Genomic DNA, 68,851 nt, shown 5'->3' with positions numbered 1-68,851 from the left:
CTCCTTTATATTCAGCATCAATTCCTCCTTTCCTCCTGCCATGACATGAACATTTTGCAAGGCCAAGCTCCAAGCAAGCAGTTATGAAACCAAAGTGTCCTGGAGGAATCTGAATTCCTGTCTCAGTATTGATAGCTCTCATTTGCTTTGGATTTATCCTAATTAATTCCAATGCATGAAGGTCCAGCCCTGCAGCCTCTGGGCTGGCCCTGCCAGGGGCCATCACACCCAGAGCAATTTCCCAGGCAGTCCAAGCCTCATTGCCCATGGCTGTAGTTGCAAATTGGGTGCAGCTGTGCACAGCCAGGGGTTTCCATTTCCCCAGTGGGCCATTGTTAAGGGCATGGAACACATCTGGGAGATGGGTTCTCCATGGGGACAGGTTCCCATCTCCTCCTTTTTTCAACTGCTCTTTTAACAGCCCCTTCACCCGTTCCACCAATCCTGCAGCTTGAGGATAGTTTGGTACACGAAAAAACCCTGCAGTCTTAATCACGGTATTTTTCACAGTAACAGACAAAGCACTCTGCATCACAGTATCAGCAAACCCTGTAAAAACAGACAATTTTATCCCCTCCTCCTTTGTTCATTGTATACAATGTCACAAAGTTTACCTCTGACATTAGGGTCCTGGCCAATCCTTTTCTGTAGAGTATTTAATGTTACATCCCTGAGCAGTCAAAGCTGCCAAATTAGTATTGTCAGCACTATTTCACATTATTACTATTTTATACGTAGATATAGATATTGATATAGAAATATAGATATAGATAGATAGGTATAGAAATACATATAATATATATATATCAATATATATATTAAGGTCTTATACTATAAATATGTACATAGTTATTTATGATATTAATATTTCACTTGCACAAATGCATCGGAGCTCAAGATTAAAACCTTCTTCTGTTGCTCCATGTGGGAGCATTCCAACAATAACTGTTCCTTCTGAAGGTGCTGTTTCCAATGTACTGTTAACAAATTCATCTTTGTCTGCCCAAACTCACAAGTTCTTTTCCTTTTCCGTATGCAATTTTTGGATGCCTTTTAAGACATCCAGGGGTTCAGCTTCTTTTAAACAACTGCCCCACTGCTCACACAGTGCTGTGACCTCAGCCCACTCCAGAGCCAGCCAGCTCCAGGGAAGGGCTTCCCATCTGGGAATTTCTGATGGCACTGATTCCTCACATTTACATTTAACAAGAGACATTTTGCTGTGATCTGGCCGGACTCTGCCAGTTCTGTTTTACCAGTGGGCAGGGTCAGCACCAAAGACACAGACTCCAACTGAAGGAATCAGTGTCATTTACTGCAGCTCAAAGCAGCAAATGATCACAAAAGGAGCAGCTCAGCAATGCACCCAACCATCACCACCAAATATTGCCTGCAGTGATTAAGAAAGATCCAGCATCATTTACCCTCAGACTTCACCATCCCCCAGATCCACACAGCAGCTGGGGGAAGCTGTCACAGCCAAGGGCTGCAGAGCCACTCCTGGACACTGGGAATTTCTGCAGGTGCCTCCAGCCGCAGGTGAGGCTCCAGCCCTGCTGTGAGAGGACCCAGCTCTGACAGTGCTGAATGAACAAACTGACAGCACTTCTAGTGCAGGAACATCTGGTTTCATCCTCCTCTTGGGTTCCTCCCAAAGCCTGGCCAGGGCTCAAGGAGGAACCAAGGGAGGTGACTTTGATCCTTCAGCCCCAAACAAGGCCAGATGTCAGATTTCATGGCCTATGTCTGGCTTCTAAATACAGAAAGGTCAATACATGTTTCACTAATGAGTGGCTACATCTATAACAGTGCTAATGACCATGCATATTTCATTAATGAGCAGATACAAAGATAACCTTTGGTTGGAAGGTTCATCCAGAGGCCACCTTTGGCTCAGGGCCTGCTGTTCAGGCCTCACTCAGGGCTGTTGTCCAGGCCTTGGCACTTCAGGGACGTGGTTTAGTGCTGGGCTTGGCACTGCTGGGTGAACAGCTGGACTGGATGAGCTCAGAGGTCTTTTCCAACAGAAAGGATGCTGTGATTCAGTGATTCTATCTGCTGAATTCAGCTAGGTCCATGTTAGCAGCACTCATTTGCTCAGAAAGTCTCCTCTTACTCAGCTCTTGTGGCCTGAGGCTTCAGCTCCTTCAGCTCCTGGTGCTAAGCTGCTCATGCTGAACGAGACGACTTGGAGAGAAGAACACAGTCCATCCAATTCCTTCTGGGACACAGAGAGGAGAGGGTGTGGAAACAGGAGCATTGTTTGGTATGGCCTCCTCTCTGTCCTTCACGCCTTTCAGCGCTCTGAACCAGCCAAGAGCTTTTCCAAGAGTGCAATGGAGCAGCTATTCCTGGTCCCAGGTCTGGCTCTCTCCAGTCTCTGACCTTGCCTGGTTTTGTCCCTCTTGCTGTGCCCTCTGTTCCCCCGGGGCTCGGTGGCTGCTGCCCAGGACTGTGGGACTGACACAGATCCAGTGGTCGAGACCCTCCTTTCTGTGGCCTTGGAGCTGCCTGGTCACAGCAGCCTCTTCCATCTGGAAGCTCCCCATGGACAGGGAGTCCCCAGCTCCATTCCTTGCACAACCTCCAGGAGCCCAGGGCTGCCATCTCAAGTCCCTGCTGGCACTGGGGGCTCCCAGGTGCCTCAGGCTGCTGTGACACCGCTGCACACAGGAGGGAAGAGTGGCAGGGGCTGTGCTGAAAGTCAGCTCCATGTGCTGCTGCTGCTGCTGCTGCTGCTGCTGCTGTGGGGTCATTTGTCCAGCCTTGGCCCAGAGTCAGGGATCAGATCCAGGCCCTGCTGCTGCTCCCTCGGGATCAGCCCCAGTTTGGGTGTTGCTGTCAGGGCCAGCAGGAGTGGTGGCTGGAGCAGCAGGTGCTGACAGTGCCCCAAGCCCTGGGACTGGAAGGGTCCCTGGGCTGGGCTGGGAGGGAGCTGCCCCTTGTTCTCCCTCTGCCCTAAGCAAAGCTGGGCCGGACACAAGTGGGGCAGCACAGCCACCAGGGAGCCTGCGAGTCTCTTCCAGCCCTGGCTGCTCAGAGTTTGGGCCTTGGAGCCAGGGGTGGCCAAAGGCAGCTGCTCCTGGTCCCTCTGGGTGTGCCCCCATGTTCAGCAGTGCTGCTCCATCAGTCTGTGCCCAGCAGTGGGGAAAAGCCTCAGCCCTGCAGGGCCAGGAGCTGCCGGGCTCTGCCTGAGCAGCTCAGCCAGCAGGAAGGGAGCTGCTCCACACGGGAACCAGGAGCAAAGGGCTGCAGCACCTCGTGCTGGGGCAGAGCCCAGATTCTGAGAGGGAATAACAGAGTTATTCATGTGCATTGGTGCGTCAGCACTGCAGGTGCTGTGCCTGCAAACACAGGGTTCGAGATCTGCAAAAGAATTCTGCAGCTCTTGACTGGATCAGGATGTCAGCAGTGCTGAACTCCAGCACAGTCCAAATGAAACACTTCAGACCTCTGCTCATATCTGCTAGATTTTTTTCTTCAGGGTATCCAGAGAAAAGTAAACAGAGGAGGAGCCGACATTTTCATTGTTTATCAGAAATGTATCTCATTTTGCTGTACATTCCTTTTGTAGGACGAGTTCTCTGTTAAAAACATTGGACAAAAAAGAAAATAAAAAAACATGAAAGATAAAAACAAAAAACAAATGTGTAGTGAAAATCATCTCTAACTTTGGATTAAGAGGTAACTGATCTTTTTAAAAAGAGAACTCAGTTACTTTGTAAAGGTTCTGATGGCATGGATCCATATTACTGACCTCAGCATCACTTTTTTAAAAGATTCTTGGTTTTGTTTGTAATATTATGTTATTTTAAATTGTGATTGAATCAATAGGAAATTGAAAGATTTATTATGCATTTATGCATTACTGTGTCTTGAGTGTAAAAATATTGCAGTTTGAAATTTGGATTTAAAGTGTTGCAAATGAAAGTTATAAATCCCAATGGATTGTGTGACAGCAGCTTTTCCTAGAGGATGTGCAGTGATCCAAGGACTTCATCAGTGGGGTTGGGGGTACTTGGACCTTTGTCCTGTGCCACTCTGAGATGTCATGGAATGGAACTTCGCCTGCCTCCAGCCCAGGTCACCCTCTGCCACCAAAGCTCCTTGGACCTTGTGTCCCCCAGGCAGGCACAAAGTGTTTGTGCTGTTCCCCCTTTTGCACAAACCCACAGAGAGCTGGGATTTTTCCAAGTCTCATGTCTGCGTTGGGCCATATTCCTAAAGAAGCAGCAGCCCATCCCAATGAATATGGCAAGTTATATGGATGGTTGTGAGCTCTACTTCCGGCATAAAAATCCTGAAACTGCTTCTGAATGCTGCTCCTTCAGCTCTTGGACATCTTCTCACACAGAGCTGGGGAAAAAATCCCCTGGTCTCTGGCTAAAGGGTGAGTTATGCCAAAGTTAGAGCTCTGTGCGAAGTCTCTATCCATCCCTATCCTATTAATATACCAATATGTGGGGGTGTGCATGGATGTGTCTTGTACACAAAGGAAGGAGTGAGCAAGCAACGGTACTGACACATTCACTGTCCATGTTCATCCCATACCCATGGGTACAGAGACATTATGGAAACTCGGGCAGAGACAGAGCCTTCTGTCCATGGATACAGAGACATCCAAGAGCCCCTGGCACACACACACCCTTCTGTCCATGGATACAGAGACATCCAAGAGCCCCTGGCACACACAGACCCTTCTGTCCCTGGGTACAGAGACATCCAAGAGCCCCTGGCACACACAGACCCTTCTGTCTCTGGAGGATGGAGCGTGGTGGGTGGGGGTGGTTGGTGGGCAGTGAGTCCCGGACAGCAGGCCAGACCCGGCTCCAGCCCTGCCAGGCCCTGCCAAGGCTCAGTGCCAGCTCCTCTGGAATGGGAAAGCCTTTCAGCCTTCTCCCTGCCCAGAGGGGCAGTGCTGGCCTGGCAGCACAGGTTGTTTTCCCCTCAGGCTGCAGGAGATGAGAACACAACACTTGCCAGCACTGAGTGCGAGGCACAGCTCCGGGTGCTCCCCATGAACCTCAGCTCTGGGAGCACTGTCTGCCCCAAGCTCCAGGGGCTGCAGTGGGAGCCCGGCTGGGCTCTGCCCTGGGGTCATCCTGCAGGGACAGCTGGAAACAGGGAGCATTCAGCTGCCACAAACAGCCAAGCCAGGGCTGCAGGGCAGCTGCTCCAGCCTGGACTGCACTGCTGTGTGCTGTGCTCTGGGGCTGGGGCTCCCCACACAGGGGACTGGACTGGTGTGCCAGAGGAGACAGAGAAGCTTCAGCTTCAGCCTCACTGAGGTGGGTGCATCGGCTGGGAAGAGTGGGGAGGCTCAAGGGGATTCACAGAGCTCATCCTGCTGCAAGGATGAAGGGAGTGGGAACTCAGCAGTGAGGAGAGCTGAGGGCTGGAGAGTGGCTCTGAATGACACTAAAATGCCACTGGACCTCTGAAACATTGCTGCTCCTCAGCCAGTGACAGCATGAGTCCCTAAACCTGGGGCTCGGCCTTCCTTGTGGTCAGAGGCATCAAGATAGGCAACAGAGTGATGGAGACAGCAATGGGCTGGGAATTCACTGGGGGGAAAAAAAGGGAGCATTTGGGAAGTAAAAGGCAGGTGGGGGAGAGAACTGTTCAGAGAAGGGCTGAGCTACAGCTTGAGCAAGCTGAAAAATGTCATTTGGAGTCATCCCAGATTGATTTGATTTCGGAAAGTATTGAACAAGTTTAATTTTTGGGAGGTGTCATGTTTTCCCTTGGAGGTGTCCACGCTGCAAACTTGAGCTGCGTTGCCAAAATGCTCAAGCAAGTCTGTGCTGCAGGTGACACCATTTCTTCTTTGGCTGATTCCGGCCCGGTGCTGAGCTCCAGCAGAGCCCTGGCAGAGCCCAGAGCAGCCTCAGCATCCGCAGAGCCCGGCTGCAAGGAGAGAAAGCAGAAACTGCCCATCAGCTGAAGGCTCCTGTCCCCTTGTCCCAGCTGCCCGTGGTGCCCAGGCCATGCTGGCCATGCCCAGAGCAGTGCCCAGAGCAGTGCCCAGAGCTGCCCATCAGTGCTGCCTTTGGGAGCAGGGCAGGAGGGCAGGACATGTGCCCAGCCTGCAGCCAGCCATGGCACATCCGCCTGCTCAGCAGCTGCCCAGAGCAGGATGCTCCTGTGCTCGCTGCCATCTCCCAAAAGCTCTGATCCCACCCTGCCAAGCAGACGGGGACCCACCTCATGCCATCCATGGCTGGAAAAAAAGCTGGTCCCAAACGATGTCCTCAGCCTGCTCCAAGGGCACGGCCCATCCACGCCACAACTGCTCCCAAGAACTTCCTGATCCAGACTGGACCAACCAGAATGCTTCCTCTAGAAAAACAAACAATAAATTGTTGAAAATAGATTACAGACAAAAAGGGAAAAAAAGAACAAAGGTAAAAATCATATCTCTGTGAGGGGATTGCGGAAGGCCCAAGCCCTGCATGCCAGGGAAAAACCCAGCCATGTGTGAGCAAAGCCCAGGTTTTCTCCCTTCCCCCTGCACTGTCCCCCACAATAACCGTGATCCCAAAGCAAACAAGGGCAGTGGAGCTGCCCAAGCCCTTCCTTGCCTGCACAGCAAAGCACCTGTGCACAGATTTGGGAGTCCCACCTCTGCTCCCACCATGGGGGTTTGTTTGTGTTGGGCTGGCTGCCCCAGCCCCAGCCCCAGCCCCAGCCCCAGCCCCAGCCCCAGCCCCAGCCTGGGGCACGGTGGGTGCTGGGGGCTGTTGGCAGGGCCAGGAGCCCACTCCCATTTCGTACCCACCCCAGCCCATGCCCCCAGCCCTGCCAAAAGCAGCTGGGCAGCCGACTGAAGGATCAGTTGCATCCATCCCAGCAATGAGTGGGGTGGGAACTTTTATTTTGAGGCCAGGCTGTGCAATGCCCAAATCTGGGAGCATCCCCCTGCATGTGGACTCATCTGTAAATTTGCTGTGCAGCCAGGCTTTGAAGAAGGTGCCAGAATTGAAGTCCATCATCTTAAGCTTACCAGTGGCCAGGTCCAGGAAGAGGCTGTCATCCTTGATGTGATCCTTGCTGTCCCCAGCAGCAGCAGCCCCACCTGGTACAGCTTCTCTGGGGGCTCCTTCTCCTTTTCTGGGCTCAGACCAGGCTGTCAGGGTTCTGTCCAGGGCCCCAGCTGTCAGGGAACCAGGACAAGCAAAACCAGCTTGGATGGTGGCCACCAGGGCTGAGCAGAGCAGCTCAGCTCCAGCACAAGGGCTGCGTGTTCCCATCCCATGACCCTGGTGCAGTGACACAGGCTGGGTTCCTTTGCTTCTCATTGCCAAGGCATGTGTGCAGCTGTAACTTACCAGGGCCCTGGATCAAAGTGTGCCTGTGGCTCACTCCCTTCTTCTAGGGCAGATGAATATCCTGCATCCAAGGATGACAGAACACCTCTTCTAATGAGGGTCTGGCCAAGGGGTGCATGGATAAACACCACCCAATCAGATTTTGGCACTCTGGGGAGAGAAACCAGAAACTGCCCGTCAGCTGGAGAAGGCTCCTGTCTGCTTTGCCCCACTATTCCCATGCCCCGGCCATGCTGGATGCGCTCAGAGCTGGGCCTGAACTTTCCCCTCAATTCTTGGTTTTGGGGGAGAGCACGACATGTGCCACCTCCTCAGCAGCTGCCAGAGCGGGATGCTCCCGAGCCCGCTGCTGTCTCCCAGCACTGGTATTCCCCCCGTGCCCAGAGAAGAGGATTCACCTGGAGAGAGCCGTTGTGGCAGCGAGAGCTGGCCCCAGCTGAAGTTCCAGCCCCTCCTGAAAGGCATCTTTCCACAGACCATCTCGTGCAGCAGGATGCCAAGGGACCAGATGGTAGCTGGCTCGCCATGGTACCAGCCAAAGCGGGTCCATTCCGGGGGGCTGTATGATGGTGTTCCTGTGGAATACAGATGGAGTTCATCAGGGGGATGCTGCTGCTCCCAGAGCCTGGCCCCAGCATCCCTGGGCGGGCGGGGGCTGCATCAGTGGTACACAGGGTGACCACTGTCCTCTCACCAGCATCTGGGACTGGTGTACAAACTTGGGACTGCAAAAGAAGCCACTGGTGTGGGAAGGGGACAGTGGAAGCCCTGGCTAGGCCTGACCATGACATGCAAAGGAAATACCCACTGCGTGCTGGGGAAAAACCATGCCCTCATTCTCCCTGTCTGCATTGCCCCAAACATATGATAAAGGCAAGACAAACAGGGCAAGTGGAGCAGTCCAAGCCCTTCCTCTTGCCTGCACACAAACCGGCTGGGACACAGGTTCTGACCTCCCTCTCTGCTACCCTGACCCACGGCTGTTTTTGTCAGGCTGGCTGCACCAGCCCAGCCCCAGTCCTGGGCACAGTGGTGGGCAAAGGCTGCCAGCAGGGCTGGAAGATGGCTCCCCACCCAGCCCTGCTCTAAAGCAACTCAGCTGCAGATTCAGTCCCCTGAGTGGCAGCAAAAGGGAGAATCCCCGCTGCCACATCCAGCTTGGGCTGTGAGATCTTGGGCCGTGAGATGCCAGGAGGGGGAGCACAGCCCTGTGTAGGCTCACCTGCAAAGTGAGTGTAGGCTGTCTCTTGCAGGTAGGTGCCACAGCCAAAGTCAATCAATTTGGCCTGCCCGGTGGCCAGGTCAACCAGGATGTTCTCTGGTTTGATATCACGGTGCAGGACCCCGCAGCTGGTGCAGTGCCGCACGGCCTCCAGCACCTGGCGGAACAGCTGCCGCGCCTCCTCCTCTGGCAGGAACCCCCGTGCTTGAATGAAATGCAGGAGGTCCTGAGAGTGCTCTGGCCGCTCCAGCACCATCACAATGTCGCTGGGGAGCTCAAGCCACTCCAGCAGCTGGATGACACCGGAGAAGCCAGTGGACACCTTGTCCTGCAGCACGATCTCCAGGGGAGCGCTGGTGCCGTCGGGCTGCGGGAGGAGCACGATGCCGTCAGTGGGGCTGATGCCGTGCCGGGGCTGGGCAACCCCTCAGCCAGCCCGGGATGCTCTGCGCCCTGCGCTGGCCCCACGCCCGCTCCCCCTGGAGACGTCCTGGCGGCTGCCACCATGCCGGGGCTCGGCTCATCCCCGCCCGGCACGGCCCGGCTTCTCCCACTGTCCCGGCTCACTCACCAGCTCGCTCCAGTGCCAGATGCGGTTCCGTGGCACCCTTTTGATGGCCACCTGCAAGCCAAGGGGAGCAGCGGGCTCAGCTCAACGCCCGCCCTGCCCAGCCCCATCCTCCTCCTCCTCCACCCCCTCCTCCTCCGCCCGCCACCGGCCCCGCCGCTCACCAGGGCGCCGTCCGAGAGCCGCGTCCCCGACCAGACGCTGCCGAATCCTCCACGCCCCGGCAGGGAACCCAGCCGGTACCGCTCCTGCAGGGCCTCCTGCGCCTTCCCTGCGGGCGGGACGCGGCTGTCAGCGCTCGGCCCGGGGCCAGCAACGGCCCCCGAGCGCCCCTCACCCGCCTCGGCCCGGCCATTCCCCGGCGTTCGCTCTTTGGAACGCGACCCGGGAGCCACGGGGCCGGGGGCCGCGCTGCCGAGCGGCGGAGCAGGGGCCGGGCAAGCCGCAGCGGAGGCGGCGGGAGCGGCGGGGCCGCCTGTGTCCTCCGCGGGCCCCGGGAGGAGCCGGGGCCGGGGCCGGGGCCGGGGCCGGGGTCGGGGCCGGGGCCGGGCTCGGGGTCGGGCCAGGCGGAGCCAAAAGCCGGCGTTGCCGCCCCAGCCCCAGGCACTGAACCCCGCCCAGCAGCGCCACCGCCAGCACGGCCAGAGCCGGGCTGAGGCCAGGAGGCGGCGGGACGGCCGGGGGCGGGCCGGGGGCATGGCCCGGCCGGGCACGGGGAAAGGGAGGCGGGGAGAGGAGGGGAGACCGTGAAAGGGAGAGCGGGAGAGGTACGGGACAGCGGGGAGGGAGAGGGAGAGGGAGAGGAGAACGGAATCTAAAGTTTTTTCTCTCGCTGCTGCCGCCGCTGCTGCTGCTGCTGCTGCTGCTGCAACTGAAGCTCCGGGGCCGTTTGTCCCCGTGTCCGTTTGTCCGTTGCCCGCTCGCCCCCGCCCCGAGCCCCACGTTCCCCGAGGGCAGCCCCTGAGCCTGTCCAAACACGGGAACTTTGCCGAGTTCAGCCAAGAGCCAGAGTCTGGACTCCTGCACAGTGGCTCAGGAATCCCCTCGGTCCCTGCTGTGCATTGTCCCTGCTGAGGGTCAAACACTCTCAGAGCGCGTTCCCTGAATGCAGAATTTGTACCTGACACAAACACTGCACTTACCTCTCCAACATTGCTTTCCAAGAAAAACAGGGGAAGCCAAACTGTGTGTAGGTCATGGCATCTTAAAATGTCTAAAACATGCCAACTCATGGATCTTAGAGGTGAGATTTGTTTGGAATTAATGGGATGGACAACTAGTGCAAGATGGAAAAGGGGAGCATAAAAATAAATAGAGAAAAACGTCTTGAATTGTTTCAATTTTCATTTAATTTCTTAAAAGCTCTTTCAGTTTTACCAGAATCTTCTCCTCAATCCTGTTTGCTTTTTCCATGAACCTTTCCTGGAGAACGAGGTGCAGCTTCTGTGACAAGGTTGCCACCAACTGCAGCTTTCCACACTGTGTGTGCAGCACAACTCTTGCAGCAAAGCAGGACAAATATTTGAAGAATTTTGCAGCTTGTTCTTTTCTTTTCCTTGTGGGCTGGGCAGTTGTGCCATTGGTAAGGTTTTCATTGTTACTGTTCTACCCTAAGAAAACATGACAGGCTACCAAGAACTCCTAGGGAATGCAAGCCTGACTGAATGCAAAGAAAGAATCTCCAGAGCCTGCAGCCAGAAGTGGAGAGCTGTGTGATCATCATTCCAACACCCCCAAGGACATCTTGAAAGTGATCTAGAAGATGAAAATGGGCTGACAGAGGGAGTTTGTTTCTGTGCTCACTTCAGATTCTGCTACATCTGAAATCAATTCTACAGTCTCCATCTAAATCAAGAGTACAGTCAGTTCATGAAAAGCCCCAGAACCATCTGCACCTCTCAGGAGATGACTGAAATAATCTGGAAAGGAAAAATGCAGGAGAAATGCATTTCTCAGCACTGCGGTATTTGCCTGCCTGAAACCCTCCTCCATTTCCACCCCATCCCTGGATCTGTTGGTGTCAGTTCTGTATTTGCTGGTGCCTCCAGCCCTGAATCCCCTCATCTACAGCCTGAGGAACCAGGAGCTCAAGGCTGCAGTGTGGAGACTGATGACTGGACATCTTAGGAAGCATTAAACTGATTGCCAATTTCTGCAAATCACTTGTAACAAAATTAATTTTTGATAGTTCTGTTGGTTTGGTTCTTTGATTTCCCTGTCTTTTTTTTTTTTAATATTCTCCCTAAAGCTAGATCATTGTTTCTGTTATTTCTGACTTTGTGTCTCTCCACATTCACCATGGCCGCAGACTGTGACAATGAGGAGCTGTGCACTCAGTGGCTTTAGACGAATTAAGAATCTCCCAGCAGAGTTTTCTTCAGGGATGCCCTTTTATTGCCATCTCTGGAGCTGCAGCAGCAATGTCTGTGTGCAGAGCTGGGGCAGATCAGTGCTGGCCCAGCAGCTGTGCCCAGCAGCAGCAGCAGCACTTGGTGTTGGCAGTGCTGCTGCCGTGGCCCTGCCCTGCCCTGCCCTGGCCCTGGTGTTGCTGCAGGGCCTGAGTGCTCTCGGGGCCGGGCACAGTCCTGGGGGTGGCAGTGCCGGGGCTGCAGCAGGGACAGGCCATGGGCAATGCTGGGGCAGCGCTGACGCCTCAGGCCAGGCCCTGGGGGCTCCAGGCTCCTTGCCCAGGCTCTCTCAAGAACACGGCCAGGCCAATGCTCAGCACAGAAAAGCCCCAGGGTGAGCAGCCCCAGGCTGGCCGTGGGCAGGCTGGGGGCAAACAGCATGGCTGGGGCTCTGCAAGGGCCCTGGGGGAGACGGGAAGGAGCAGCAGAGCAGGGGCTGATCCATCCCCAGGGCGCTGCACAGCCCAGGGCAGCGTCCCAGAGCGACCTCATGGAGCTGCCAACAACATCCCCCCTCTGCAGCCCTGGCCTCTCCCCCAGCTCACACAGGTGCTACATCCTTGCAGGCACAGCCACGGCAGCACTGGCTCAGGAGCCCCTGTTTGCATTGCACAGAGCAGGCAGGAGCAGCCCCCTGCTGTTGCTGTGGGGACATGAACCTGAGGGAGCAGAAATGCCATCAGCCCCTGGGGCCAGCAAGGGCTGGGGGACACCAGGGAAAGCACTCAGCTTTGTCCTGGCCTTTGCAGTCAGCCAGAAAGTTTGTTCCCATCAGATGGGAGTTTCCTGTGCCACTGCAGACGCTGTTGCTCAGAGCCAGATCTGCCTGGCAGCCACCCCGAAACTGCCACAAGCATTTCATATGCTTCACCTTTGCTTTTACTCTTCCCTTGTACAAATATCTTCCTCTTGCCCAGCCCTGTTCCCTGCCCTGCAAACAGCCCATCCCTGTTTGCCCTTTCCTCTCTGGCCCCACTCCCCATTCCAGTTCCTGACTTGGCACCATGGGAACGTCCCTTGGGCAGCAGGATCATCCTCCAAGTGCTGCAGGAATTTTCTGCAGGCTCCTGCAGTGCCTGGTGCTGCTCCCTTGCCAGAGGCACCCCAGGCCAGGGGGGCACATCTGGGCTGCTGTGTCTGCCTGTGGGGCTCCCTGTTCTGGGCAATAAGGACAAGCTGCAGGGGCTCTGCAGGACTGACAGGATGGGCTTTGGGGGTGGCAGGAGAAGCTGAGGCACCTGGGCTGCTGGAGCTTCTGAAGAGGAGGCCCAGGGCTCATCCTGCACCTGCTCCAAGGGTGGTTTCAGAGAATCCCAGAATCAGCAAGGTTGGAAAAGACCTCGGACATCATCAAGTCCAATCTGTGCCCTGACACTGCCTTGTCTCCTCTGAGCCTCCTCTTCTCCTGGATAAAATATCCCTGCAGATCCTTCTGGCGCTCCTCAGAGGACTTGTGTTCAAGACCCCTCCCCAGCCTTGTTGCCCTTCTCTGGACATGCTCCAGCCCCTCCATGTCCTTCCTAAATTGGGGGTCCCAGAACTGGACACAGCACTCAAGGTGCTGCCCAACCAGTGCTGAGCACAGGGGAAGAATCACTGCCCTGCTCCGCTGGCCACACCATTCCTGATCCAGGCCAGGAGCCATTTGCCTTCTTGGCCACCTGGGCACACTGCTGCCTCGTGTCCAGCCTGCTGTCCATCAGTCCCTGCAGGTCCCTTTCTGCCTGGCTGCTGTCCAGCCACTCTGTCCCCAGCCTGTAGTGCTGCAGGGGTTGTTGTGGCCAAAGTGCAGGACCCGGCACTGGGACTTGTTAAACCTCACCTTGTTGGATTTGGCCCCTGGATCCAGCCTGTCCAGGGCCCTGTGCAGAGCCCTCCTACCCTCCAGCAGATCCACACTCACACCCAGCTTGGTGTCACCACAGTTCCTTGAGGCCCCAGAGTGTGCCAATGGTCTCCATGATGAGGCCTCCCGGAGTCACAATGTCCCTTTGCTTCCATGGAACTCCTTGGTGTCACAAAGTCCCTTGGATCCTTGGGTCCCGCAGTGTCACAATGGCGCCGTGGTCCCCCAAGGCCCTGCAGTGTCCCAGTGGATCCTTGGTTCCATGAGGTCTGGCAGTGCAGCAACGCTCTCCTTGGTTCCCACAGTCTTTTATACCTCTCACTGTCAGATAATAGAAGGACACCTGGCAGATGAAGGGGAGTGGGAGTGGATATCTACTCGAGGAGGGAATAATAAAAATTCCTTCTGGCCCCCACTCCCCAGCCAGGTGTCACTTCAGAACAGGTATGAGCCCCTGGATCTGGAGAGTCAGCCACATGATTTAGAAGAAAATTATCTGCCCAGTGAGTCTCCCAAATTATGATTCATGTCTGAGAAGGATTACCACCTGTAACATCAAAAAGGAAAGAAGTATAATCGTGGTGAGTGACTCCCTTCTGAGGGGAACAGAGGGCCCATATATGAACCGGACCCACCCCACAGAGAGGTCTGCTGCCTCCCTGGGGCCTGGGTACAGGATATCACTGAGAGACTGCCTGGGCTGATTCAGCTCTCTGATTATTGCCCACTGCTGATACTCCAGGCTGGCAGTGATGAGACTGAAAAGAGGAGTGTCAGGGCAATTAAAAGGGACTTTGGGGCATTGGGTCAGATGATTAATAGGACAGAGGCACAAGTAGTCTTTTCCTCAGTCCCTTTGGAGGCTAAGAAGAGCAGTGAAAGGAATAGAAGAGCTCAAATTATTAACAAGTGGCTTAAGAGTTGATGTTGAATTTTGAATGCAGAATTTTGATTATGGGGCAACTTTTACTGTACCTGGCCTGCTGCAACCAGATGGGCTCCATCTCTCTGTTAAGAAGCAGCAGGTTTTTAGCTATGAACTGGCAGAACTTGTTGAGAGAGCTTTAAACTAGGTCTGAAGGGGGAAGGGGATGCAGCTGGGCTGTCTGGAAGCAGGCCCAATGGCTGAGTGAGCCTGAATTAGGGGTGAAATCAGCAGCCCAGCTGAGGCGCATGGATACCAGTGCACGCAGCATGGGTAACAAACAGGAAGAGCTGGAGGCCATGGCCCAGCAGCAGAGCTGTGGTGTAATTGCCATAATGGAAATGTGGTGGGATGACTCACATGGCTGGAGTGCTGCACTGGATGGATAGAAACTGTTCAGAAGAGATAAAAAAAAAGACAAGAGGTGGAGGAGTGGCCCTTTATATTAGGGAGGGCTTTGATGCTATGGATGTTGAAAGTAATGATGAAGTTGAATGCCCGTGGGTGAGAATTAGAGGGAAGGCCAACAAGGCTGACATCCTACTGGGAGCCTGTTATCGTCCACCCAGCCTGGAAGAAGAGGTGGACAACTCATTCTGTAAGCAGCTAGAGAATGTGTCTGGATCATCAGCCCTTGTTCTTGTAGCTGACTTCAATTTGCCCGACATTTGCTGGGAACTTAATACAGAAGAAAAAAGGCAGTCCAGGAAATTTTTAGAGTGTGTGGAGGACAACTTTTTGTCACATCTGGTGAGTGAGCCCACCAGGGGAGGTACTGTGTTAGATCTTGTTTTTTGCAAATAGAGATGGGAGATGTGGTGGTTGGAAGCCACTTGGGGCAGGGTGATCACGAGATTATAAAATTCTTGATATTTGGTGAAGTCAGGAGGAACATTAACAAGACTTTTATACTAGACATTCAGAGAGCAGACTTTGGCCTATTTAGGAGGCTTATTCAAAGAGTTCCTTGGGAAGCAGCCCTTAAATGCAAGGGGGTTCAGAAAAGGTGGATATGCTTCAAAACAGAGACCTTGAGGGCACAGGAACAGACTGTCACTGTGTGCTGAAAGATGAGGCGACGAGGCAATCGCCCAGCCGGGATGGGGAGGGAGGTTTTGGAGGACCTTAAGAATAAAAAGAGGATGAATCATCTTTGGAAGGAGGGTCAGGTCTCTCAGGAAATATATAAGAGGGCTTCTAGAGCATATAGGAAAAAAAATCAGGGAGGCCAAAGCTCATTATGAATTTAAAATGGCGACTTCTGTAAAGGATAATAAATAATGTTTTTACAAGTATATTAATGGTAAAAGGAAGGGTAAGACCAACCTCTGTTCTATACTGGATGAGGGAGAGAACTTAGCAACTGCAGATGAGGAGAGGGCAGAAGTGCTTAACACAGTCTTTGCCTCAGTCTTTGGTGGAAGACAGCTTGTCCCCAGGACAACTGTCCTCCTGTGTTGGTAGATGGTGCCAGGGAACAGAATGGTCCCCCCATTATCCAAGAGAAGGCAGTCAGAGAACTGCTGAGCTGCTTGGATGTTCATAATCCATGGAACCAGATGGGATCCACCCCAGGGTGATGAGGAAGCTGGCAGATGAGCTTGCCAAGCCACCCTCCATCATTTACCAGCAGTCCTGGCTCACTGGGGAGGTTCCAGATGACTGGAAGCTGCCCAATGTGACACCCATTCACAAGAAGAGTGGGAAGGAGGATCCTGGTAATTATAGGCCAGTCAGCCTGACCTCAGCACCTGGTGAGGTGATGGAACAGTTTGTACTGAGTGTCATCACCCAGCACTTCCAGCATGGCCAGGGTATCAGACCCAGCCAGCAGGGGTTCAGGAGGGGTAGGTCATGTTTGACCAACCTGGTCTCCTTTTATGACCAGGTGACCCTCCTGGTGGATGCAGGAAAGGCTGGGGATGTGTCTATTTGGACTCCAGCAAGGCCTTTGGCACTGTGTCCCACAGCACACTCCTGGAAAAGCTGCAGCCCAGGGCTGGGACAGGAGCACTCTGTGCTGGGTTCAGAACTGGCTGCATGGCCGGCCCAGAGAGTGCTGGTGAGCGCTGCTGCATCCAGCTGGCAGCCAGGCACCAGTGCTGTCCCTCAGGGCTCTGTGCTGGGGCCAGCTCTGTTCAATATCTTCACTGAAGACATGTATGAGGGGATTGAGTCTTTCATTAGTAAATCTGCAGATGACACTGGGCTGGGAGCATGTGTCCATCTGGTGGAAGGTAGGCGGGCTCTGCAGGCAGATCTGGAATGGTTGGGTGATTGGGCAGAGTCCAATAAGATGAAGTTTAATAACTTCATGTCCCAAGTCCTGTATTTTGGTCACATAACCTCCTGCAATATTATAGGCTGGGGACAGAGTGGCTGGACAGCAGCCAGGCAGAAAGGGACCTGGGGGTACTGCTCGACAGCCAGCTGAACATGAGCCAGCAGTGTGCCCAGGTGGGCAAGAAGGCCAATGGCTCCTGGCCTGGATCAGGAATGGTGTGGCGAGCAGCAGCAGGGAGGTCATTCTTCCCCTGTACTCATTCACTGGTGATGCTGCATCTTGAATGCTGTGTCCAGTTCTGGGCTCCTCAGTTTAGGAAGGACATTGAGATGCTTGAGCACTTCCACAGGAGGGCAACAAGGCTGGTGAGGGGCTGGGAACACAAACCCTGTGAGGAACAACTGAGGGAGCTGGGGGTGTTTAGCCTGCAGAAAAGGAGACTCAGAGATATCCTATCAATCTCAACAACTTCCTGAAAGGTGGTTGTAGTCATGTGGGGGTTGGTCTCTTTCTCCAGGCAACAAGTGACAGAACCAGAGCACACGGTCTACAGCTATGCCAAGGAAAATATAGGCTAGATAGTAGGAAAAAGTTTTTCATGCAAAGAGTGATAAAGTACAGGAATGGTCTGCCCGGGGAGGTGGTGGAGTCACCATCCCAGGATGTGTTTAAAAAAAGATTGGATGTGGCACTCGCTGCCATGGTTTATTTGAGGCATCAAGGAATGAGTAGGACTCAATGATCTTAAAGGTCTCTTCCAACCCTGTGATTCTGTGATTTGGTGATTCTGTAACCAGGGGAGCATTATGACACCTCAGGGCCCCATGGAACCAAGGGAACATGGAACAGGTCTGGTTGGCTTGGCCTCCCAGGGGCCACCTGACAGGTCCAGCTGATCTTGGGATATCAAGGGCTGCCTCTCATCAGCTCCTGCAGCACTGGGACTCCATGATTTCATTGCTATGGAAAAGAACCATCCGTCTTTTCAGGTGACCATAGCCAAAATTGGTACTCTCCCTAAAAAATTTCCTGTAGGCAAGGATATCTCCCAGAACAAAACCTGCCAGCTCTGGCTGGCCTTGGCCTCTGGTGATCACCTCTCATCTTCCCCTGAAACACTGCGGCTGTTCCTTCCTTCCGATGGAAAAGAATGAGCTTTCATGCCAAGGGCCATGGCCAAAATTAGAATTTGGCCTCCCAAATTCCGTATATCTAGGGATTGCTCCCAGACAAAAGCAGCCAGGACAGACAGGCCAGGCAGGTCCTGTCCTCTGGTGATTTTCTTAGACTCCAAACTGAATGTTTTCATTTTAAAACACCTTGGGCGGAGCCCCCAGAGATCTCCCAAAAAAGGGGTTTTGAGGCCTCAGGCCCATGACCACTCCATATGGAGAAAGGAGCTCTGTGCTCTGTGCTGGTGTGGGGGTTTTGCATCATGGAAGTGATGTTCTAAGAGAAGCTGCTAGCAGATTCCTCTGTGTCTAATAAAAAAAAATCAGTAATAGCTTTGAGAATTGACAATCTGTTAAACCACTAAGGAAACTGTACATGACTCTGTGAAGACACATGTTGAAGATGAAAAAGCCTGGGAGGGTCTCTTTCCCTTCTGGCCGGCAAAGAGGTAACAAGGCTGGCCCAGCCCCCGTCTCAGCCGGGCCGGGCCGGGCGGCTCCTGCCGTGGGGCCGGGCCCCTTCCCAGGGAGCCCCCCAGGCCCCATCGGCTGCCGGGCAGGGCAGGGGAGGCCGCGGGGCCGAGGCCGGGCCGGGCCATGGCTGCGGTTGCCAACACCTGGGCGCTACCGAGCCCTGCCCCGCCGCCAGCCCGGGCCCAGCCAGGATCTGCCGGGCCCCAGGAGCAGCCCCGGGCCGGGCCGGCTCGGCCAAGATTCTGCCACCCTTGGGGTTCACCCGCAAGCCCCGGGCAGGGGGAGGAGAAGCCATGGGCCCCAGCCGTGCTGCTGCTGTGCTCTGGCCTGGCTGCTGAGATCCTGGCCCTGCCCCAGTGCGGCCCATCCTGACACAGCCGCAGCGCAGCCGCTGCAGAAACCTCCATAGTAAAACAGCTCTGGCCGCAAGGACGGAGCCTGGCCGGGGTCATGGAACCATCTGCAGGCCCCGGGAGAGATATTAACTCTTTCAGTGCTTCCATCCTCCCTCGAGGGAGAGAAAAGGACAAAGTGCAGGCACACAGAAGAGCAACATGAAGACACCGAGGTCAGTGAAGGGGAAGTTGAGTCCCAGATGGGAGGGATGAGGAAATGCCATAACCTTGGGACTGAAATCCTCTTGAAAAGCTATGGAGAAGGATGTAATTGATACATCAGACTCTCTTTTTCCCTATAACACATTGAAAAGGATGGGAAGATGACTTGTTCGGGAAAGACCTCCATGGTAAAGTAAGCAAATGTTGAAGTAGCTGTGTTCCCATGTGAAGTTTGAACAGACAGAGCAGAGTGATGAGACCCTGTGCCCTCATAGGGAGAAGAAGAAAACCACTGTTCTCAGAGATGAAGATGATTTCAGAAATAGATGAAGAGAACATTTGCTCTTAAACAGCTCATCTTTAAATTAATACCCCATAAGTTGACATGGCCCATCAACACAACTGTGGGAAAAGCTATGAAAAAATGGAAGGGACTTCATGATTGCAGATTTTCCAGGTGGCTGCTATTAATGGAAATTGAGAGCCACAGGAGAATTCTTTTCTTATGGAGAAGTCTTCATAGCAAGAAAGAGAGACTCCTCTCCCTACATGAACTGAAGGAAGACTACTCTAGAAGAGGTAAACTGAAAATATTAGGTTTTGTCTCTTTACATTGTCAGTAAGAAAGAAGAGGTTGTAGGGAACGAAAAGTGTTCTGAAATTTTTGTTCTGATTCTTATTACACTTTCTTTTAGTTACTATTAATAAACTTTTCTTTATACCCTTTTAAAAATTTGAGCCTACTTTGCCTTTCTCCTAATCCTCTCTCACAGCACAAAACGAGTAAGAATATTCTAGTGAGTGCACTGGTAATTAGCCAACACTGAACCCACCACACTAATTGATGCATTGGCCAAGAAATCTCAAATTGGAGAGAAAAACACTACAGAAACATTCCCGATTAACTGCATGAGAACAAAGGGAAAGCAAGGCAAAGCCATGATTTGTCAGAACTTGCCTGATCGTAATGATGAATTAGGAGATGAGCCCTGGAACCTCAGGGTCTGAGAGGAGAGTGCACAAACCTTTCCAGGAGTCAAAGTCAGAGGAAACACCAAAAGTGTCTAAAAGCATGAATGGGTCCCACTGAGGTCCAGCCCCAACACAAGCTCTTCATGGACTCCATGGAGGAGAGAACTGGAGGCCAGGATGGCACAAAAAGCTTCTCAGAGACTCAATGTGGAACAGAAAATCCAAAGTACCTTAAAAAGCTTGAGCATTTCAAACCACTAATGAGCCTCACGTAGTGTCAGTACAGAGCTCTCAAGGGACTCATTAAAGCAGATAATTGGGGCCATGATTGCAAAAATCTCTCACAGAGTCTGTATCAAAAGGGAAACACCAAGTACCTACAAATAACTGAAGTACCTTGAAGCATTAATGAGCCTCAGTGAGTGTTGTTACTGACAAAGCCTCTCCAGGGACTAATTACAGCAGATAATTGGAGGCCATGATTGCACAAAACTCTCAGAGACTCCAAGCCAAAAGCCAAACCCGAAGTCCTTTGAAAAACCTGCAGTCCCTGGGAGCATTCAGGAGCCCCCAGGGCCATTGCTGAGCAAGGCTCCCCAGGGACTCCTTCCAGCAGATCCTTGAGGCCACTGGGATGTGGGTTAGGGGGGGATGCTGAGGGCAGGACAAGGGGCTGACAGTGCCCAGCCTGGCTGGGGCTGTGCCAGGAGGCCCCAGGGCCTCAGGACAAGGTGTCTCCTCCCAGCCCTTGGTGGCACAGACCCTGCTGTTGTGCCACCAAGGGCTGGGAGGAGACAAGACTTGGCTTCTCTTTATCCCCACCTGTCATTACTTCCTCCAGTTCTCTGCTCTGCCTGGAGCCTGGGGACACTTTCTCAGTTGTGTCCCTCACTGGGACCCATTAAAAGTCCAAGAAACTTTGGAGTTGGATTGTGACCTGCAGTTGTGGAGAGGTTTCTTCAGCTGCCTCTCAGAGACTGATGTTCAGGGCCTGAGCACAAAGCCCCAGAGGGTCATTAAAGTCCTTGTGCTGTGTCTGTGCTGCTGAGCTGGGCTGGGCTCCTGGCACAGAGGCAGCTCCTGGTAAGCAAGAAGAGCTTCAAAAGCACATTTCTCTTGATGAGCAGCTCTTCTGCCAGCCCAGCAGGGCTGGGGCACTGCCTGCAGCCAGCCCGGACACAGCCCAGAGGCACAGAGAGCTTCAATCAGTCAGGGCTGGGAAGGTGCTGAGAAGTGCCTGGGGCAGAATCACTGCCAGCCCTTGGCACAGGAACCTCTGGCTGCAGGACAATGCAGCTGCAGCTCCTGGAGCCGTCTCCTAAAGCTGGAATTTCCCAATGCCTACAGACTCTGTGAGTACATTCTCTGATTCTCTCTTGTGCAGAGCAGCCAGGGGTGCCCAGGGCTGTCCTGCAGAGCAGGCTCCTGCAGCCCAGGGCACTGTGCTGGGGCAGGGACTCTGCTGCCTGCCAGGGACAGCTCTCAGCCAGCCCGGGGAGCTGCTCCCAGCACTGGGGAGAAGCTGTGGGGGGAAGGAGACAGCTGGTAAGGCTTGGAAGTGTTCTCCTTGTGTGGTGAGGATGCTGCATTGTCTAGAATTGTTCTCAGTATGGCGTTTAACTCCAGAACATTTCAAATGAGGTTACATAGGAAGCAGAACAAGGGATGGGCTGCATAAAAGGGAAAATCCTGCTTTTAAAATCTCTTTTTCTGGGTTGCCTAGATGGGAAATTGCACATAGATATTCATCTCTCAGTTCAATTGAGAAAAATAAAAACATTTTTTTCTCAGATGGTAATTAACCAGGCAGAGAAAAAAATCAGCACAGGGCCCCTTCTAGGCAGCATCAGTGTCACTTTTCCAGCATCCTCAGGGTTGTTCTGATGTTGCCATCAGAGCCTGCAGAGCCAGAGCTGCCCCTGGGCAGTGCCGGAGCTGGGAGGGGTCTGCAGGGCAGAGCTGAGACCCCAGGGCTGGGCTGGGCTCTGGCAGCACTGGCAGGGTCCAGCCCTGGGCACAGGGAAGCAGCTGCTGGCAGGGACAGCTCCAGGCAGCAGAGCTCTGGCAGGCAGAGGGGGGAAAGTGCCCCCAGGCTGTGCTGGTATATTTAAAGTCCTCTCCTAATCCAACTATTCCATGATTACTTTTCTTACAGATCCCCTTGCCAAGGAACAACAAATGTCCAACAGCAGCTCCATCAGCCACTTCCTCCTGCTGGCATTGGCAGACACGCGGCAGCTGCAGCTCCTGCACTTCTGCCTCTTGCTGGGCATCTCCCTGCCTGCCCTCCTGGGCAACGGCCTCATCATCAGCGCCGTAGCCTGTGGACACCACCTGCACACGCCCATGTTCTTCTTCCTGCTCAACCTGGCCCTCAGCCACCTGGGCTCCATCTGCACCACTGTCCCCAAAGCCATGCACAATTCCCTCTGGGACACCAGCACCATCTCCTACACAGGATGTGCTGCACAGGTTTTTCCTACTGTATTTTTCATTTCAGCAGAGTTTTCTCTCCTGACCATCATGTGCTACGACCGCTACGTGTCCATCTGCAAACCCCTGCACTACGGGACCCTCCTGGGCAGCAGAGCTTGTGCCCACATGGCAGCAGCTGCCTGGGCCAGTGCCTTTCTCAATGCTCTCATGCACACGGCCAATACATTTTCCCTGCCCCTGTGCCATGGCAATGCCCTGGGCCAGTTCTTCTGTGAAATCCCACACATCCTCAAGCTCTCCTGCTCCAAATCCTACCTCAGGAAAGTTGGGCTTCTTGTGCTTGGTGGTCTTCTATATTTTGGTTGTTTTGTGTTCATTGTTTTCTCCTATGTGCAGATCTTCAGGGCTGTGCTGAGGATCCCCTCTGAGCAGGGACGGCACAAAGCCTTTTCCACCTGCCTCCCTCACCTGGCTGTGGTGTCCTTGTTTATCAGCTCTGGCATATTTGCCTACCTGAAACCGCCCTCCATCTCTTCCCCATCCCTGGATCTGTCACTGTCAGTTCTGTACTTGGTGGTGCCTCCAGCCCTGAACCCCCTCGTCTACAGCCTGAGGAACCAGGAGCTCAAGGGCACCCTAAGGAAAATAATGACTGTATCTTTTCAGAATCAATAAACTATCTTTTTTTCTGCTCAGAACCTTCAGAATGTAATCTTGACAATGTTGACCATTTTTTTTCCTATTTGTCCATTTCTTCATTGGGACTTTTCCTTACTATTTTTCTGGTGCTATAATATTTTAATAAATTACTGGAGTATTACTCAGCATTTTTAGATTAACATCTGCTTTTCTTTTGCAACACAAAGACTTTCAGGAGGTTTGTTTCTTATGCATTTCAATAAAAATAAGTTATTTCCCTGGCTTGTGTGTCCAAGGCATTTCCTCAGCCCTTCTCTGGCTCTGCAGGGGCAGTGCCTGTGAGCAGAGGTGGAGGGAAGGGGCTCCCAGCACAGCAGCACGGCCAGGGACAATGGCCCTGCCTCTTTCCACATCTGCTCCTCCCAGCTCCACACTCCCCTTCCCAGCCCTGCTGTGGGTGCGAGGCCGGAGTGCCCTGGCAGCTTGGTCACTGTCCTGCTGCATGTCCATGCTGTGCCCTCAAGCAGGGACAGGCCATGGGCACTGCTGGGACACAGCTGGACTCCAGCACAGCAGCTCCACCAGCAAAGGGCATCTCCTGAGCGCAGGGCAGGAAGGCTTTGCTCCCCTCCAGAGGCACTCTCAGGACTCTCAAGAGGCTCCGTGTGTTCCTTGTTCTCCCAGGGCTCAGTGGGATGAGATCAGGGTCTCACTGGGGCCTTCAGGGGACTCAGGTCTGGCTCAGGTTTTGCTTGTTGGTGGCCAGTGCCCATCAGATGGTGAATGGTCTGTGCTGAACCTTCCTGGGGCTCTGCAGCTTGTGCCAGGGCTGATGGCAGGGCAAGGTTTGTCTGGAGGGCCTTGGGAGATGCCAGGAGAACACAGGGGACCTGCAGGGACAGTGTGTGCCAGGGAGCAGCAGGGAGTGGAGCTCACTGGGCACAGGCCTGGCCAGGCTGGGGTCACCCCAAGATCAAGGACTGAATGTCTGCTGTGAGCCAGGAGAGCTCTGCAGCCCAGGGACACAGCAAGCCCAGGGAAAGGAGTCTGGGCACTGCCTGCTCTGACCCTCACGGAACTCCCCCAGGAGGATCCAGGGCAGCCCCAAGCCCCTCTGGCAGCCCTGGCACAAGGCAGGCACCTCTGAGCCCCCTCCATGCCCCGCAGAGCCTGTGTGGGAGGGGGTCAGTGCAGGGAGCACCATCAGCTGCCTCTGTGTGCCAGGCTGAGCAGCAGAGCCCAGCAGAGGCAGCCCAGGGCCCCGGGCAGCACAGCCCCCGTGCTCTGCAGAGCAGCAGCCCCAGCTCGGGGCTCTGGGCAGCAGGGCAGGGGCTGCAGCAATGGCTGCTGGGGCCAGCACAGACGTGTTCCCCTGGGAAGGGCTCTGGGGGCAGCTGGCATGGGCCAGGAGCAGAGCAGGAGCCTGTGGGTGTGCAGAGGAACCCTGGCAAGAGGCTGGCCTGTCCCTGGGCCAGCAGGAGCTGCCTGAGGAGCCCCGGGGCCAACTCTGCTGCTGGGCTGGACAGCGGGGCTGGCCCTGGGGCTGCAGGAGCTGCCCGAGCTGAGCATCTGCTGAGCATTCCAGACCCAGAGTGGCTGTCCCTGACCTCCAGTGCCTGCAGTTCCTGCTGCAGGGCCAGACCTGACTCTGCTGCTCTGCTGGGCTGGGGCAGGGAGAGGAAAATGATGGACCCTTGTCTATACGAGTCCCCACAGTGTCAGAATGGGCTATGTGGTTCCCTGACGTCCCACAATGTCACAATGGCTCCTTGGTTCCATTAAGCCCCATAGGGTCACCATGGTCCCCTGGTTACAGGAGGCCCTGCAGAGTCACAAGGGCCCCTTGGCTCTGTGGAGCCCACAGGGTCAGTTTTGCCAGTGGGCAGGGTCAGCACCAAAGACACAGATACCAACTGAAGGAATTGTGTAATTTATATAAGGTAAACAGCAAAAATTACAAAAGTAAATCAAATAATGATTAGAAAATAATTACAGAAGGAGCAGCTCAGCAATGCACCCAACCATCACCACCAAAGGTTGCAGCAGTGATTAAGAAAGATCCAGCACCAGTTCCCCTCAGACTTCACCATCCCCCAGATCCACACAGCAGCTGGGGGAAGCTGTCCCAGCCAAGGGCTGCAGAGCCACTCCTGGACACTGGGAATTCCTGCAGCTGCCTCCAGCCACAGGTGAGGCTCCAACCCCGCTGTGAGAGGGCCCAGCTCTGACAGTGCTGAATGAACAAACTGACAGCACTTCTAGTGCGGGAACATCTGGTTTCATCCTCCTCTTGGGTTCCTCCCAAAGCCTGGCCAGGGCCCCAGGAGGAGCCAAGGGAGGTGACTTTGATCCTTCAGCCCCAAACAAGGCCAGATGTCAGATTTCATGGCCTTGTCTGGCTTCTAAATACAGAAAGGTCAATACATGTTTCACTAATGAGTGGCTACATCTATCACAGTGCTAATGACCATGCATATTTCATTAATGAGCAGATACAAAGATAACCTTTGGTTGGAAGGTTCATCCAGAGGCCACCTTTGGCTCAGGGCCTGCTGTTCAGGCCTCACTCAGGGCTGTTGTCCAGGCCTTGGCACCTCAGGGACGTGGTTTAGTGCTGGGTTTGGCACTGCTGTGTGACCAGCTCGACTGGGTGAGCTCAGAGGTCTTTTCCAACAGAAAGGATTCTGTGATTCCATGATTCTATCTGCTGAATTCAGCTAGGTCCATGTTAGCAGCACTCATTTGCTCAGAAAGTCCCCTCTTGCTCAGCTCTTGTGGCCTGAGGCTTCAGCTCCTTCAGCTCCTGGTGCTAAGCTGCTCATGCTGAACGAGACAACTCGGAGAGAAGAACACAGTCCATCCAATTCCTTCTGGGACACAGAGAGGGGAGGGTATGGAAACAGGAGCATTGTTTGGTATGGCCTCCTCTCTGTCCTTCATGCCTTTCAGCACTTTGAACCAGGCAGGAGCTTTCTCCAAGAGTGCAGTGAAGCTGCTGTTCCTTTCCCAGGTCTGGCTCTCTCCAGTCTCTGACCTTGCCTGGTTTTGTCCCTCTTGCTGTGCCCTCTGCTCCCCCAGGGCTCAGTGGCTGCTGCCCAGGACTGTGGGACTGGCACAGATCCAGTGGTCGAGACTCTCCTTGCTGTGGCCTTGGAGCTGCCTTGTCACAGCAGCCTTTTCCATCTGGAAGCTCCTCATGGACAGGGAGTCCCCAGCTCTGTTCCTTGCACAACCTCTAGGAGCCCAGGGCTGCCATCTCAAGTCCCTGCTGGCACTGGGGGCTCCCAGGTGCCTCAGGCTGCTGTGACACCGCTGCACACAGGAGGGAAGAGTGGCAGGGGCTGTGCTGAACGTCAGCTCCATGTGCTGCTGCTGTAGCTGCTGCTGCTGTGGGGTCATTTGTCCAGGCCTGCCCCAGAGTCAGGGATCAGATCCAGGCCCTGCTGCTGCTCCCTCGGGATCAGCCCCAGTTTGGGTGTTGCTGTCAGGGCCAGCAGGAGCGGTGGCTGGAGCAGCAGGTGCTGACAGTGCCCCAAGCCCCGGGGCTGGAGGGGTCCCTGGGCTGGGATGGGAGGGAGCTGCCCCTTGTTCTCCCTCTGCCCCAAGCAAAGCTGGGCCGGGCCCTGCCAAGGCTCAGTACCAGCTCCTCTGGAATGGGAATGCTCTTCAGCCTTGTCCCTGTCCAGAGGGGCAGTGGTGGCCTGGCAGCACAGGTTGTTTTCCCCTCAGGCTGCAGGAGATGAGAACACAACACTTGCCAGCACTGAGTGCGAGGCACAGCTCCGGGTGCTCCCCATGAACCTCAGCTCTGGGAGCACTGTCTGCCCCAAGCTCCAGGGGCTGCAGTGGGAGCCCGGCTGGGCTCTGCCCTGGGGTCATCCTGCAGGGACAGCTGGAAACAGGGAGCATTCAGCTGCCACAAACAACCAAGCCAGGGCTACAGGGCAGCTGCTCCAGCCCGGACTGCACTGCTGTGTGCTGTGCTCTGGGGCTGGGGCTCCCCACACAGGGGACTGGACTGGAGTGCCAGAGGAGACAGAGAAGCTTCAGCTTCAGCCTCACTGAGGTGGGTGCATAGGTTGGGAAGTGTGGGGAGGCTCAAGGGGATTCACAGAGCTCATCCTGCTGCAAGGATGAAGGGAGTGGGAACTCAGCAGTGAGGAGAGCTGAGGGCTGGAGAGTGGCTCTGAATGACACTAAAATCCCACTGGACCTCTGAGACATTGCTGCTCCTCAGCCAGTGACAGCATGAGTCCCTAAACCTGGGGCTCAGCCCTCTTTGTGGTCAGGGGCAACAAGGAAGGCAACAGAGTGATGGAGACAGCAACGGGCTGGGAATTCACTGGGGAAAAAAAGGGAGCATTTGAGAAGTAAAAGGCAGGTGGGGGAGAGAACTGTTCAGAGAAGGGCTGAGCTACATCTTGAGCATGGTGAAAAATGACATTTGGAGTCATCCCAGATTGATTTCATTTCAGAAGATATTGAACAATTTTAATTTTTGGGGGATGTCTTGTTTTCCTCTGGAGGTGTACACTCTGCAAACTTGAGCTGCGTTGTCAAAATGCTCAAGCAAGCCTGTGCTGCAGGTGACACCATTTCTTCTTTGGCTGATTCCGGCCCGGTGCTGAGCTCCAGCAGAGCCCTGGCAGAGCCCAGAGCAGCCTCAGCATCCGCAGAGCCCGGCTGCAAGGAGAGAAAGCAGAAACCGCCCATCAGCTGAAAGCTCCTGTCCCTTGTCCCAGCTGCCTGTGGTGCGCAGGCCATGCTGGCTGTGCCCAGAGCTGTGCCCAGAGCTGCCCATCAGTGCTGCCTTTGGGAGCAGGGCAGGAGGGCAGGACATGTGCCCAGCCTGCAGCCAGCCTTGGCACATCCACCTGCTCAGCAGCTGCCCAGAGCAGGATGCTCCTGTGCTCGCTGCCATCTCCCAAAAGCTCTGATCCCACCCTGCCAAGCAGACGGGGACCCACCTCATGCCATCCATGGCTGGAAGAAAAGCTGGTCCCAAACGATGTCCTCAGCCTGCTCCAAGGGCACGGCCCATCCACGCCACAGCTGCTCCCAAGAATTTCCCGATCCAGACTGGACCAACCAGAATGCTTCCTCTAGAAAAACAAACAACAAATTGTTGAAAATAGATTACAGACAAAAAGGGAAAAAAAGAACAAAGGTAAAAATCATATGTCTGTGAAGGGATTGAGGAAGGCCCAAGCCCTGCAAGCCAGGGAAAAACCCAGCCATGTGTGAGCAAAGCCCAGGTTTTCTCCCTTCCCCCTGCACTGTCCCCCACAATAACCATGATCCCAAAGCAAACAAGGGCAGTGGAGCTGCCCAAGCCCTTCCTTGCCTGCACAGCAAAGCACCTGTGCACAGATTTGGGAGTCCCACCTCTGCTCCCACCATGGGGGTTTGTTTGTGTTGGGCTGGCTGCCCCAGCCCCAGCCCCAGCCTGGAGCACGGTGGGTGCTGGGGGCTGTTGGCAGGGCCAGGAGCCCACTCCCATTTCATACCCACCCCAGCCCATGCCCCCAGCCCTGCCAAAAGCAGCTGGGCAGCCAACTGAAGGATCAGCTGCATCTGCCCCCGCAAAGGGGGGAACCTTTGCTTCCCAGCCAGGCTGGGCAATACCCAAATCTGGGAGCATTTCCCCACGTGTGGACTCATCTGCAAATTCCCTGTGGAGTTTGGCTTTGAAGAAGGTGCCACAATCAAAGTGCATCACCTTCAACTGCTGGTGGCCAGGTTGAGGAAGAGGTTGTCATCCTTCATGTCATCCTTCATGTCATCCTCGCTGTCTCCTGCAGCAGCAGCACCACCCGGTACAGCTTCTCTGGGGGCTCCTTCTCCTTCCCTGGGGTGAGACCAGGCTGTCAGGGCTCTGCCCAGGGCCCCAGCTGTCAGGGAACCAGGACAAGCAAAACCTGCTTGGATGGCAGCCACCAGGGCTGGGCAGAGCAGCTCAGCTCCAGCACAAGGGCTGCATGTTCCCATCCCATGACCCTGGTGCAGTGACACGGGCTGGCTTTCTTTGCTTCTCATTGCCAAGGCATGTGTGCAGCTGTAACTTACCAGGGCCCTGCAGCACAGTGTGCCTGTGGCTCTCTCCCTTCTTCTAGGGCAGATGAATATCCTGCATCCAAGGATGACAGAACACCTCTTCTAATGAGGGTCTGGCCAAGGGGTGCATGGATAAACACCACCCAATCAGATTTTGGCACTCTGGGGAGAGAAACCAGAAACTGCCCGTCAGCTGGAGAAGGCTCCTGTCTGCTTTGCCCCACTATTCCCATGCCCAGGCCATGCTGGATGCGCTCAGAGCTGGGCCTGAACTTTCCCATCAATTCTTGGTTTTGGGGGAGAGCAGGACATGTGCCACCTCCTCAGCAGCTGCCAGAGCGGGATGCTCCCGAGCCCGCTGCTGTCTCCCAGCACTGGTATTCCCCCTGTGCCCATAGAAGAGGATTCACCTGGAGAGAGCCGTTGTGGCAGTGAGAGCTGGCCCCAGCTGAAGTTCCAGCCCCTCCTGAAAGGCATCTTCCCCCAGACCATCTCATGCAGCAGGATGCCCAGGGACCAGATGGTAGCTGGCTCGCCATGGTACCAGCCAAAGCGGGTCCATTCCGGGGGGCTGTATGATGGTGTTCCTGTGGAATACAGATGGAGTTCATCAGGGGGCTGCTGCTGCTGCTCCCAGAGCCTGGCCCCAGCATCCCTGGGCGGGTGGGGGCTGCATCAGTGGCACACAGGGTGACCACTGTCCTCTCACCAGCATCTGGGACTGGTGTACAAACTTGGGATTGCAAAAGAAGCCACTGGTGTGGGAAGGGGACAGTGGAAGCCCTGGCTAGGCCTGACCATGACATGCAAAGGAAATACCCACTGCGTGCTGGGGAAAAACCATGCCCTCATTCTCCCTGTCTGCATTGACCCAAACATATTATAAAGGCAAGACAAACAGGGCAAGTGGAGCAGTCCAAGCCCTTCCTCTTGCCTGCACACCAAACCAGCTGGGGCACAGGTTCTGACCTCCCTCTCTGCTACCCTGACCCACGACTGTTTTTGTCAGGCTGGCTGCACCAGCCCAGCCCCAGTCCTGGGCAGAGTGGTGGGCAAAGGCTGCCAGCAGGGCTGGAAGATGGCTCCCCACCCAGCCCTGCTCTAAAGCAACTCAGCTGCAGATTCAGTCCCATGAGTGGCAGCAAAAGGGAGAATCCCCGCTGCCACACCCAGCTTGGGCTGTGAGATCTTGGGCCGTGAGATGCCAGGAGCAGGAGCACAGTCCTGTGTAGGCTCACCTGCAAAGTGAGTGTAGGCTGTCTCTTGCAGGTAGGTGCCACAGCCAAAGTCAATCAATTTGGCCTGCCCGGTGGCCAGGTCAACCAGGATGTTCTCTGGTTTGATGTCGCGGTGCAGGACCCCGCAGCTGGTGCAGTGCCGCACGGCCTCCAGCACCTGGCAGAACAGCTGCCGCGCCATCTCCTCGCGCAGGAACCCCCGTGCCCAAATGAAATGCAGGAGGTCCTGAGACTGCTCTGGCCGCTCCAGCACCATCACAATGTCGCTGGGCAGCTCAAGCCACTCCAGCAGCTGGACGACACCGGGAAAGCCTGTGGACACCTTGTCCTGCAGCACAACCTCCAGGGGAGCGCTGGTGCCGTCGGGCTGCGGGAGGAGCACGATGCCGTCAGTGGGGCCGATGCTGGGCCAGGGCTGGGCAACCCCTCAGCCAGCCCGGGATGCTCTGTGCCCTGCGCTGGCCCCACGACCTCTCCCCCTCGGGATGTCCTGGCGGCTCCCACCCTGCTGGGGCTCGGCTCATCCCCGCCCGGCACGGCCCGGCTGCTCCCGCTGTCCCGGCTCACTCACCAGCTCGCTCCAATGCCAGATGCAGTTCCGAGGCACCCTCGGAATATCAACTGGACATTGCTTATATCAATCTATAAACAGGAAAAAAAATTAAACAGAAGAAACTGTTCTCTCTGCATTGTTTTCAAGACAGTATATACACTTTGAATACACTTCAGATATCTGTCTAATTAATTACAGAAAACTTGAAAACTTCTGTTATTCCAAATGGCTTTTCTTCTTTGGGCATGTTGAACAAATGTTTATGAGCTTTTCTCACTGAATTCCTGAACTGAAGATCTCAAGAAAGAAGAGGACTCTGGAGTAGGAAAATTCATCATCAACCTCCAAGTGGCTGAGGATCCATCCCCATCAGAGCAGCAATGAACAGCAATGGGCACAGCTTTGTGGCTACCCCAGCTTTTCGATGGGCCCTGGGCCTGGAGCAGGAGCAGCTCTTGAGGGCCCCAAGGCCGGGGCTCTTGAGCTGCCCTGGGCACATGGGATGGCAGCAGGGGCTGCAGAGCTCTCAGCACCTGAGCCAGAGGGGAGCAGGGCAGGCAGGGAGCCTCCTTTGGCCTTGCCCAGCACCTTCCCCCATGGCTGGGGCTGAGCCCTGTGTGAGCTGCAGCTGCTGCTGTGCCCTTGGCAGGGGCTGAGGCCGTGGGGCCAGTGGCCAGAGCAGCCTGGCCTGAGCAGAGCTGTGGGGCCAGAGCCGGCTGGGCTGGGCTGGGGAGAGGCCCTTGGTGCTGCCCAGAGCTCAGGGCAGCTGGCAGAGCTTGCAGGGAGCTGGGCTGGGCTCAGAGAGCCTGCCCCAGAAACCATCAGTGTCCATCTCAGCCTGGCTGGGCGTGCAGGGGCAGGACTCAGCCCAGGCCTTGTGGGGCAGGGCCAGCGCCTGTGCAAGGCATTGAAAACAGGCACGTGCTCCAGAGAGGAGGCTGCTCTGTGCCCTTGGGGGCATGGACAGAGCAGGGAGGGGGCCCAGGACATTTGTCAGTGCCAGCCTCTGTGCCCAGCCCTTGGCAGCCCTGGCTGCTGAGCCCAGCTTTGCCCTGGGCTAAGTTTGGCTGTGGCCCAGCTCCATCCTCCTGCGGAGCTCAGGGCCTGTTCCTGGCCATGGCCAGCCCTGGCCGGCCTCTCTGCTGGCCCAGAGGCCGGCAGAGCCCGGGGCAGGGCTGTCTGTGCAGGCCCACAGGTGCCAGGGGCTGTGCAGGAGCTGGCAGAGGCTGCCCAGCAGGGAGGCCATGGGGCACAGAGCCCCAAGGCTGCTGTGGGCACCACGGCACAGGGGCCATTCCCAGCCGCAATGCTCCTGGCCTGGGCTGGGCCTGCACAGGAGCTGGGCCACCATGGCTGGGCCAGCACAGGGCCACCAAGGGGCCACGCAGCCGCTGCCGCCGGGGCTGACAGCAAGGCCAGGAACACACAAGCAATTGCTGAGCATGGCCTGCGCTGGCCAGGGCTGACTGTGCCACAGGCAGAGCTCAGCTGCCCTTGGGGGCTGCAGGAACACTCAGGAGCCCAAAGAGCCTCCATGGCTGTGCTGGAGACCAAGGCTGGAGCAGGGAAATGCAGGGCTGCTGCGGGATGGGGAGGGCATTGAATTCCAGCACACACCTCAGCTCTCTGATGATCCCGGCACCATGCTGGGCTCTGTTTCAGACTGAGCAGAGCAGATGTTGATGGGACAGGAGCCCTGTGGGGCTGGCAGGGACCTGCAGCTTGCAAGGTGCTCTGCTGTTCCTCAGGTGCTCTTGGAGAGATCCAATCCCAGCTGGACACCTCAGGGCACAATTGGCACTGCCTGTTCATGGGCACACAGCTGATGTCTGCCTGGAAAGGGGCACAGGTTTAAATAACTGATAGTTTCATAATATACAAGCAAACCTTTATTATCTGGGTTGCTTGAGTACTTTTAAGAAATGGCAAAGTTTTCCCACCAGGAACAGGAATTTCCTGGATCTACTGGATTCTTCTACTGGTGTCAGGAGGAGAAATTCTGATCTTCCCCTCTACCTTTGCCGCCAACATGCAGTCTGATATTTCATGATCGTAATATCTCACTGCTGCCATGATATTTTAGGGAAAAAGCCTCTGCTAGGATTTTTCCTGTCCTGAGGAGCTGAGAGCCTCAGGAAAGAAATGTAAACAATAACTATCTGCTGCTGTGGAATGCCACAGGTGCATCTTTCATTGGTCCATGTGGATTGTTTTCACATGTGGCCACCTGTGCCAAGGCTGTGAGCAGTCACAGGATTTTTGTTATTCATTCCTATTCTGTTCTTGTCTTTGTAGCCTTCTGATCTTCTTCTCTCTGTTCTTTTAGTATAGTTGTAATGTAGTATTTTAGTATAATATATAACATAATAAATCAGCCTTCTGATGAAAATGGAGTCAAGCCTCGTGTCCTCACACAAGGGGTTCTTGTCTAAGAATTGGTGACCCCTGGACGTGTGAAACTGATGGTCACCCCAAGAGTGACCACGGAGTCCAGACTGGAGCTGAAGAAACGAGACCCTGAAGATGGGCAGAGTTCACAGCCAAGGCAAACAGGAGAACCTGTTGGACTTTCCTGGACATTGTGTCCAGAGAACGCAGAGCAGCAGAGCTGCACAGCTGGATCCACAAGGACACTGTCTAAAGGTACTGTTATTTTTTCCCTTCCTGAAGATCCTGCCATTTGCAGAAGGTGGGAGGAAAGTTGGGAAAATGTACCTTCGGAAGCTCAGGTTCCGTTTACTGCGTCAGAGAAGAAAGTTATTAAATTCTGGCACAGATGGGGATGCAAGGACGGAGTTAATTATTGTCAGTGGGAGAGACTGTGTTATGAGTTTTTCAGATGGGCAAAATTTCATAGATTTTTTACAAATGTCGTATACTCCCTTGATTTAGATCTTTGGGAGTTCATGGACGCTGCTTTTGAGTGGACAAAGGACCAGGGTGTTACACTCCCAACAATGTATGGAGTACACCTATGGCTTTTTTTCTGTATTTTGGAAAAAAGGGAGGCTGCAGAGGACATTGTGACTCGGTGGTGCGGTCGCACTCCGTTCCCACAAGGTTCGGCACGAGAGGAGCCTCTCAAAGAAGACGAACCACGGGTTCGCAGCCCCCCCGCATTGCCCATAGCTGAGCAAAAGTTTTCCTCCGCTCCCTTGGAGTATGAGCAGACAGAGCTGCCTTTCCCCCCCGCTCTTTCTCTTGGGAGGGATGGGGAGCCGGCTCCGCCGCTTTCCAGGCCGGCTCCGCCCACTCCACCGCTGCATTCTCCGCTCCCCCCACTCCGGGAGGGCGCAGAACCGATTCCGCCCCAGCCAGCCCCACGGGAGGCACCGGACCCTGCGGCTCCGCCCGTGGTCCTGCTGCTGCCCGGGCCAGCTCAGCCGGCCTTGATGTCTGCCCCTGCACTGTACTGTCCAGACTCCGGAGGAGACTCGGCTGCTGCGCCCAGCCCGGCGGGGGATGCGGCCCCGCCACCCGTGCCGAGCCTGCTGCTCCCTGCCAACCCAATTGCAGTGAAAGAGCATGCCAAGAATGGTGCTGAGCCCATGGGACCGTCTCAAGAGCCGACACCAGCGCCCGTTCTGCCCGCACCACCCACCCCAGTTGTCCCGCTGCCTTCCAGAGCTCCGACCTTGGCATCAGACCTTGTGAACAGTCTGTCCCTCCGTGGAGAGGGCACGGCCCGCCAGCTCACCGCAGGAGCAGTTCTGCTGGCTGTGTTCAAAATCAGTGTGGTTTCTGGGCCATTTCGCGTGTGGTCGGGGGCTTCTCCCTAGGGGTTGGGGTGCCTACCTTCCCCCAAGTGCCCCAGTGGCGTGGGGGAGTTGGCTCCTGTGGTATCTGCCTCTGGTTCCCAGCCCAATGGGGATGGGGGTGGTGCCGAGGGGCAGAATGCAGGAGCAGTGCCAGTTGCCTTGCAGGAGCAAGAGACACAGAGCAAAGCAAGCATTGCTCGCTTGCTCTGGGGACAAGAAACCCTCAGATCTGGGATGACAATTCCTGAGAAAGCTTCTCTTCTCCAGCTGCCAGTGTGCACCGGTGCTGCTGGGGGGAGGAAGCATTGGGTCATTTCTGCTCTCAAGACACTGGCAGCATGGTCCTGCCAGGTTCTGAGCACACAGAGCCCGCCTCACGGGCTGGTTCTGGGCCGTTTGGCTCATTTCCCTGGGCCGGGGCCACTGCCCCGCCCAGTGCTCAGTTTGGGGACTTTGCTTTCCCCACAGGGACCTGGGCCACCATTCTGTGAGCCAGGTCTGGGTTCTCTGGTCTGCCCACCAGGACCAGGGCCACCAAAAGATCCTAGAGACCCTCTGCTGCTGCTGTTCTTCTTCTTTTGGAAAAAAAAAAAAAAAAAGAAAAGAAAAAGTGGAAAGAGCTAGCAGCTCAAAACATTGAAAAGCCAAAAATTAGCCTCAGCCCAAGTGGTTCAATGAAGGGCTGTGGCCAGGGCATTCCAGAATTTTCTCTCAGAATTGTTTGATGACTGTCAATGGATTTTTGATGATTCTTGTTGATTGATTCTCTTTAGCAGTTCTTTGTTTCAGAATTCTGCAAGCCTGTTTCAGGACCAAAGGGGACTTCCAGAGATGTCAAAGAAGAACATCTTCAGTCCATGGACTCTGTCCTGAAATTCAGCTGTTTGGACTTGAAACAATGAACTTTGTTTGCATGAGTTTTTGCATTTTCTTATTTTTTAAGATTGTTTTAGTGATATGATAGAATGTGATGTTTGGTAAGTGAAGAATTTCCCTGAATGTTCTACAGGTGAAGAATTTCCCTGACCATTCCACATCAGCAGTTGATTGAGATTTTGATTGGCAACAGATGAACCTCAAGAGGTGTTTGTTCTCTCTTCTGCAAGGGCCCAGTAGAAGAGATTGCAAACATTTCTTTTTCTATTTAATTTAATAAATTTTAAAGGGTGAGATGTAGCCATGATATTTTAGGGAAAAAGCCTCTGCTGGGATTTTTCCTGTCCTGAGGAGCTGAGAGCCTCAGGAAAGAAATGTAAACAATAACTATCTGCTGCTGTGGAATGCCACAGGTGCATCTTCCATTGGTCCACGTGGATTGTTTTCAATCAGTGACCAATCACAGCCACCTGTGCCAAGGCTGTGAGCAGGCACAGGTTTTTGTTGTTCATTCCTATTCTATTCTTGTCTTTGTAGCCTTCTGATCTTCCTCTCTCTGTTCTTTTAGTATAGTTGTAATGTAGTATTTTAATATAATATATAATATAATAAATCAGCCTTCTGATGAAAATGGAGTCAAGCCTCGTGTCCTCGCACCAGGGTTCTCAGTTTAAACAAGAATACGGATCTTCCCCTCTATCTTTGCCATGAACATCATTCACTCTAATATTTCATGACCCCCTCCTTTACGTGTTTCCAGCTCTCCTTTTGAAATGGCCATGTCTAAGGACATGTCTTCATTTAGAGCAGCTGGATCCTTGTCCTTCGCATTGCTCCCAGAAGTCTTCCTCCAGATGCTCTCTGCTCCTTCCAATGTGTCATCCTTGATTGGCTTCATGATTTGAGCATTAGGGAATTGCCCAATCTTTCAGAAGTTTAAATACCTCCTTATCCAGCATCTTAGTTGTAGTTTTATCTTTTCTATCACCTCTTTTTATGTTTTTGTCTAAAATCCTTCCTGTAGGGCAATCCATTGTGGATGGTGGACATGTCAGAGGTTGCTGGGATGTCACAAGAAACTGAATGAAGGCTTTTGATATTTATTAAATTTATCATGTTCACGTTTTTTGTTTTCCATGAACAGAAACCTTCCTGTGCCTCTAGTCTCACCAGTTCCTGACCTCCAAAGGACACAAAACTGATGAGTTGTGGTTCCCACTCCAGGGGCTGCACTTGGACCTCCCTCCATAGCCAGAGCAGAGCTCCCTTAGTCCCACAGTGCCTGGCAAAGGAGGGATGAAGGAAGCAGGACAGGCTGTGGGGATAAGGGGCAAGGTAGAGCCAGGGGGAAGAATGACTTTTGCATTTGATGGAGCTGTGCCTTCCCTTGGCTTTGTTGGCTGACAATCAATGAACATCCCTCTGTGTCTCGGGCAGCTCCTTCTCCAAGGAAAGCAGATGGGAGCTGGAGCCAGGGAGCTGAAAGCTGCAGGTCCAGCCTGGGCTGGAGGGAGCTGAGATTTGCACAAGGCTGCTCTGAGTGCCAGGGCTTGGATGGAGGAAATGGTGGGGTGGGGGTAGGGACAGAGTCTGATTGATTGTCAGCCATGAAGGGTCTTGATTTTCAAATCTATTCAAACTGCATGAGGAGGTACTTGGATTCAGTGCCAATTGGAGATTGCACATATCAATGAATTAACATGGAAAAGAAACCTAAACAGGTCCTAAAAATGTTTTCTCATTGTCTTTTTAAATATAATATATTCAGTTTGAATAGGCTTCTGAAATCTGTCTAATTAACCACAAATGATTTGAAAACTTAAATCAAATTGTTCCCAGAGGCTTGGCTTGTTAAGGGGTTCTCAGTGTTAATGAGCCCTGGGACACTGAATTCCTGCACTGAAGAGCTGAAGGCTGACCAAGCCTCTGGAGCACTGAAATCCATCAGCAGCCTCCAAGGTGCTGAGGATGTCAGCAGCCCCCACTGAGGTCATCCCTGCCCAGAGACCGTGGGGGAATGGGCAGACAAGGAGAGCGTCCCTGGGGCTGGGCCAGCAGAACTCAGAGGCACCAGCGGCTCCAGCTGGGAAATGGAGTGTGGAATGTGGCTGGGAAAGCCCTGCCTGGGCTGTGCCAAGCAGGACAGACAAGCCCTGACTCCCATCCTCTAAACAACTCTCTCAGTGAGACATTTAAAAAGAATTACAATTGTTAGTGTATTCTGAGTTGGATGTACTGTAGAAATACTATGAAGTGATCCTGAAGAGCTCAGAACAACCAAACAGCCTTTACTGGGAAATTTAGAAAATCAGATGACTTTTGGAAGAAGGTTTAGTATGACATTCAACCAACAAAAAACACTTCTCAAAGCATTAATTTGGCCTATTCAACTTGACAAACTCTAAGCCTGTTCAATTTTAATTAAAGTCAAATTTTCCTAGAGGGCATATAAAGTAGAAGTAGACACAGAGAGAGAGAATGAGAAGTAAGAAATATAGAGACAGGCACACACAGAGCTACCAACTCCTGTATTCCAGCACTGTTCAAATGGAAATTCCAAGAGGAGGTAGGGTCAAGATGTGTGCTTGCCTTATGGTCAGCCTTCAATAGCCCTGGTTCTTCCTGGGCCCTTCTCCCAGGTGGGACTTGGGCTCATTTGGTCACTCAGGAGCTGGGCTGGGGCTCCAGAGGTGGCTGTGGAGCATTGTCTGTGCTGTGCCAGGGACTGGCAGCCACTGCTGGGCTGGGATAGAGGCTCTGGGGGGATTGGGGTTGCAGAGCAGGGCAGTGCTGGGGTTCCAGTGCAGGGCAAGGCTGGACCTGCTCTTTCCTCCCCCACACATGGAATATTTCGAGCCAAAAATTTCCAGTCTCTTCACAAATAGGCAATGTTGGAGGTGGAATCCCAATTCTGGCGATGGACACCTGGAGGACAATGACAGTACTTTTCCATAGGATTGAAAGCCCCAGTTCTTGGTTCATTTTTTATTTGATTGCTGGGATTTTGTTTGGTTTTGTTGTTGCTGTGTTTCCCTGGTGTGCCTGAAGTGTCCAGTCAGAAGCAGAGTGACTCTTGCCAAGTAACTTTGTGGTGCTGTCACTTAATATTAAATCTGGTTTCTGCTGATCTCTTGCTGGGGATTTTTTCAGTGCTCTCAAGCCCTCATTTGTAACAGGGTGAAGGAGCCCTGGCCCAGGCTCTGGCCCTGGGGGACACGGGGATGCTGCTGGGGGGTCCCTGTCGCCCTGTCCCACAGCCCCGGCCCCCTGTCCCCGTGTCAGGCTCTGGGGTCGATCTCGTGGAACATCCTCTGGGGGAGGCTGCAGCACCGGGAGCGGGGGGACCCGGGGGGACAGGGGACCCCGCTGTGCACGAGCAGGGTTGGACTGCTCTGGGGGAACTGTGAGGGGAGCTGGGGCAGAGTGACCTCCCCAGTGACATCACACAGCCCCTGTGATGTCACACAGCCCTTTTGAGATGTCACACAGCATCCTTGTGATGTTACAGAGCCAACTCTGGGATGTCACCCTGGAATGTCATGCAGATGCACTGTGATATCACAGAAGACTCTGTGATGTTAGAAAGTCAGCCTGTGATGCCACAGTCTGTTCTGTGATGACACAGCCTGCTCTATGATGTTACACAGCCACCTAGTGATGTCACAACCCACTCGCTGATGTCACAGAGCCACCCTCCATGATGGCAGGATCTGCTCTTTGGCCACACACCTTACTCTATGATGTCACAGACAGCTGTGTGATGTCACAGCCTCCTCAGTGATGTCATAAAAACCTCTCTGTGATGTCATACTGCTACTCTGTAGTGCTACAGCACACACTTTGACCTCACAGCCTGCTCTATGATGTCATACAGCCATGCCATGATTTCACAGCCTGCTCTGTGATGTCACACAGTCTCCTCTATGATGCTGTAGCTGCTCAGTGACCTCACACAACAAACTCTGTGATGTCATAACCCAACCTCTGACCTCACACAGCCCACTCTGTGCTGTCACACAGCCCCTTGCTGACATCACAGCTGCTCTGTGCCTCTAGGACACAGCCACAGAGGTGCCGCTGTGACACAGCCCCCTCTGGGACATCCCCCAGCCCCTGCCAGTGCTGAGCCCCTGTCAGCTCTGGCTGTGCCCTGCTGGTGTCCCTGAGCTGCCCTGGCAGTGCCCCAGCCCTGCTGGGCTGTGCACAGGAGCTGCTCCTGGCCAGAGCTGTCTCTCTGCAGCGCTGCCCTTGCCAGGAGCTGCCTCTGTGAAAAACGGAAGGTGGTTTTCAGAGTGCCACCTTCTCAGCTGATTGTGTTTGTGTCCTCCTTTCTCTCCTGCCTCTCTTTGCCTGCTCTGTTTCTCTCTCAGTGTCTCTCTTGACCCAGGGCAGCTCCCACCAAAGACCCTGCCCTGATTTAATTCCCAGTCCAGGAGCTAGAACAGCCACAGGTGAAGTTATGAAGGCTGGCAGTGAAATGTCACTATAGGATCTTGCTCCACTTGGCTTTTGACTCTTCCTTAAGGGCTTTGCCTTTGAGGGCAGGAACATCTTTTCCGGGCTGGGAACTGGAATTCCAGCCCCTGGGATTGTGTTCCATGGATCCCAGAGGGGCATTTCTGAGGCTCCCAGGGTGCTGCTCCTGCCGTGCCTCCCAAGGAGCTGTGCAGGGCCAGGGGACAAGGTCCTGCAGCTCTGTGGGTTCCCGGAGCACACAGCAAAGGTGGCTTTGCTGGACATTTTCCAGCACATTCCCAGCTTGATGCAGAGGGGAGGAGGGAAGCGAGTCCCTGACAGAATCCCGGAACGATTGCGGTGGGAAAGGACCCGCAGGTTGGGATCCCATGAAGGAGAGACGCCTCTGCCCCAGTGAAGGTGCGAATGAGACCGTGGGAGCGCAACCTAAGAATTGTATTGAGCATGGATTGAACTGAACAAAAAATGGGAATGACAGAGAGACAGAAAGAAATAGGTAGGTGGTCTCGGAGGGATAGAAAGAAATAGGAAAAGGCTCCGGCCCCGGCTCCGCAGCTCCCAGGGACACCCCCAGGGCGCAGCGCCTTTCACAATTCCAGCCAATCAGAGGACACGCTCAACAATTCCAGCCAACCAGAGCTTTTCTGGCCGATGACTCACTGGGTGCCAGGTGGATCCGCAGCAGCCCCGGAGCGGAATTTGGGCTCAGGCCGGGGGGACAGATTTGCCCCGGGGGGGTCCCCGAGCCCCCTGCCCACCCCTGGGGCCGATCGGGGACTCCCCCACCCAGCAGCCGGGGCAGGGGGTGGGAAAGGGAGCCCCGGGCTGGGAGGGGAGGAACTGCAGGGAGGAAGAGGAGGGAGAGGAGGAGGAGCGGGAGAATCCCGGCGCTCGCAGCGCCCGCACGCTGAGCCTGCAGCACCCCCTGCCCCGGGAGCATCGTCCCCAGCCCCGAGCCGCAGCTGAGGGGGAGGCCGAGCTCGCCCCAGCTCTACCGAGGGGTCTCCAGGAGGATTTTTTTGGAGAGTGTTCAGAGCCGGCAGATCCCGGACTCGAGCCCCGGATATCTCCGGGCTCCCTAGAGCAGCTTTTTTGGGGGGAGAGGAGCTATGATCGCCCCTTGGGAGGGTCCTGGGGGCCCACGTGGGGATGGCCCGGTACCGACAGGGCAGGACATTGGTTTTGGGGATCCCCGTGAGAGCCGGGGCTGTGGAACGTGGGAGCCCCGGGGCGGGGAGAGGGGAAGGGGCGATACCGGAGCCGGGGGACCCCCGGCAGCCCGGAGATGAGGCGGGGATGGGACCCCCTGACCCTGACCGGGGCACATCCTGGGGTGACTTCATGATGCTCTTACCCCCTTTGCTCTGTTTAGCCCAGAAATGATTTCTGCACCTCTAAGGCTGGTTCTGAGAGCAAAGGGGGGGAGGAAGAAGCTGCAGTTTGTTTTCAGAAACTGCACTCCCTCCTCCACATGCCGGCTCCTGGACTGTTGTGATATCTTAAGGAGCTGAACAGAGGCTAGAGGGAGTTAAGAGGAATAAAGTGGATTTTTATTGAAGTGCTTTAAAAGGTCACACCCTGGCACTACTGGAGCCTCAGTCCTGGCTCTGCCCGGATGGCTCCAAGATGGGAGCAAAAGAGGGCTCAGTCATGAGATCTCACATTTTTATAAGTTTTAGTTCATTAGCATTTAGGAGTTAACTGCCCAATTAATACCTTCAAATGATGAAGTTTCATCCTCCTTGCTTTCTTTCCTGCCCTCCTCTTTTCATGTTGTTTATGCTTTGGGCCTGAAGTTTGAAGAGATTGTCCTTGAGTCTCCAGCTAGAATGGGATTGTTTTGTCTTCACCACCCTGTGAAAAGATCCCAGTAACACTCAATATAAAGCTAAAAGCTGCACACCAAAGCAGAACAGAAAAACTTAAAACCTAAGGTATCAGTTGTCTGTGGACAGGCAGACAGCAGGACAGAGCTCTCCTTTGCATTTAGTTAGTTTTTAGCTCGCTGAGGCAGAGAAGTTTCCTGGACTGTGGTTTTCCTTTTTCTTTGGAGCTGCTTAAACCTGCTCTGGACTGAACACCCAGAGAGCACAGGCAGCTCTCTGTGGCCTGTGGCCACGGGGCCGAAACTGGGCTGAGGCATTTCCAGTGCTGGAGGGACTCATAAGAGACTGATAGGAGACTGAGTGAGCGAAGCTACAGCCCACAGGGCGACTTGCTGAGTTTCTCATCTCCTTTGGAGCAGCAAGAGGTTTTATTGTTTAATATTGTTAATTTCTTGCTGGATGGTGAATGCTTTGTCTGTAAAATAAACAACATTTTTCCACTTTTCTCCAAGGAAATCTTTTCCCGAACCAGCTGTGGGAGGAGCTGTTTGAATTTGCTTTCTAGTGGAAACTGCTTTGGAGGTTTTTTCCCAAATTTGCCCTAAACCAGGACAGGGCGGTGGGGAGAGAAGGGAGCCCAAAGTGGCTGGATAGGGTGGAGGCTGGAGATGGGGACCCCAAAACCCCCCAGCATGTTGAAGCAGGATCCTGGAGAAGGGGGATCCCCAGGATCCATGGGATCCCCAGCAGTCCTGAGACAGGGGATGACCGGAACCCCAGAGGGATGAGACTGGAAATGGGACACTCCTGGTGGCTTTTTTTGATTCACTCTTGATTTTTGGAGGTTTTTATGGACATCAGGTGTCCTCTAGAGATAGACTTGGGCGAGAGGAATCCCCGACCAAAGGCATTCACACCTTGTTTTTCCCCAAACCAGGATTTCCCATTCCCAAACCTTGGCCAGATGGAGGAGGAGGCTGCGAGGAAGAGGAAGATGCCCCAGGACACGCAGGCAGGTGGGGAGGAAGTCAGTGCCCCTTTCCCCTCTGTCCTGCTCCATCTCCCAGCCCAGCATGGCCCCCGGCTGCAGGACAAACCCCATTGCGGATGCTGTCCTGCCAGGGATGCACTGGGAAGGAATCTTCTTCCCCTTCCCTCTGGCACAGAGGCAAATCCCGTCCACACCTTGTCCTTCCTCCCACAGACAAGGAGCTGAGGATGGAGACCAGGCAGGACAAATCCCAGGGCAGAACCTCATGGAAGTGGCTGTTCTGAGCAGCTCCACGGGGCAGGAATCCAAGGGGGAGGAAAAGCCCCAGAGATCCCACAGGAGGAGGGGCTGCAAACCCAGCGCAGAGTGCTCTGAGGAGAAAAGACCCACCCTAGGCTGGGAAGGCAGCCAGAGATGCAACCAGAGCTCAGAGATGGTGGTCCACGAGCAGCTTCATGATAGGGAGAGGCTTTACGAGTGCTTGGAGTGTGGGAAGAGAAGCAGATTCAACCTGATCCGCCACCAGAGGATCCACACTGGGGAGAGGCCCTACGAGTGTCCCGAGTGCCAGAAGAGGTCTTGGACCAGTTCCACTTTCCTCCTGCATGAGCGGATTCACTCAGAGGAGAGGCCCTTCCGCTGCCCTGACTGTGGCAAGGGCTTCAAGCACAACTCCACCCTCATCACCCACCAGTGCATCCACACTGGGGAGAGGCCCTACGAGTGTCCCCAGTGTGGGAAGAGTTTCTCAGACCACTCATTCTTTACTCGACACCAATGGAGGCACCGGTAAGGGAAGCCCTGTGAGAGCCACAACTGCAGGAAGAGCTTCATGCACTGCTCCAACTCCATCCCCATCAGAGGACTGGTCAGAGCCCTGATGACCCCCATTCCCAGTGATGCACTGTGGGAATTAGATGGTGTTCCTTTTAATTTGCCTCTAATTATCTTTTGATTTATCTTCCACCTTTTAAAAAACAGAAAATTGGGGTAAAGAATCAACAAATTCATCAAAGGCATCTGTTGTGGTTTGACCAGGAAGTGACTTTCTGGGAAAGTTGTAGTCAAACCAGTCAGTGCCCAGATTTGAAAACTGGCACCAGGTGTGGCCACTGGGGACCTGGATATGCCTCTGAGAACACACAGGGGTTAAAAGCAGAAGATTCCAAGAGGGGTTCTCTCTTTTGTGTCCGGCAGTGAGTTGATCTGACCTCTCCCCTGCCCAGCTGTGTCTGGGTGGGGCAGGGGAGGCCATGCGGCCTGTGGGGAGGGAGGCCAGAGCCCTGCAAGGTGCAGGGTGGAGGAGATCTGGGATATTTGGGCAGCCCCCCCCGGGAGAGAGTGATAGAGACTGTGCTGGCTTGAAATTTGATATCTTGTGCCATCACCATGGCCAGGAGAAAACCGGGGGGCAAGGTGCCTAGCCGCAGGCAGACCATGGCTGAGGTTTTAACCCCTTTGGTACTGAAACAATGGAAGCTGTAAAAACACTGATCCTCCCTAGCTGAGAATTGAGAGGGAACGAAGGATGAGCAAATGAGAAGAAGGTTTGAGTGAATAAAGAAATGCCAGCAGATGAGAAGCGCCGTAGATGGAGGAGATGATGGAGTGGGATTTTGGGCTAGACTTTTCTCTTACATGGCCACGGGACAGAACCAATTTCTTCCTGTAATGTAGAGACTGTACCTTGGGGGAGGCGGTTGGCCAAAAACCAAAAGTGACAAAGCTGTTGTAAGAAGAAATAGAGGGAACAGAGACTGATGAGGAGGGTGTGGTGGAGCCCTCTGCCTTCAGAGGAGAAAGATCTCTGTTTCACAAGGCCCTTCGGCCCCAAAGGGTGAAATAAGGGGGGGACAGGTGTCCCAAATAGTGACAGGCTGCCACTACTTCAAACTGAGTAAAGCATTCTTAAAAAGACCTAAGAAGCAGTTTGGATCCATGGCCGGTGGTGAGAGCACTGGACATGGAAGGAAGATGATCACCACGGCAGATTCTCTCCGGGCGGCTGCCACGTGTGACATGGAAGCACAGGAGGTTCCAACTGTGTTTCCTGGGGAGGCCCATGGTGCAAGAGGGAGACTCCTCTCTCCTGATGAACTGGGGGAGGTTGTGTGAGAGATGATATTGGACTGAGAAGTGAGTGTTAGAGGAGATTGAGTGTTAGAAAGGTAGAAGGAGGAAGAGTGTTTTGGAAGTGTTCCATTGTGGATTGTCGTGTGTAATTTCTTTTTTTCCTTTTTTCCCCTTTTGTCTCTATGTTGTAGATTAATAAAGTGTTGGTTTTTGGGTTTTTTTCTGCTCCATTCCCAAGTTGGAACCTGCTTTGTTCTGTTTCCGAGTCCCATCTCACAGTAACCATTTTGCAAATATACCTTTCATGGGAGCACTAGCATTGTGCCAGGGTCAAACCACCTTTATAGAATTTGTTTCACAGGATTAAGGATGGCAAACCAGAGATATTTATATAAATATCTATTATAGCAGTGATGAGACAAAATGATCTTAATCAGAAATATTTACACCAATATATAAGAGCTATAACATATTATATTGTATAGAGTACTTGGAAGTGATTTCAAAGCAACTGTGTTAAAGCAAAACCAGTTATTTAAGAGAGATTAATGTCACTCCCCAAGACTAATGATTGTGGGCAAATTCCTTTGGCTCAGCCTGGAACAGTGACCTTGAGGGGTGTCCCCATGGTAGGGAGGAATCACCACACCCCCAAGCAGGGAAATGTCAGGAGACGCTGCTGTTAAAATCTGGGACGGGGCTTCTCTAGTCTGAAGTGCTGCCCTGTCAGTCAGATGTGCCCAGGCTGGGCCAGCTCAGCAGCTCTGCAGAAGCTCTCAGTGCTGTCCCTTGGTTGTTCCTTTCTCTGTGAATTATTCCATCCCTGCCACAGCTTCCTCTCCCTCTCAGGATTTTGGGATGGAGAAGTCTGCTTTCAGCATTATTCACCCCAAAAGCAACATGACCCTCCTCCTTCATTTCCCACTGGGGGCTTTGCAAACAGGGCCTGGCTGGAGTTGTTGGAGCCCATTGCAGGCAGAGCCTCCTGCTCCAGCAGGAACTGCCTTTCCTGTGCCATCAGCAGGGCAGGTCCCGCTGCAGGAAAAGCCCCAGGCCAGCCCCAGCACAGGGAAGGGCTCGGGCACAAGGGCAGAGTGCCGTGCTGGGAGCTGTGCCAGGCAGAGCCTGAGGCACCAAAGGCACCTTGGCAGCAGCAGCTGCTTGCAGGCCATGGCCAGAAGCCTCCCTTGGCAGCCCGGCCTGGTGGCCAGCACTGCAGAGCTGCTGCCTCAGGGCTCATTTCTGCCTGGGCTCTGAAAAGCCACTTCTGTTCCAGGAGCCTGCCTGGGAAGCCATTGGCCCCAGCACCTTGGGCAAAAGATATGAATGAGAAAACTCTTCATGCCAGCAGAGACAAGGCAGGGGCAGAGGAAAGGGGAGAGCCAGGCCCAGGGCACAGGGCTGCCATGGTGATGGCTGTGAGGTCACTGCCCCTGCAGCAGCCTGGCTGCCCTCAGCAGTCATCCTGGCCAGAAGCGTTGTGAGGGCACCCAGCACATCAGAGAACCCCCATGACAGGAATACTGTCCTTGGGGATGAGGTTGTTTCACTGGGTCAGGTTGCACAAAGCTCCTGCTCTTGGACAATTCCTGTGATGGGGAATCCAGTTCTCTGGAAAAAAAGTTGCAGTTTTGTGCCACTGCCATCATTGTAAAATATTTCTCCTTCTAACAAATGTAAATCCACTCTCATTCAGTTGAGTGATATTGACTCTTGCCAGGTGGGGCAGCCGGGGGATGACGACAGCCTGCAGGGACGGAGGCGCCTGGCAGGGACACCGTAGGACAGCCTGGGCTGCACAGGGCACAGGGATGGGCAGCAGCTGCAAGGCCCTGACAGAGCCAACTTGGGCAGCACTTTGGCGATGGCTGCTGGCCCTGGGCCTGAGCCAGGAGCAGGAGACAAGTGACCCTTGCAGGCCTGGAGCCTCATTGCCTCCTTGTCCCTGCTCAGCAGCCTGGCAGGGGCTGCCCCATGGTGCTGCCCTTGGCATTGCACATCCCCACATGCCAGAGCCCATCCCGGGAAAAGCCCTGAGCAATGAGGGAGGGACAGGATGTGCCTGGCCAGGGGCTGGGGCTCAGGCCTTGGCCCTTTGCATTCCTGAAACACATCCAGGTTTATTCAGCACCAGAGACACCTTTGCCTTGTTTGTCCCCACCTGTCATCTCTGCCTCCAGTGTTCTGCTCTACCTGGAACCTGGGGACACTTTCTCAGTCTTGTCCCTCAGTGGGACCCATTAAAACTTCAAGAAACTTCAGAGTTTAAATTTAACTTTGAGTTCTGGAGAAGTCTTTGGAAGGCTCTCTCAGGGACTGAGTCTGATGTAAACAACACCCAAGTCCCAAGAGGGTCTTTAAAGTCCTTGTGCTGCGTCTGTGCTGGTAAGCTTTAAAAAAACAGCTCTTCCCAGGACCAGCTCCTCTCCCAGCCCAGCAGGGCTGAGGGCTCTGCCTGCAGGCACTGAGGGGACAGGAGCCAGGCAGAGACAGACTGAAGGCAATCAGGATTGGGAAGACATTGAGTTGAGACTTAACTTGAGGAAAGATCTTCACAGCCCTCCACATGGTGAGTCAGTGGATGCTGGGCCTGGGGGATGTGCCAGGAGGACTCTCCCAATTTCTCTGTGGCAGGGGAGCAGGAGGAGGAGGAGGATGTGCTGCAGAGCAGGGCTGCCCTAGGCACCCTGAGAGGGACAGGGCAGGACGGCTCCTGCTGCCAGGGACGGCTGCAGGGGCTGAAGCTGGGGCTGCAGCCAGGGCTGCCAGGGCTGTCCTGCAGAGCAGGTCCTGCAGCCCTCAGGGCTCTTGGCCAGCCCAGGGGATGTGCCACCTGCCAGGGGCAGCTCTCAGCCTGCCTGGCAGCTCCCCATGGACAGGTCAGGGGAGCTGTGGGGGCAAGGAGTGACTCCTGCCAGGGCAGGTCCTGCTGCAGTGGAGAGGGTGCTGTGTGGGCCAGGGCTGCTCAGAGCTCCAGCTCACGCCCAGCTCATTCCTGAGGGGACTTTTCATGAGCTCATTCAGGGCAGAGCTTTCCTGCTTGGGTCTCTGCTTTCCTGAATCTGTGCTCCCACTTTTCCCTGGCTCAGCTTGGTGGCAAGGGAAGCTCAGTTGTGCAGGGCAGAACAGGGGCTGAGGCTCTTAAACCATCACCCTGAGTTTTCCTGGGAACCTCAGCAAGTGCCTCCCCCCTCCCCAGCCTCCAGGCCCATCCAGCATCACCTTTCCAAGGTGCCCAGGCTGGGGGAGCTGTTCTTTAATCCCTGCAGTCCTGAGCAGCTGCAGGGCAGAGCTGGCCCAGGGGCTGGGCTGGGCTCTGGCAGCTCTGGCAGGGAAGGAGCCCGGGGCCACAGGAGCAGCTCGGGCTGGGACAGCTCCAGCAGCAGAGCCGTGGGCAGGGAGGGAGGGAGGCAGTGCTGAGGGAAGCCCTGCTGCAGGGCAGATATGGCACTGCCAGCCCTGCCCTGCAGGGCAGACACTGCCCTGAGCAGCACAGCTCTTCTGTCCCCTCCCAGCCAGCACAGCCCTCAGCCCGGGGCTCGGGGCCCTCAGTCCCTGCTGGGCTGGCAGAGCAGCAGCAGAGATGAAGGGCATCTCTCCTGCCATGTGTCCATTCCTGCTGACAGGGCCTGAGGGCCACTGCCCTGCCCTGGTGCTGCCTGGCAGAGACTGGGCAGGGAAAGGCTTTTCCTCAGGCCCGGCTTTCTCTCTCCTTGCCTTGCCCAGGTGCTCCTGGCGTTGCTGAGGGTCTCTCTGGGATGGCAGTTCCAGCTGCAGGGTCAGGCCCAGCCCTTGGGCTCCTCCTGTGCAGGCTGAGCTCAGCACTGGGGTGTCCCAGCTCCCCGTGCCCGGGGAGCTCTGGGCAGGGCAGGCTGGGAGGCTGGCAATGAGTAAACTCTCCTCAGGCAGTGCCATGGACAGGACCCTTGGTGTGTCCTTGGGATGCCATGCAAGCTGTGAGCTGCCTCCAGGGGACACTGGGGGACAGGAGTGTCCTTGGCCAGAGTGGGGCTGAGACTCTGAGAAAGGCTGAGCCAGTTTGCTCTGCTGTGGGTCCCTCTGCTCTCAGCTGTGTCAGGCTGATTTCCAGGGGAGCACAGGGACTCCCCTGGATCTCAAAAGGGCAGCTGGGGACAGATGGGGTGACAGAGCAGCTCCCCTCACCCTTCACTGAGTTAAAGCCACTGCTCTTACATTGCTCAGTTCTCTCTGATCTCCCTGGGCACAGCAGGAAACCCTCTCAAACTGCCTTTGGCTGCCACTGTTCCTTAGCCCTGGGACAGTAGGTGCTGCAGAGCTCCTCTGCCTCAGGAGCAGTTTGGGCTGATGAAATCCAAGCCCAGGACTGGCCCCTGTCCCCGTTCCCATAACCCCACAGCTGCAGAGCAGAGCTGACCCCTCGGTGTCCATGGGCAGAGCTCCCACTCATCACAGCAACAGGGCCAGATCCCAGCAGAGCTCCAGACAGGGCAGAAGGAAGGGCTATGAGAAAAGGAAAATTGAGTGGCACAGAGCAGCAGGGGCAGGGCTGGGAGAAGGGGCTTGAACATTGCTCAGGAAAGTCTCCCCAGACTTGTCACTGTCTCCTCCTTGAACAGCTCCACATGTCCATCCCCAGCAAATGTCCAACAGCAGCTCCATCAGCCACTTCCTCCTGCTGGCATTGGCAGACACGCGGCAGCTGCAGCTCCTGCACTTCTGCCTCTTGCTGGGCATCTCCCTGGCTGCCCTCCTGGGCAACGGCCTCATCATCAGCGCCGTAGCCTGCGGCCACCACCTGCACACGCCCATGTTCTTCTTCCTGCTCAACCTGGCCCTCAGCGACCTGGGCTCCATCTGCACCACTGTCCCCAAAGCCATGCACAATTCCCTCTGGGACACCAGGAACATCTCCTACACAGGATGTGCTGCACAGCTATTTATTTTAGTGTTTTTCATTTCAGCAGAGTTTTCTCTCCTGACCATCATGTGCTACGACCGCTACGTGTCCATCTGCAAACCCCTGCACTACGGGACCCTCCTGGGCAGCAGAGCTTGTGCCCACATGGCAGCAGCTGCCTGGGCCAGTGCCTTTCTCACTGCTCTCATGCACACGGCCAATACATTTTCCCTGCCCCTGTGCCATGGCAATGGCCTGGGCCAGTTCTTCTGTGAAATCCCTCAGATCCTCAAGCTCTCCTGCTCCAAATCCTACCTCAGGAAAGTTGGGCTTCTTGTGCTCGGTGGTCTTCTATATTTTGGTGGGTTTGTGTTCATTGTTTTCTCCTATGTGCAGATCTTCAGGGCTGTGCTGAGGATCCCCACTGGGCAGGGACGGCACAAAGCCTTTTCCACCTGCCTCCCTCATCTGGCTGTGGTCTCTCTGTTTATCAGCTCTGGCACATTTGCCTACCTGAAACCGCCCTCCATCTCTTCCCCATCCCTGGATCTGTCAGTGTCAGTTCTGTACTCGGTGGTGCCTCCAGCCCTGAACCCCCTCATCTACAGCCTGAGGAACCAGGAGCTCAAGGGTACCCTGAGGAAAATAATGACTGTATCTTTTCAGAATCAATAACCTATCTTTTTTTCTGCTCAGAACCTTCAGAATGTAATCTCAACAATGTTGACCATTTTTTTTCCTATTTGTCCATTTCTTCATTGGAACTTTTCCTTACTATTTTTCTGGTGCTATAATATTTTTATAAATTACTGGAGTACTACTCAGCATTTTTAGATGAACATCTGCTTTTCTTTTGCAACACAAAGACTTTCAGGAGGTTTGTTTCTTATGCATTTCAATAAAAATAAGTGATTTCCCTGACTTGTGTGTCCAAGGCATTTCCTCAGCCCTTCTCTGGCTCTGCAGGGGCAGTGCCTATGAGCAGAGGTGGAGGGAAGGGGCTCCCAGCACAGCAGCACGGCCAGGGACAATGGCCCTGCCTCTTTCCACATCTGCTCCTCCCAGCTCCACACTCCCCTTCCCAGCCCTGCTGTGGGGGCAAGGCCGGAGTGCTCTGGCAGCTTGGTCACTGTCCTGCTGCGTGTCCGTGCTGTGCCCTCAGGCAGGGACAGGCCATGGGCACTGCTGGGACACAGCTGGGCTCCAGCACAGCAGCTCCACCAGCAAAGGGCAACTCCTGAGGGCAGGGCAGGAAGGCTTTGCTCCCCTCCAGAGTCACTCTCAGGACTCTCAAGAGGCTCCTTGTGTTCCTTGTTCTCCCAGGGCTCAGTGGGATGAGATCAGGGTCTCACTGGGGCCTCCAGGGGACTCAGGTCTGGGTCAGGTTTTGCTTGTGGGTGGCCAGTGCCCATCAGATGGGGAATGGTCTGTGCTGAACCTTCCTGGGGCTCTGCAGCTTGTGCCAGGGCTGATGGCAGGGCAAGGTTTGTCTGGAGGGCCTTGGGAGCTGCCAGGAGAGCACAGGGGACCTGCAGGGACAGTGTGTGCCAGGGAGCAGCAGGGAGTGGAGCTCACTGGGCACAGGCCTGGCCAGGCTGGGCTCACCCCGAGACCGAGGACTGAATGTCTGCTGTGAGCCAGGAGAGCTCTGCAGCCCAGGGACACAGCAGGCCCAGGGAAAGGAGTCTGGGCACTGCCTGCTCTGACCCTCAGGGAACTCCCCCAGGAGGATCCAGGGCAGCCCCAATCCCCTCTGGCAGCCCTGGCACAAGGCAGGCACCTCTGAGCCCCCTCCATGCCCCGCAGAGCCTGTGTGGGAGGGGGTCAGTGCAGGGAGCACCATCAGCTGCCTCTGTGTGCCAGGCTGAGCAGCAGAGCCCAGCAGAGGCAGCCCAGGGCCCCGGGCAGCACAGCCCCCATGCTCTGCAGAGCAGCAGCCCCAGCTCGGGGCTCTGGGCAGCAGGGCAGGGGCTGCAGCAATGGCTGCTGGGGCCAGCACAGACGTGTTCCCCTGGGAAAGGCTCTGGGGGCAGCTGGCATGGGCCAGGAGCAGAGCAGGAGCCCGTGGGTGTGCAGAGGAGCCCTGGCAAGAGGCTGGCCTGTCCCTGGGCCAGCAGGAGCTGCCTGAGGAGCCCCGGGGCCAACTCTGCTGGGCTGGGCAGCGGGGCTGGGCCTGGGGCTGCACGAGCTGCCCGAGCTGAGCATCTGCTGAGCATTCCAGACCCAGAGTGGCTGTCCCTGACCTCCAGTGCCTCCAGTTCCTGCTGCAGGGCCAGATCTGACTCTGCTGCTTGGCTGGGCTGGGGCAGGGAAAGGCTGAACTGGGCAGTGCCAGGGAGAGGAAAATGATGGACCCCTGTCCGCACGAGTTCCCACAGTGTCAGAATGGGCTCCATGGTTCCATGAGGCCCCACCAGTTCACAATGGTCCCTTGGTTTCGTTAAGCCCCACCGGGTCACAATGTCACAGGAGGCCCTGCAGTGTGACAAGGGCCCCTTGGTTCTATGGAGCCCACAGGGTCAGTTTTGCCAGTGGGCAGGGTCAGCACCAAAGACACAGACAGCAACTGAAGGAATTGTCTCATTTATATAAGGTAAATCTGCAAAAATTACAAAAGTAAAGCACATAATTATTAAAAAATAATTACAATAGGAGCAGCTCAGCAATGCACTCAGTCATCACCACCAAAGATCAAAGATTGCCTGCAGTGATTAAGAAAGATCCAATACCAGTTCCCCTCAGGCTTTACCATCCCCCAGATCCACACAGCAGCTGGGGGAAGCTGTCCCAGCCAAGGGCTGCAGAGCCACTCCTGGACACTGGGAATCCCTGCAGGTGCCTCCAGCCACAGGTGAGGCTCCAACCTCGCTGGGAGAGGGCCAAGCTCTGACAGTGCTGAATGAACAAACTGACAGCACTTCTAGTGCAGGAACATCTGGTTTCGTCCTCCTCTTGAGTTCCTCCCAAACCCTGGCCAGGGCCCAAGGAGGAACCAAGGGAGGTGACTTTGACCATTCAGCCTCAAACAAGGCCAGATGGGGCCTTTTCTGATTTCTAAATACAGAAAGGTAAATCCATATTTCACCAATGATCACATACAGAGATCATACTCCTAATAATTATTCATTAATGAGCAGATACAAAGATAACCTTTGTTTGGAAGGTTCATCTAGAGGTCAGCTTGGCCCAGGGCCTGCTGTTCAGGCCTCACTCAGGGCCTGGTGTTGAGGACGCAGGACTTCAATCATTACTTTAACCTGCAGATGAACTACAACCTTCTTAACAATTCTTTCAACAACACAGTTTAGATTTAGGAATTAGGCATAAAGGCATTGCCTCTTGTTTTTCAATTAAGTGCTGTTCAAATTCATTACTCAGAGATATAATTCGTATTTCTTATAAAACAACCTTAAATAGTTGTTATTCTCTGTTATTTTATCAAATGTCCCTTTTTTTTTTGAGACTGTGTCTCTTTCTAGACAAGTCTCAGTACCCCATTTCCAGCACAAGGTGTCACAACAACTCTAACATGGAATCATAACACACCAAGTGCTCACACTGCAATGATGACACACTGCCACAAATTCATTTCAGAGCAGCCTCCAATTTGGCAGCCATGAAGCCTATACCAGCAAGAAAAATTTTCTTCTTGCTGCCACTCTTCTACTGCCTTTTCTGTCAAGGTGATTCCTGATTGTTGGCCTTCAAACGCAGCACTGATAGCAGTGCAACATTCATGTCCCATAAGAGCCCAGGTTCCTCCCTTGTTGAGATGAACTCTCTGTGTGTAGAGACACAAGGCTTGGCTCCATGTTTCTCAGAAAGCTGATTTATTATCTTATGATATATTAAAATACTACATTAAAACTATACTAAAAGAAGAGAGAGAAAAGATCATCGGAAGGCTACAAAGAAAAAGAATAGAATAGAATGCATAACAAAATCTTGTGACTGCTCACAGCCTCGACACAGGTGGCTGTGAATGGTCATCAAGTGAAAACAATCCACATGGACCAATGGAAGATGCACCTGTTGCATTCCACAGCAGCAGATAGTTATTGTTTACATTTCTTTCCTGAGGCCCTCAGCTCTCAGGAGGGGAAAAATCCTAGCAAAGGATTTTTCATGAAATATCATAGCTACAAACAGGCTCAGCACAGAGGTGGCTGTTGCAGGTGCCCAGGTTTGGAGGGAAGGCTGCAGCTCCTGGGGGTGTGTTGGTGTGGGGCCATAAGGTTTGTGCTGGGTCCCTGGAGCAGTGGGAACACCCCACTGGGAGATGCACATCAGGAAATGGGTGCAGAAAGGGCCTGAAGTGTGACCAGCTTTGGTGAAGGGTTCCATAGGAAATAATATTTGTACTGAAATTTCGGACAATTTGAGGCTCCTTCTCATATCCTGTCCTCGACGAACATTCCCCCTTTGCAAGAGCTTGGGGAATCCTGAGCTCACACAATGAAAATCCCTGATCATTATATCTTTTTTCTCTTTTCTGATGTTGTCATCCCAGCAGGAGTCAGAGGAAGAGAATATGTGTGACCTGCCTGGCTTTAACGTTGTGCCAGGAGCAATGCCACGGGGAAGCTGGTCAGAGGAGTATCTGAGAAGTGTGTGGTACATCAGTGATGTCCTACTACTGATCTTTGCACAGAGATGAAAAAGTATCAGTTTGCATGGCCTGAATGTCTGGCTCTGGACATTCTGCATTGCACAAGGTGTGCTGAGCTCATCTGGCTCTGAAATATCATCTCTGCACCTTAGCCAGGAACAGCATCAGAGTTCTGAACAGATTCATCAAAATCAGTCAAAAGCCAGAAGCAAACCTTGGAAATACACATCAGTGGCAGGTGAGGAGACCAAAAGCTTCCATTCTTGTTCTTGCAGAATGCATTCAGCAATAAAAAAAATCCTCTATCTTGGCATTAAAATACTTTAGTTTCAGCTCTGCCCCAGACTATCAGTGTCAAGTATTTCTCTGGGTGGTTGGGGGTAGGTTCTCCCCCTGTAGCTCTCTGCAGGTTGGTGCTAATTCAAGATGTTCCCTCAGGTTCAGATGTTTTGCTGCCTAAGCAGAGTGTGCAGAACAGGGATTACAAGCACTGATATTTGCTGTGCTAGAAAGTGCAAGGGACACATTTGTGCCAGTGAAGATCATACCTTGAACTAGGAGGAGCAATTCTTGTGCTCACCAGAGTCCGGGGACAGAGAGGGCTTCCAAAGGAAATCTTGGTCCATGTGGGGCTGAGGCTCCCTCCAGGCTGGCTCCAGCCCCTCAGGGTGCCCAGGAGCAGGGCTTGCCCACAGCCCAGTGCTCCCTCCTTAGCCCTGGGGCTGCCCAGGGAAGAGCCATGGCTGAGGCTCTGCAGGAGCACACAGGCTCAGCCCTGCTCCAACATGGGATCCATGGGCCAGGGCACACTGGGCTTTGCCCCTACAGCTCCCAAGTGTGCCCAGAGAAACTGCAAGGAGAGGCTCACCTCTGTCAGTGGGACCCCTCTGTGCACAGGGACCCCCACTCCTGGGGTGGCTGTGCCAGGGACCTCCAGCCCTGGGAACCTGGAGCAAGTGGAAAGCACAACTTTGCAAAATGCTGCCTGTGCCTGAAGGAAATGCAAGGAGAACTGGGGTGTGAAAAGTAAAATTTGTTTATTACAGAAGAACAGCAGCAAAAATACAGAAGATATTTACGTTGTAAGGACATTTGTAACAACAATCAATAGAACATATATACATAAGAACCTATCTAACAAAAAATATATGAAACATATTTACAGAAGACAAAAAGCCCTAAAACCTATATCCTAATGACAACATCAAAGTGTAAAACGTATGTACAAAAAGGTGGCATAGCTCTCCATGATGTCCATAGGTCCTGGAAGAAAAGCAAATGCCACGGTCACTCCAGTCAGGCACAGAGGGCTCCTGCATGTGCCTCCAGGCTGGCACAGCTGGCCCAGCAGCAGGACTCTGCCACCAGAACTGAGCCTGGCTGTCTCTGGCATGGAGCTTGTGTGGAGCAAAGCAGGCACAGGACCGGCTGTGGGTGGCCACCAGAATCCAGTGCCCTGGGTACAATGTCCCTGAGCAGGGAGCACCCAGCCCAGCCCCAGCCTGGCAGCAGGAGACCCACTCTGCCTGTCCTGCTGCTGGCATTGCTCTTCATGCCAAGATCATGGCCTCTTCCTCACCTTTTTAATCAATATCCATGTCCTCAGTGGACTCTTCCATATCCACGTCCATCTCTTCTTCCTCAGTCACATCCACCTCCATCTCTTCCTCTCCAGGGTTTTCTCCGTCTATTTCCATCTCCTCCTCCATATCAATCTTTGTATCCACCTCCATCTCCTCCTCCATATCAATCTTTATATCTACCTCCATCTCCTCCTCTCTGTCTGGGACAGCCTGCAGAGGTAGCAAAACCTCAGAGTAGGGTACCTGTCCCACTCTATCCCCACAGAGCTCCAGCCCACCCGGGCAGGTGGGGGATGTCCACCTCCATGGAATGGCACCATACCTTCCTCAGAACAAAGGGGAGCATCCTGCAGGGGTGGATGATGAAATCCAGGAACTCAGGAGCTGTCAGGAATGATGGGGGTATCGGGGGGATAAGAAGAGTGAAAGGCGAGGGCAGGAGCAAGGTGCAGAGCGTGCGAACACAGCGGCCAAGGCTTGTGTTGTGCCCTTTGCTGGGCGCTGGACGTTCCAGCTGGAGCGTGGGCTGTGACATCACAGTTCCCAGGCTCCATCTGGAGTGGACAGTGGAGACCATGAAATGATGGAGTCCATGAACGGTTGGGCTTGCAAGGGAGCCTGAAGAACAACATCTTGTTCCCAGCTGAGCAGTCTTCCCCCAGAGCGTGCTGCTCAGAGCCATGTTCCCAAGGATGGGGCATGCACAGCCTCTGTGCACAGCCTGGGCCAGTGCCCCACCACCCCCAGTGGAAAAGAGCAGCTTCCTTAGATGCAGCTTCAATCAACCTGCTGCAGTTGAAAGCCATCCCCCCTTGTCCTGTCAGCACAGGCCCTGCTGAACACTCTGTCCCCTTCTTTCCTGCGGGACCCTTCCAGTCCTGCACAGCCACAGTGAGGCCGCCCAGTGTCTCCTCTCTCCAGGCTGAGCATCCCCAGCCCCACTTGCCCGGCAGTCAGTCACATCAGGGCGAGTCAAGGCTGAAGCGTAGCAAATAGCATCAGGAACTGAGAGATGCAAGCTTTAGACCCAGGTTTGCCTCTAAATGTACAAAACTAATAACAGTGGAGGGGAAGATGGTGGGACACTGGTTCTGTTCTAACTGGTGATTTATTTTTCTTCTTTTCTGTCATGCTGACCCAGGTTTTTCTGTTTGGAAGGAAGCTTGGCACAATGTCCATTGTCTTCTCCATTCGTGAAAGACCAAGCGGAGTCTGGGCAGGCTGATATGCAGAGCAAAACCTGAAAATATACTAGTGATCCTGAGCCTGGGCGATGCAGCTAAACCCAGCCAAAAGCAATTTCTGGAAAGCTGATCCTGGTTTACATTGTCTTGAGTTTGGCTTTGCCAACTTCACCAGTCATTTATGAAAAAGCAAACAAAACTCAAACCAAATCAGACAAAAACCCAGTCAATCAAACAAACAAACCCATGCAGCAAACCAATCAAACAAATAGATAAAAAACGCCAAATAAAACCAAGGGAAATGAGGAGTTAGTGTTAGTTGTGAGGATAGCACAGCAGGCAAATGGCTGCTTGCCACAGGATCACCATCAAAAGCCACATAGAACAGCTGCTCCAAAATATACCCAACAGGAGAAAAAGAAAAAGTGATCCATGGCAACTTTGGGGGCAGATCCACATTCAGGTGAAGGATGAGCACGCAGTGGTACAGATCCAGCCTTGCCCACCCTCCAGGCTGCTGTTTGCTCCTGATGAAAGATTCTTGCAGGACTCTGGCCCCTCTCAGTGCAGTGTCAGTCATTCCCAGAGCTCTCAGCTGAGCCACTGGCATTTCCAGAGTGACATCCAATGGGATACCCTTTTCGGTTTGTCTCCTAATGCCATAGGGGTCCTAAACAGTATATGCCATCCCATTTTTGTTCCGTTGATATTGACTGCTTGGTTTTATTTTGTCAGCAGTTCTATTCATTATGAATTGGAATATGATGAAGAAACTAAGGAAGTTAGCACCTATAATTAGTGCACATAGCTTAACTGATGCGGCAGCTCATTTAATGCTTGCTAGGAAAGAACTAGAAAGATTTAATGAACAAAATTGGTAAAAAAAGAAATGGGGGATTTGTAATAAGTAGTAATACATTTGTTCATTAATTAAATCAATAGCTAAATAACTATACAATATAAAACAATAGTTAAATAGCCAAAAAAACGTCTTGTGCAGATACATATGGTTGCTGGTTTACTATAGTGCTTTGGGAATTTCATTGTAAAGTTATGCCTTGTGAAAGGAAAGTAATGAGAAGCAGCTGTAATAACAATCCTTAAACTTGCTAGAATTGCTTAGCTTGCAGAAAGTGTATAGTACTAGTAAGAATTGCTTAGCTTGCAGAAAAGTGTATAGTGTTCTGTATAGATATGCCTTATAAGGCATAAGTTCACTCAGCGTTCACAAAGAGGAAGACTAAGGGGGACTAAGCCTTCATCCCACGACCACCAGAAGGCAGAAAAAGACCCCCTAGCAACTGAATGAGCAAGTGCAGAAGACAGATCACGTCATCCCTAAACCCGGAGAAGAAGGCAATAAAAGGTGGACTCAGGGGATAGGAATTTTGTGAGCCAAAGTGGAGCGGAGACTCCGGGCCGCCCAGCGCTGTCCTTGCTTATTCTTGCTTGCAAAAATAATAATTATTTGATCCTTAAATTCAGTGGACTTGTTTATCACACTGCCCAGACCCTAAACTGCCCCAAATGTGCCCCAGAAATGTCTCCAGGGACCCCAGAGTGGCCCCTTTTACCCTGTGCGTGAAAATAATAAAAAAATATGTCAAAAGATCTAAAAATAGCACTAATTAGCATTAAGAAGGAGAAATAAATGGCCAGTAGTGGTCAATGATTTAATGAAAGGAATTGTTTTATTTAAAACCAATGGCAAATAATTTTTTGATTGCTAAAAATGTATTCAATTTTTCACATAAATATCAAAGGTAATAGAAATATACAGTAATACTAATATAAATTTTAAAACTATAATTATAATTTTATAAATTAATCAATTTTATTTATTTTAAAAATGCATACTTTTTTATGTTTTGGGATGTCAGTCCCAGGTGGGCCATGTCAGACATGGTGAGGCTGGGGTGAGGAGCAGGTTGTCCAAAATGGGTCAGCGTGCAAGGGGCTTGTTCCTCTCCATGCCCAGATCTCCTGGGGAGACATTCAGCATCGAGATCACCTGGGGAATCGTTCTTTCACCTCTTTTCTGAACTGAAAAATAAAAACCCACAAACGTGATTAAAACCAAACATCATGCCATCAGTGCACTTTGAAATCTCCCTCCTTAACAGAACTCCAGACTGACTCCAAGCAGCCTCACAAGCCCTGGAGGCTTGGAGGAAAATTGAAGGAAGAGAAAGAGTCCCCCAGGGCTTTCTGTATTTTAATCAGCCCCATGGTGGATTTGGGGCTGGGTCCAGGAGACTCAGGCACTGAGAGAAGGATGAAGAAGCTGCTCAAGGAGTCAGAAGCAAAACTCCAAGTGCCTTGGAGCATGGCTGGGCCCCAGTGAGGGCAGGGAGTGCCAAAGGCTCCCCGGGAATGGTGAGAGCAGATCCTTGAGGCCAGGAGTGCAGGGAGCCCAAGGCTCTGGGCAGGGAACTGCAATGCTGAGCAAGGCCTGGGCTGGCTGGGGGAAGCAGAAAGGCCAAGCCCTGAGCCCAGCCTGGGCCAGCAGGGTCTGTCCCTCACGGGTGGCTCGGGGCTCTCTGTGGGGCAGGGGGATGTGAGGGGCAGCAAGGACAAATGCCATCAACCTGCAGCCCCTGCCAGCCTGGCCAGGGAGGCCGAGGGAGAGCCAAAGTGCAGCCCCTGCCAGGAAAGTTCCTGCTGTGGGGCCTCCAGAGGCGCTGCGCGAGCCCAGGGCACAAAGGCCTGGGTGCCTGTGGCCCTGCCAGCCCTGCCCAGCCCTCGGCCATCTGTCCTGCAGGCTGTGCCCCCTGTGCGTGCTGCTCCTGTGTCCTGGCCGGCTGCACTCGCCCCTCTCGCTGTGCCCCAGCATTTCTCAGCCAGCGTTTCTGTGCCCTCCCTGGGCTCCCTGCACCCAGCGCTGCCGGCTCCTGGCACACAGAGCCGGCCATGGCCCAGCCTCACGCTGCCACACCTCGAGCACCACAATTCCACCCTGGCAGGGACTTTGCTTTCTCCTCAGCTCCAGCCTGAACCTTCCAAGCTGCACTTTGGGGATGTTTCCTGCAATTCCCACTCCCAAGGAAAGCTCTGTCTCCTGCTGTTCATGAACAGAGAAGGGCTGGTGGGAGAAGTGCTGGTCAGAGGCTGTTTAGGGCACAGTGAACCATGAAAATATTGAGTTTTAAAATATTCCATGAAAGGAGGAGGGGCATCAATAAATCTTCTACACTGGACTTTTAAGGGCAGACTTTGGCCTATTGAGGATGCAGATTTGGGGAGTACTAAATCATGTACTGATTCTTTTAAGGGAAACAGCCCTTAAAAACAAAGGGTTTCAGGAAGGATGGACACACTTCAGTAAAGAAACCTTGATGGAGCAAGAGTAGGCTGTTCCTTTTTGCAGAAAGATGACCCAGAGGAAGAAATGACTGGCTTGGCCGGGCATGGAGCTTTTGCAGGAATTTAGGGGTTAAAAAGAGGGTGCATCACCTTTGGACATAGAGGCAGGTAAATCAAGAAATTTTTAAGGATGTTGTTAGGTTCTGCAGATAGAAAATTAGAGAGGTGAAAGCTCAGTTACGACTTAACTTGGATACTTCTGTGAAGGATAATAAAAATGTTTTTATAAGTACATTAATGGAAAAAAGAGGGCTAAGGACAATCTGTATTTCTTATTGTGGGGGATATGGTTAAAAAAGATGAGGAAAAGGGTGAGGTACTTCACCCCTTCTTTGCCTCAGTTTTCAACAATAAGACAGGCCATCCTCAGGACAAATGTTCTCCTGAGCTGGTAGATGGGCACAGGGAGCAGAACAGCCCCTGGAATCCAGGAGGAAGCAGCTGGGGAGCTGCTGAGCCACGCAGGTGCTCACAGGTGTCTCTGGGAGCAGATGGCTTCCATCGTAGGGGGATGAGAGAGCTGGTGGATGATCTCCCCAAGTTGCTCTCCATCATTTACCATCAGTCCTGGATCAGCAGGGAGGTCCCAGAGGAGTGGAGGTGCCAATGTGAGCCCATCCCCAAGAAGAGCTGGAAGGAGGATCTGGGGAGCTCCAGGCCTGTCAGCCTTACCTGGGTGCCTGGCAAGGTTATGGAACAGATCACCGTGAGTGCCATCACAGGGCACCCACAGGATGGCCGAGGCATCAGAGCCAGCCAGCGTGGATTTCAGTATCTGCATTGTTGGTCTGGCTGAGGGGAGTGAGTCCAGCATCAGCAAATTTGCAGATAACACCAAGCTGGGTGTGAGTGTGGATGCGCTGGAGGAGAGGAGGGCTCTGCACAGGGCCCTGGGCAGGCTGGATCCAGGGCCCAAATCCAACAAGGTGAGGTTAAACAAGACCAAGTGCCGGGTCCTGCACTTTGGCCACAACATCCCCTGCAGCACTACAGGCTGGTGACAGAGTGGCTGGAGAGCAGCCAGGCAGAAAAGGACTTGAGGGATCAGCACCTGCTCTGCTGCTCCTTCCCGTCTCCCCCAGGGCCCTTGCAGAGCCCCAGCCATGCTGTTTGCCCCCATCCTGCCCACAGCCAGCCTGGGGCTGCTCACCCTGGGGCTTTTCTGTGCTGGGCATTGGCCTGGCCGTGTTCTTGAGAGAGCCTGGGTAAGGAGCCTGGAGCCCCCAGGGCCTGGCCTGAGGCGTCAGCGCTGCCCCAGCAGTGCCCATGGCCTGTCCCTGCTGCAGCCCCGGCACTGCCACCCCCAGGACTGTGCCCGGCCCCGAGAGCACTCAGGCCCTGCAGCAACACCAGGGCCACCAGGCAGCGGGGCAGGGCCACGGCAGCAGCACTGGCAACACCAAGTGCTGCTGCTGCTGCTGGGCACAGCTGCTGTGCCAGCACTGATCTGCCCCAGCTCTGCACACAGACATTGCTGCTGCAGCTCCAGAGAAGGCAACAAAAGGGCATCCCTGAAGAAAACTCTGCTGGGAAATTCTTAATTCATCTAAAGCCACTGAGTGCACAGCTCCTCATTGTCACAGTCTGCGGCCACGGTGAATGTGGAGAGAAACAAAGTCAGAAATGGCAGAAACAATCATCTAGCTTTAGGGAGAATATTAAAAAAAAAAAAAAAAAGACAGGGAAATCAAAGAACCAAACCAACAGAACTATCAAAAATTAATTTTATTACAAGTGATTTGCAGAAATTGGCAATCAGTTTAATGCTTCCTAAGATGTCCAGTCATCAGTCTCCACACTGCAGCCTTGAGCTCCTGGTTCCTCAGGCTGTAGATGAGGGGATTCAGGGCTGGAGGCACCAGCAAATACAGAACTGACACCAACAGATCCAGGCATGGGGCGGAAATGGAGGAGGGTTTCAGGCAGGCAAATACTGCAGTACTGAGAAATGCATTTCTCCTGCATTTTTCCTTTACAGATTCTTTCAGTCATCTCCTGAGAGGTACAGTTTTTTCTGGTGCTTTTCATGAATTGATTGTACTCTTGATTTAGATGGAGACTGTAGAATTGATTTCAGATGTAGAAGAATCTGAAGTGAGCACAGAAACAAACTCCCTCTGTCAGCCCATTTTCATCTTCTAGATCACTTTCAAGATGTCCTTGGGGGTGTTGGAATGATGATCACACAGCTCTCCACTTCTGGCTGCAGGCTCTGCAGATTGTTTCTCTGCATTCAGTCAGGCTTGCATTCCCCAGGAGTTCTTGGTAGCCTGTCATGTTTTCTTAGGGTAGAACAGTAACAATGAAAACCTTACCAATGGCACAACTGCCCAGCCCACAAGGAAAAGAGAAGAACAAGCTGCCAAATTCTTCAAATATTTGTCCTGCTTTGCTGCAAGTGTGCTGCACACACAGTGTGGAAAGCCAAGAGAAGCTGCAGTTGGTGGCACATCTTGTGATAGAAGCTGCACCTCATTCTTCAGGAAAGGTTCTTGGAAAAAGCATACAGGACTGAGGAGAAGTTTCTGGAAAAACTGAAAGTGCTTTTAAGAAATTAAATGAAAATTGAAACAATTCAAGACGTTTTTCTCAATTTATTTTTATGCTCCCCTTTTCCATCTTGCACTAGTTGTCCATCCCATTAATTCCAAACAGATCTCACCTCTAAGATCCATGAGTTGGCAAGTTTTAGACATTTTAAGATACCATGACCTACACACAGTTTGGCTTCCCCTGTTTTTCTTGGAAAGCAATGTTGGAGAGGTAAGTGCAGTGCTTGGGTCAGGTACAAATTCTGCATTCAGGGATTGCGCTCTGAGAGTGTTCGACCCTCAGCAGGGACAATGCACAGCAGGGACCGAGGGGATTCCTGAGCCACTGTGCAGGAGTCCAGACTCTGGCTCTTGGCTGAACTCGGCAAAGTTCCCGTGTTTGCAGAGGCTCAGGGGCTGCCCTCCGGGAACGTGGGGCTCGAGGCGGGGCAAGCGGGCAACGGACAAACGGACACCGGGGACAAACGGCCCCGGAGCTTCAGTTGCAGCAGCGGCAGCGGCAGCGGCAGCGGCAGCAGCGGCAGCAGCGGCAGCAGCGGCAGCAGCGACAGCGAGACAAGAAACTTTAGATTCCCTTCTCCTCTCCCTCTCCCGCTGTCCCGTACCTCTCCCGCTCTCCCTTTCCCGGTCTCCCCTCCTCTCCCCGCCTCCCTCTCCCCGTGCCGGGCCGGGCCATGCCCCCGGCCCGCCCCCGGCCCCGGGCGGGGCTGCCCCGTGCCCGCCCCCGGCCGTCCCGCCGCCGCCTGGCCTCAGCCCGGCTCTGGCCGTGCTGGCGGTGGCGCTGCTGGGCGGGGATCAGTGCCTGGGGCTGGGGTGGCATCGCCGGCTTTTGGCTCCGCCTGGCCCGAGCCCGAGCCCGAGCCCGGCCCCGACCCCGGCCCCGGCCCCGGCCCCGACCCCCGCCCCGGCCCCGGCTCCTCCCGGGGCCCGCGGAGGACACACGCGCCCCCGCCGCTCCCGCCGCCTCCGCTGCGGCTTGCCCGGCCCGAGCTCCGCCGCTCGGCAGCGCGGCCCCTGGCCCCGAGCCGCCGCTGTCTTGTTCCAGAGAGCGAACGCCGGGGCATGGCCGGGCCGGGGCGGGTGAGGGGCGCTCGGGGGCCGTTGCTGGCCCCGGGCTGAGCGCTGACAGCCGCGTCCCGCCCGCAGGGAAGGCACAGCAGCGCCTGAAGGAGCGGTACCGGCTGGGCTCGCTGCTGGGCCGGGGCGGATTCGGCAGCGTCTTCGCAGCAACGCGGCTCTCAGACGGCGCCCCGGTGAGCGGCGGGGCCGGCGGCGGGCGCAGGAGGAGGGGGTGGAGGAGGAGGAGCAGGGCGGAGGAGGCAGGAGGAGGATGGCACTGGGCAGGGTGGACAGCGAGCTGAGCCCTGTTCTGCACTTGCCTTGCAGGTGGCCATCAAAAGGGTGCCACGGTACTGCGTCCATCACTGGGGTGAGCTGGTGAGTGAGCGAGGTGCTGTGCTGGGCAGGGATGAGCTGAGGCCCGGCAGGGTAGGGGCTGCCAGGACGCCTCGAGGGAGAGCGGGCATGGGGCCAGCGCAGGGCGCAGAGCATCCCGGGCTGGCTGAGGGCTTCCTGACTCCCAGCACGGCATCAGCCCCACTGACGGCATTTTGCTCCTCCCGCAGCCCAACGGCACCAGCGCGCCCCTGGAGATCGTGCTGCTGGTCAAGGTGTCCAGTGGCTTCTCCGGCGTGGTCCAACTGCTGGAGTGGGTTGAGCTCCCCAACGACATCTTGATGGTGCTGGAGCGCCCGGAGCACTGTCAGGACCTGCACCATTTCATTCAGGCACGGGGCTTCCTGTCCGAGGGGGTGGCGCGGCAGCTGTTCCGGCAGGTGCTGGAGGCCGTGCGGCACTGCACCAGCTGCGGGGTCCTGCACAGGGATATCAAGCCAGCGAACATCCTCGTTGACCTGGCCACCGGGCAAGCCAAACTGATTGATTTCGGCTGTGGCACCTACCTGCAAGAGACAGCCTACATTCGCTTTGCAGGTGAGCCTACACAGGGGTGTGCTCCTGGTTCTGGTATCTCATGGCCCAGCATCTCAGGGCCCAAGCTGGGTGTGGCAGCGGGGATTCTCCCTTTTGCTGCCCTTCATGGCCCTGAGATTTCAGCTGAGTTGGGTTTGAGCAGGGCTGGGTGGGGAGCCAGCTTCCAGTCCTGCTGGCAGCCTTTGCCCACCACTCTGCCCAGGATTGGGGCTGGGGCAGCCAGCCCAACAAAAACACCCGTAGGTGAGGGTAGCAGAGATGGGGGGGCCTGGAACCTGTGCCCCAGCCAGTTTGGTGTGCAGGTGAGAAGGGCTTAGGCTGCTCCACTCACCTGGTTTGTTCTGGGTTTGTTTTTTGGGGCAATGCAGGCAGGGAGGATGAAGGCATGGTTTTCCCTCAGCACTAAGTGTGTTTCTGTCATGGTTGGGCCTTGCCAGGGCTTCTGCTGCCCTCTTCCAACACCGATGGCTTCTTTTCCAACCCCATGTGTTGGAAAGAGGGGCAGTGGGTCAACCTGCATACCACTGGGGCAGCCCCTGCACGCCCAGGGATGCTGGGGCCAGCCTCTGGGAGCAGCAGCATCCCCCTGATGAACTCCATCTGTATTCCATAGGAACACCATCATACAGCCCCCCAGAATGGACCCATTTTGGCTGGTACTATGGCAAGCCAGCTACCATCTGGTCCCTGGGTATCGTGCTGCACCAGATGGTCTGCGGGGAGCACCCTTTCAGGAGGGACCAGAACATCAGCTGGGACCATCAGCTCTCGCTGCCACAATGGCTTTCTTCAGGTGGATCCTCATCTCTGGGCATGGGTGCAATACCAGTGCTGGGAGACAGCAGCGGGCTCGGGAGCATCCCACTCTGGCAGCTGCTGAGGAGGTGGCACATGTCCTGCTCTCCTGCTCGCCTTCAAAACAGGGAACTGATGGGAAAGTTTAGGCCCAGCTCTGAGCACATCCAGCATGGCCTGGGCAGGGAATGGTTGGGCAAAGCCAACAGGAGCCTTCTCCAACTGACCAGCGGTTTCTGGTTTCTCTGCCCAGAATGCCAAGATCTGATCAGGCGGTGTTTATCCATGCTGGACTGGGACAGACCCTCATTAGAAGAGGTGTTCTGTCATCCTTGGATGCAGGATATTCATCTGCCATAGAAGAAGGGAGAGAGCCACAGGCACACTGTGCTGCAGGGCCCCGGTAAGTTACATCTGCACACATGCCTTGGCAATGAGAAGCAAAGGAACCCCAGACTTTTTTGTCCTGCCTGTGTCACTGCCCAGGGCTCATCAGATGGGAGCACACAGCCCTTGTGCTGGAGCTGAGCTGCTCTGCCCAGCACTGGTGGCCACCATCCAAGCTGGTTTTGCTTGTACTGGTTCCCTGACAGCTGGGGCCCTGGACAGAACCCTGACAGCCTGGTCGGAGCCCAGGGAAGTAGAAGGAGCCCCCAGAGAAGCTGTACCAGGTGGGGCTGCTGCTGCTGGGGACAGCAAGGATCACATCAAGGATGACAGCCTCTTCCTGGACCTGGCCACTGGTAAGCTTAAGATGATGGACTTCAATTCTGGCACCTTCTTCAAAGCCTGGCTGCACAGCAAATTTACAGATGAGTCCACATGCAGGGGGATGCTCCCAGATTTGGGCATTGCACAGCCTGGCCTCAACCCAAAAGTTCCCACCCCACTCATTGCTGGGATGGATGCAACTAATTCTTCAGTCAGCTGCCCAGCTGCTTTTGGCAGGGCTGGGGGCATGGGCTGGGGTGGGTATGAAATGGGAGTGGGCTCCTGGCCCTGCCAACAGCCCCCAGCACCCACTGTGCCCCGGGCTGGGGCTGGGGCAGCTAGCCCAACACAAACAAACCCCTGTGGTGGGAGCAGAGGTGGGACTCCAGAACCTGTGCAGGGGCTGCTTTGCTGTGCAGGCAAGGAAGGGCTTGGGCAGCTCCACTGCCCTTGTTTGCTTTGGGATCACGGTTATTGTGGGGGACAGTGCAGGGGGAAGGGAGAAAACCTGGGCTTTGCTCACACATGGCTGGGTTTTTCCCTGGCTTGCAGGGCTTGGGCCTTCCTCAATCCCCTCACAGAGATATGATTTTTCCCTTTGTTCTTTTTTTCCCTTTTTGTCTGTAATCTATTTTCAACAATTTGTTGTTTGTTTTTCTAGAGGAAGCATTCTGGTTGGTCCAGTCTGGATCGGGAAGTTCTTAGGAGCAGCTGCGGCGTGGATGGGCCGTGCCCTTGGAGCAGGCTGAGGACATCGTTTGGGACCAGCTTTTTTTCCAGCCATGGATGGCATGAGGTGGGTCCCCGTCTGCTTGGCAGGGTGGGATCAGAGCTTTTGGGAGATGGCAGCGAGCACAGGAGCATCCTGCTCTGGGCAGCTGCTGAGCAGGTGGATGTGCCATGGCTGGCTGCAGGCTGGGCACATGTCCTGCCCTCCTGCCCTGCTCCCCAAGGCAGCACTGATGGGCAGCTCTGGGCACTGCTCTGGGCACGGCCAGCATGGCCTGGGCACCACGGGCAGCTGGGACAAGGGGACAGGAGCCCTCAGCTGACGGGCAGTTTCTGCTTTCTCTCCTTGCAGCCGGACTCTGTGGATGCTGAGGCTGCTCTGGGCTCTGCCAGGGCTCTGCTGGAGCTCAGCACCGGGCCGGAATCAGCCAAAGAAGAAATGGTGTCACCTGCAGCACAGACTTGCTTGAGCATTTTAGCAACACAGCTCAAGTTTGCAGAGTGACACCTCCCAAAAATTAAACTTGTTCAATACCTTCTGAAATGAAATCAATCTGGGATGACTCCAAATGACATTTTTCAGCTTGCTCAAGCTGTAGCTCAGCCCTTCTCTGAACAGTTCTCTCCCCCACCTGCCTTTTACTTCTCAACTGCTCCCTTTTTTCCCCCAGTGAATTCCCAGCCCATCGCTGTCTCCATCACTTGCTGGCCTTCCTTGTTGCCCCTGACCACAAGGAAGGCCAAGCCCCAGGTTTAGGGACTCATGCTGTCACTGGCTGAGGAGCAGCAATGTCTCAGAGGTCTAGTGGCATTTTAGTATCATTCAGAGCCACTCTCCAGCCCTCAGCTCTCCTCACTGCTGAGTTCCCACTCCCTTTTCCTTGTCCTTGCAGCTGGATGAGCTCTGTGAATCCCCTTGAGCCTCCCCACTCTTCCCAGCCAATGCACCCACCTCAGTGAGGCTGAAGCTGAAGCTTCTCTGTCTCCTCTGGCACTCCAGTCCAGTCCCCTGTGTGGGGAGCCCCAGCCCCAGAGCACAGCACACAGCAGTGCAGTCCAGGCTGGAGCAGCTGCCCTGCAGCCCTGGCTTGGCTGTTTGTGGCAGCTGAATGCTCCCTGTTTCCAGCTGTCCCTGCAGGATGGCCCCAGGGCAGAGCCCAGCCGGGCTCCCACTGCAGCCCCTGGAGCTTGGGGCAGACAGTGCTCCCAGAGCTGAGGTTCATGGGGAGCACCCGGAGCTGTGCCTCGCACTCAGTGCTGGCAAGTGTTGTGTTCTCATCTCCTGCAGCCTGAGGGGAAAACAACCTGTGCTGCCAGGCCAGCACTGCCCCTCTGGGCAGGGAGAAGGCTGAATGGCTTTCCCATTCCAGAGGATCCTGCACTGAGCCTTGGCAGGGCCTGGCAGGGCTGGAGCCGGGTCTGGCCTGCTGTCCAGGACTCGCTGCCCACCAACCGCCCCCACCCACCACGCTCCATCCTCCAGAGACAGAAGGGTCTGTGTGTGCCAGGGGTTCTTGGATGTCTCTGTATCCATGGACAGAAGGGTCTGTGTGTGCGAGGGGCTCTTGGATGTCTCTTTATCCATGGACAGAAGGGTCTGTGTGTGCCAGGGCTCTTGGATGTCTCTGTACCCAGGGACAGAAGGGTCTGTGTGTGCCAGGGGCTCTTGGGTGTCTCTGTATCCATGGGTATGGGATGAACACGGACAGTGAAAGTGTCAATCACGTTGCTTGCACACTCCTTCCTTTGTACACAAGACAAATCCATGCACACCCCCA

General features: G+C 54.3%; 3 protein-coding genes and 3 long non-coding RNA genes across 7 annotated transcripts; 3 read left to right on the top strand and 3 right to left on the bottom strand.

Annotated features, from left to right (window-relative positions):
- Positions 1–6,250: 6,250 nt before the first annotated feature.
- On the bottom strand, positions 6,251–7,672 carry LOC135305786 (uncharacterized). Its single transcript, XR_010366771.1, has 3 exons — positions 7,329–7,672; positions 7,004–7,153; positions 6,251–6,339 (listed from the first exon to the last, which is right to left on the bottom strand). It is a non-coding gene; the product is annotated as an uncharacterized LOC135305786 (long non-coding RNA).
- A 14,262-nt stretch (positions 7,673–21,934) lies between these two features.
- Positions 21,935–23,046, top strand: LOC135305630 (olfactory receptor 14C36-like). The gene has a single exon (XM_064429368.1). The coding sequence runs from the start codon at positions 21,935–21,937 to the stop codon at positions 22,865–22,867; it is 933 nt and encodes a 310-aa protein (XP_064285438.1). The 3' UTR covers positions 22,868–23,046.
- A 5,745-nt stretch (positions 23,047–28,791) lies between these two features.
- On the bottom strand, positions 28,792–30,218 carry LOC135305787 (uncharacterized). Its single transcript, XR_010366772.1, has 3 exons — positions 30,124–30,218; positions 29,296–29,472; positions 28,792–29,047 (listed from the first exon to the last, which is right to left on the bottom strand). It is a non-coding gene; the product is annotated as an uncharacterized LOC135305787 (long non-coding RNA).
- A 19,079-nt stretch (positions 30,219–49,297) lies between these two features.
- LOC135305643 (olfactory receptor 14C36-like) lies at positions 49,298–50,334 on the top strand. The gene has a single exon (XM_064429382.1). The coding sequence runs from the start codon at positions 49,298–49,300 to the stop codon at positions 50,228–50,230; it is 933 nt and encodes a 310-aa protein (XP_064285452.1). The 3' UTR covers positions 50,231–50,334.
- A 1,685-nt stretch (positions 50,335–52,019) lies between these two features.
- On the top strand, positions 52,020–58,531 carry LOC135305766 (uncharacterized). Of its 2 annotated transcripts, none has more exons than XR_010366751.1 (3): positions 52,020–52,148; positions 54,069–54,402; positions 56,889–58,531. It is a non-coding gene; the product is annotated as an uncharacterized LOC135305766 (long non-coding RNA). The 2 variants fall into 2 exon arrangements; XR_010366750.1 differs by having other exon boundaries at positions 54,066–54,402.
- On the bottom strand, positions 55,668–56,216 carry LOC135305666 (probable inactive protein kinase DDB_G0270444). Its single transcript, XM_064429413.1, has 2 exons — positions 56,070–56,216; positions 55,668–55,957 (listed from the first exon to the last, which is right to left on the bottom strand). The coding sequence occupies exons 1-2, from the start codon at positions 56,091–56,093 to the stop codon at positions 55,748–55,750; spliced, it is 234 nt and encodes a 77-aa protein (XP_064285483.1). The 5' UTR covers positions 56,094–56,216; the 3' UTR covers positions 55,668–55,747.
- Positions 58,532–68,851: the final 10,320 nt, after the last annotated feature.

This window comes from Passer domesticus, chromosome 8 (assembly GCF_036417665.1).
Source record: "Passer domesticus isolate bPasDom1 chromosome 8, bPasDom1.hap1, whole genome shotgun sequence".
Classification (NCBI taxonomy): domain Eukaryota; kingdom Metazoa; phylum Chordata; class Aves; order Passeriformes; family Passeridae; genus Passer; species Passer domesticus.
This window is presented reverse-complemented; position numbering and strand designations above follow the sequence as displayed.

Bases quoted from the DNA above. Each gene is read 5' to 3' on its own strand.
- LOC135305643 (XM_064429382.1), top strand. From the start codon at position 49,298: ATGTCCAACAGCAGCTCCATCAGCCACTTCCTCCTGCTGGCATTGGCA.
- LOC135305666 (XM_064429413.1), bottom strand. From the start codon at position 56,093: ATGCTCCCCTTTGTTCTGAGGAAG. The intron at 55,958-56,069 runs GTATGGTGCCAT...CTACCTCTGCAG, and splicing joins TCCCCTTTGTTCTGAGGAAG to GCTGTCCCAGACAGAGAGGA.
- LOC135305630 (XM_064429368.1), top strand. From the start codon at position 21,935: ATGTCCAACAGCAGCTCCATCAGCCACTTCCTCCTGCTGGCATTGGCA.